The sequence below is a fragment of the Pogoniulus pusillus genome, chromosome 42, assembly GCF_015220805.1.
Source record: "Pogoniulus pusillus isolate bPogPus1 chromosome 42, bPogPus1.pri, whole genome shotgun sequence".
Classification (NCBI taxonomy): domain Eukaryota; kingdom Metazoa; phylum Chordata; class Aves; order Piciformes; family Lybiidae; genus Pogoniulus; species Pogoniulus pusillus.
The window spans coordinates 1,923,046-1,993,303 of NC_087305.1; the positions used below are offsets into that span (position 1 = coordinate 1,923,046).

General features: G+C 49.2%; 2 protein-coding genes across 6 annotated transcripts in view; both read right to left on the bottom strand.

The window, feature by feature from the left end:
• BNIP3L (BCL2 interacting protein 3 like) overlaps positions 1-8,519 on the bottom strand; it is a 17,209-nt gene extending 8,690 nt beyond the window's left edge. Inside the window, exons 1-2 of one of the 2 annotated variants that reach the window (XM_064175463.1) lie at positions 8,323-8,519; positions 749-935 (exon numbers count right to left, since the gene is read on the bottom strand). In XM_064175463.1, the coding sequence (XP_064031533.1) occupies positions 749-935; positions 8,323-8,404 (269 nt within the window). In that variant the 5' untranslated portion in view covers positions 8,405-8,519. Of the gene's footprint in view, positions 1-748; positions 936-8,020; positions 8,103-8,322 lie in introns of those variants that run through there. The other variant, XM_064175464.1, reaches the window with a different exon arrangement.
• A 5,219-nt stretch (positions 8,520-13,738) lies between these two features.
• On the bottom strand, positions 13,739-51,945 carry PPP2R2A (protein phosphatase 2 regulatory subunit Balpha). 4 transcript variants are annotated; one of them, XM_064175694.1, is made up of 11 exons: positions 51,415-51,677; positions 50,942-50,982; positions 49,407-49,481; positions 23,832-23,929; positions 21,058-21,223; positions 20,396-20,508; positions 19,587-19,764; positions 18,813-18,977; positions 18,132-18,301; positions 17,369-17,460; positions 13,739-16,585 (listed from the first exon to the last, which is right to left on the bottom strand). In XM_064175694.1, exons 1-11 carry the CDS (start codon positions 51,660-51,662, stop codon positions 16,306-16,308), a joined length of 1,626 nt encoding a protein of 541 aa, XP_064031764.1. In that variant the 5' UTR covers positions 51,663-51,677; the 3' UTR covers positions 13,739-16,305. The 4 variants fall into 4 exon arrangements, with proteins under 4 accessions (XP_064031764.1, XP_064031768.1, XP_064031765.1 ...); XM_064175698.1 differs by lacking the exons at positions 50,942-50,982; positions 51,415-51,677 and adding an exon at positions 51,862-51,945; XM_064175695.1 differs by lacking the exons at positions 49,407-49,481; positions 50,942-50,982; positions 51,415-51,677 and adding an exon at positions 38,229-38,404.
• Between the last annotated feature and the right edge of the window lie 18,313 nt (positions 51,946-70,258).

Sequence of the window (70,258 nt, forward strand, 5' to 3'; positions counted from 1 at the left end):
TACAGACAGCATTCCCCCAGCAAAACTGAAGGAGGCAGGAGGCAGAAGGACAGCTAAAATTATAGACAGAAGTCACCAGAGGATTCCCACAGCTGTCCCAAAACTCCCTAGAAAAAAGGGTGTAATAAACACCTAAGAATGTTATTATGGTCACATGTGTCACACCTTGAGGTAAGAAGACTCATAGAACTGTCTCAGTTGGAAAAGACCTCCGAGATCACCAACTCAGTAAAAGGAGGTACTAATTCCATTGGCATAAGTCACACATGGAACAGGCAACCAGCAACAGAACAAGGGGACACAGTCTCAAGCTGTGCCAGGAGAGGTCTAGGCTTGATATTAGGAGGAAGTTGTTCACAGAGTGGTTTGCCATTGGAATGGGCTGCCCAGGGAGGTGGTGGAGTAACTGCCCTGGGGGTGTTAAGCCAAGCCTGGCTGGGGCACTTAGTGCCATGGTCTGGCTGTTTGGCTAGGGCTGGGTGCTAGGTTGGCCTGGCTGAACTTGGAGCTCTCTTCCAACCTGGCTAATTTCTATGATGTGAGCTTCCTGCTCCTGGACCCCTTAGTTTTCTGTGGTAATGAAGTATTTTCCAACTCTGATGTGTTTTATGGCAGCCAGGAGCCAGCAAACATTCCAGACATTGCAGTGCCACAAGCTTAAGCCCCAGGAAAAGCTTTAGCCCCAGCTCTGCACCTAGAGGACGAACACTGCGGGTAGCTGCACACAGGGCAGCAAACATTCCTTTACCTGTCACAGTGGGAGCTGCCTCTGGAACTGCTCTGTCCCGACTCGTGCTGGGCATCCAGAAGGATCTTCTCCATGTCCCCATTGTGGATGGAGGATGATGAAGGGACATGCTCCAGGCCCCCGTTTTTCCCGTTGCCGTTATCGTTGCCGTTGCCGTTGCCATTCATCTGCAGCTCCACCCAGGAACCTGTTGGACCAGCCAGACGTGGCTTAGTGAAAGCAGCAGGACTGAAACCCATCCTCAGGTTATCAATTACACCCAGAAAAACATACCAGCGTGGGGGACTCAGATAACATGCTCTGCTGCTGCTGGGAGGAAGCTCACCAACACCCACTGCAAGCAGGACTGACCTGGCTCTTCATCCACACAAACACCCCTAGAAAGCTCTGGGTTGTTGCTGCCTACCTCCCTCCAGAGCCAGGCAAACAGCTCAGCCTCTCTCTCCTCAGCTGTTAACACTCCAGTGGGCCACATTTCTCTCTGCAGTTTGAAGCTCTGATTACCTGTCTCAATCAAAGTAGCCACCAAGCTTCCTTTTCTCCTTTTGTGCTCCTCCTGCTCTGCTTCTCCTTTCTGAAACAGAATTTTCATTCCCCAGCCCCCTGCTCTGCAATTCCTCATCTGCAGTTCTATATTCTCCTCCTGGATGAGGCACTTAGTGCCATGATCTCATTGACTGGATAGGGCTGGGTGCTAGCTTGGACTGGATGAGCTTGGAGGTCTCTTCCAACCTGGTTGATTCTATGATTCTGTGAATACTAAAGGCCCTGAAACAACCCCTGGTGTTTACACACATGACACAGGCTGCCCTTCCCAGACCTCCTTCCACTCTCTTTGCCCTGAGTGCTCCAACAAACATCTCCTCCATTGCACACCACCTCTCTTATCCCACTATGGCCATACTGGGTTATACCACAACCCTACACTTGGCACAGCAACACAAACATCACTGCAGGCAGATTAAAACACTTCCCTGCTAATAAGCCCAAACAAAAAGCTGAGCAGCATGAGGAATCCCAAGCTCTCACCTATAATAACAGTTAATCAGTCCATTGCCTTGACTTCAGCCTCCTTCTCCTGCCCCTTTTTTCCCTCTCCATAGTTAGGGCAGGGCTGGACAGCCCAAAAGCTGAGATTCTCTGGATTCCCCTTTCTTTAATAGCTCTGCTTAGGAGCTACCCACTGACAAAGAGCAAGAAAGCCTTGCACATGCCAACAGCATCTGCTGAGAGGTCCATGTGCTCTGTAGCTAGGCTGGGGGTTTGTACCTTTGCTTTTCAGTGTTTTCACTTGGTGCAGAGCAACTAAATGCAAACCTGTTCAGCAGGGACAAGTATCAACTGGAAACAAACAGCTCTGGGAAATATCCTTCATTCACAAATCAACCATTTCATGTCCTGAGGGGTAAAGGTAGAACAGACTTCTCCTGCTCTCTGTCCCAAATATTGAGCTACATTTCCTATCCAACTGCAATCCCAGGCCCTTCATTAAGATATAATGAGACTCATTTGACCATGCAGCCACGATTATGGAGGGAAAGATCTCCAGTTTCTCTGTTTTCAAGGCAAGATTATTTCCCATTGTCAGCCAGAGATGTGTGAGATCAAAGCCCTTCACAGTGCCCTGCACCACATCCTGGTCTCCAAGCTGGTGACACATGGGTTTGATGGGTGGAGCACTGGATGGATAAAGACCTGGCTTGATGGCTGCACCCAGAGTGGCTGTCAATGGCTCCATGGCTAAGTGGGATCAGTCCTGGGACCAGTCTAGTTCAACATCTTTGTCAGTGACATAGATGCACTGAGTGCAGCCTCAGCAAGTTTGCTGACCACACCAAGCTGTGTGGTGCAGTGGTGCAGCAGACAGGCTGGAGGGAAGAGAACCATCCAGACAGGCTGGAGGGAAGAGAACCATCCAGAGGGACCTGCACAGGCTGCAGAGGTGGGCACAAGCCAAGCTAAGGAGCTTCAACAAGACCAAGGGCAAGGTCCTGAAGCTGGGTTGAGGCAATGGCAGGTGTGCCTGCATCCATGCATCAGATTTGTTGTGTTCTATTCTCTGCTCCACTGCAAGGAAAGAGAGATGAGAAGAAGGGAATGAAGAAGGTGTTGCTTTTTATTATTTGTTATTTTATTATCATTATTATTGTATTTTATTATCATTACTATTATTATTGAACCTTAGGAGGTTCAACAAGACCAAGTGCAAGGTCCTGCAGCTGGGTCGAGGCAATGCCAAGCACCAATTCAGGCTGGGCAGTGCCAGGTGGGAGAGCAGCCCTGAGGAGAGGGACTTGGGGGTGCTTCTGGAGGAGAAGCTCAGCAGGAGCCAGCAGTGAGCACTTGCAGCCCAGAGAGCCAAGCAGAGCCTGGGCTGCAGCAGCAGAAGTGTGGCCAGCAGGGCCAGGGAGGGGATTCTGCCCCTCTGCTCTGCTCTGCTCAGACCCCACCTGGAGTCCTGCATCCAGCTCTGGAGCCCCTGGGACAAGAGGGCTGTGGAGATGCTGGAGAGTGTCCAGAGCAGGGCCAGGAGGATGCTCAGAGGCTGCAGCAGCTCTGCTGTGAGCACAGACTGAAAGAGTTGGGGCTGTGCAGGCCGGAGCAGAGGAGGCCAGGCTGGATGGGGCTATGGGCAGCCTGCTCTAGGGTAGGGTGTCCCTGGGCATGGCAGGGGGTTTGGAACTGGCTGCCCCTTGTGTTCCATTCCAACCCTGCCTGATTCTATGATTCTATCATCACAGCTCCTGAAGCATTTGACCTGAATGCCCACAGAGCTTTCAGGAGTTTTGTGGATTTTAGTTTAAGTTTTGGCATCTTCAGCAGTGAGGCAAACATTCAATAAAGAGAAGAAAGCTAAAGACATGATTCAAGCAGCTTTTATACACATTAAATACACAGGTTCTAAATTCTAACACTGTCTTCTTGGCTTCTGAGATGCACCTTAAATTGCCTGCACTAATCATCCAATTGCAAAGTTTTGGCTCTGGGAAGGGTAGCAGTGAGACAGGAAGGGAGGAGCTCATCACAAACTGATCTGTTTTCAACTTGATCTTGCAAAGACAAAGTTTATCCTTAGCACAGACAAAGTTTATCCTCAGCACAAAGTTTATCCTTAGCACCAACTATTACCTAGACCATTATACTGATGGCCAGGGAAGCATCACAGCCCTGCAAGTCCTGGGGGTTTACAGCCTGGTTTCCCCTAGCTGCACTGACAGAGGAGGAATTTCGGGTGTGCAGAGGGCTCCTGTGCACAATCACATGCTGAGCACCAGCCCTCTGCAGGTGCTGGGCTGCTCAGACAGTGCAAGTAGGCAGCTTCTGCTCACATCACTCAGCGTGAGGCACAGTGAGCACATCACTCCAGATTTATGATGATGATGATTGCTGGTGTCTAGATTTAAAAAGGCCACGTTGCAAGAACCACGTCAGGGAGGTACATTTGCCCTGTAGCAACATTTCCACAGCAGGAGGCCATGCAGAAAATCGTGTGGCAACTGTAGGGAGCAGGCAGGCCAGAAAGCTCTGCGCTCCACACCAGCGGAGAGGAGAGCATTTGCAGGATCTGGGCAAAGACATCCACCACTACAGAACCAGCAGTGAGTGATGAAGTGGGAAGAACAGAGGGTAAAGTGCAGGGAGAGGCCTCCCTCTGACACCAAGCAGGGAGAAAAGCCCAGTGGATGATCAGAACTGGCTGAACACACTGAACACAGCTCCACAGCACCGAGGACTGTGCACAACCCAAGCCTTTATTAACACTCCCCCTGCCGCCGCTGTTTATCTGTGCTCGGGAGGCAGAGACCCAGAGCAGCCTGCAAGCAGAGTCCCTGTGCTCTGGAGGCAGCCACCAGAGCAGCCTGCAAGCAGAGTCCCTGTGCTCCGGAGGGAAACACCAGAGCAGCCTGCAAGCAGAGTCCCTGTGCTCTGGAGGCAGAGACCCAGAGCAGCCTGCAAGCAGAGTCCCTGTGCTCTGGAGGCAGAGACCCAGAACAGTCTGCAAGCAGAGTCCCTGTGCTCTGAAGGCAGACACCCAGAGCAGCCTGCAAGCCCAGTCCCTGTGCTCTGGAGGCAGCCACCAGAGCAGCCTGCAAGCCCAGTCCCTGTGCTCTGGAGGCAGCCACCAGAGCAGCCTGCAAGCCCAGTCCCTGTGCTCTGGAGGCAGCCACCAGAGCAGCCTGCAAGCCCAGTCCCTGTGCTCTGGAGGCAGCCACCAGAGCAGCCTGCAAGCAGAGTCCCTGTGCTCTGGAGGCAGAGATCCAGAGCAGCCTGCAAGCCCAGTCCCTGTGCTCTGGAGGCAGCCACCAGAGCAGCCTGCAAGCCCAGTCCCTGTGCTCTGGAGGCAGAGACCCAGAGCAGCCTGCAAGCAGAGTCCCTGTGCTCTGGAGGCAGCCACCAGAGCAGTCTGCAAGCCCAGTCCCTGTGCTCTGGAGGCAGCCACCAGAGCAGCCTGCAAGCCCAGTCCCTGTGCTCTGGAGGCAGACACCCAGAGCAGCCTGCAAGCCCAGTCCCTGTGCTCTGGAGGCAGCCACCAGAGTAGCCTGCAAGCCCAGTCCCTGTGCTCTGGAGGCAGACACCCAGAGCAGCCTGCAAGCAGAGTCCCTGTGCTCTGGAGGCAGCCACCAGAGCAGCCTGCAAGCCCAGTCCCTGTGCTCGGGAGGCAGACACCCAGAGCAGCCTGCAAGCCCAGTCCCTGTGCTCTGGAGGCAGCCACCAGAGCAGCCTGCAAGCCCAGTCCCTGTGCTCTGGAGGCAGCCACCAGAGCAGCCTGCAAGCAGAGTCCCTGTGCTCTGGAGGCAGCCAGCAGAGCAGCCTGCAAGCAGAGTCCCGGGCAGCGCAGCAGCAGCAGTTTACATGACAAGCAGCACGTTCTCCCTCTGACCTCACTCCTCGTGAGTCAAGGCACATCCAAGGAAGCCCAATCTAACATCAAGCTCAAACACGCTGCATCCTCCCACCGGCAGACACAACCGGTTTGGAGAGGGAGCTAGAGAGCCCCGGGAGTTTCACAGACCGGCCAGAAGAACCTGCACCTCTAAAGCTTTCCAAGGATGCAGAGGAGTAGGTCGGAGAACAAACTGCCCACCAAAGAGCATGCCCCAAGCTCTCCCCAGCAGAAAAGGACTTCCATCCACCAGCCCCAGCAGAACTCAACCTCACCACATTTCCAACTTGACAGCAAAACAGTACATGTGGCAGAATTCTCTTCCCTTCACAAATCACACTTTGGGGGTGGGGGAAACCCAAACCATAAGGCCATAACAAAATAATAAACCACCCCCTAGCTGTTTATTTAAGTGGTATATTTCTCCAAGTGGGTTTGAATTTTGGCTATGCTTTAAAGCTAATTACTGCACCATCAGTTGGCCCGGGGTTGACTTTTACTACTGTATTTTCCCACAGCTGGTGGGCTGTTTGAACAGCAGTAGCTAAATGCGCTGGGCAGAAGGGGGGTTCCATGCTCTGTGATTTTTGTTCTGGGTGGGGGAGATATCGAGCACAAGGTATACATTTAATATACATACAAATGCTGCATAGTCGACTTGAATCAAGAACCATCACTTTGATAATGCAGGAGGGAAGAGAGAGGGGAGCGAGAGGGGAGCGAGAGGGGAGCGAGAGGGGAGCGAGAGGGGAGCGAGAGGGGAGCGAGAGGGGAGCGAGAGGGGAGCGAGAGGGGAGCGAGAGGGGAGCGAGAGGGGAGCGAGAGGGGAGCGAGAGGGGAGCGAGAGGGGAGCGAGAGGGGAGCGAGAGGGGAGCGAGAGGGGAGCGAGAGGGGAGCGACTCAGCTGCTCAGGTGCCCATCATGGTAATCATTAAGCTGATTTCCTGTGACAGAGGTAGATGGACTCCAGTCTAAGGTGAGACTCCTTATTTTTGTCAATATGTAACGGAGTTTTATAACAATTAAAACCCAGGAAGCACTCAGACTTCCCACTGCGAGCAAACCACCTGCTGTTATCTTTGGTGAACCCGACAAAGCACAGGTTCAGTTACCAGCTTTACGCCCAAGTCTTCCTCCCTTTGAGTCGAGGGCTAAGGGATCTCTGAATGAGAGGCCCTGAACAGGCGCAAACGACAGAGAACAAAATGAATCGGTGTCTAAGCTCATTAGCCTGAAAAGGTTCACTGAAAAGCTCATGTAATGGCACAAAATGTACCTATAACACCAAAGCATTGTGGAGAGGCTGAACATCTGAAAGCAGCGCTAAGCCTAGATGGAGCTTGGTCGGCTGCATTTGTTTTGTCCAGGGAGCACAGACTAACAAACATTTCCTCTCATACCTTGTGCTCACCACCTTCAGTAATCACATTGATTCCGCTAAGCCTTTCCCTGCTGATCCAGCAGTAAGATCTGCATGGGCAGATCCAGCGGAGGCTTACAGAGCACTCCTCTCTCGTCGCTCCTATCTCGCAGCAGATTAACGCGTCCCACAGAGACAGTTAACTACCAACGGGAAACAAAAGAGGGGATGCTAAAACAGAGAAGCGTCAGACAGCAGATTCTGAAGTCAGCGGCCAGAAGTTAGGCACCAGGCATGCCCGAACTCCAAGGTGTCAGAGTTGGGCGAGTCTGCCCTGAGTAATTGGCTAAAGCACAGATCCTGGCTCCGGTGAGCACTGCTGTGAGCTACCACGGTTCTCACAAGAGGCAGCGCTACCACAACACCATAGCAGTGTTATGAAAGGGCCATGGTTTATTCCTCCTTAACACAACCCCCACTGAATTACGGCTCTTCAGCCACCCCAGTGTATTTCGTGGCCAGTTTAACTTCATTGCGAACTACGAAGGTAACAGCTAATCGCTAACGCAATTTATTCGACAGCGGCATCCTTAGTAACTACAAGCAAATGAAAAGGAGGCATTGCTCTAGACGTGTAGCACGAGGGAAAAGCATCTGCCAAGGACGGGAGTCTAAACAACCCCCGGTGTGCCTCAGCAGTGCTGCGCTAGGGACAAAAGGCTGCCGAAGGGCGCTGACAGCGCTGCCGGATACCGCGGGGCAGAGCCCACGTCAGTGGCATTGCCTCAGCCACTGAACAAACTCATTCCACAGCCACGCTCCTCCCCTGCCCTGCTCTATCCCCATCTTAGCTTGCTAATGCCAGCCACCGAATGAACTCCGTTCCACCACGGAGCAAACCTGCTCCTGCTCGCCTCGCAGCAAGCCACGGCGCTCGCTCGCCTGGATGCCCTCCCCGCGGCCGACTCGGCCTCCTCCATCGCTGTGGTGAGGAGCGGCCCTGCCCAGGCACGTCCCGGGCGCTCACCCCGTTTCGGACAGGCAGCCTCCTCGGCGCTCCCAGCTCCGCACCCAGCGGCTCCCGGTCCCAACTCCGGCCCCTGCTGCCCCCGGCTCGGCTCCCCCCCCCCGGCTCCCGCCTCTCCCCCCGGTGCCCGCGGCCGGACCCCACAGGCTCGCTCCGATTGGTCCCCGGCGGCTCGCGCGGCCCCAGCCTCGGCCAATCACTGGCCAGGGAAGGGGGGCAGGGGGTCGCGGCCTGGCGGCGGCCTCACAGGCGAAAGGCCCCGGCCGGGCCCCTCGGCGCTCGCCGCCCTCCGCTGCACTCACTGTTGAGGCCCGGCTCGGTCTGCGTGCCCTCGGGCGGGTTGTTGTTGTTGTTGTGCTGCGGCAGCTCCTCAGGGCTGGACATGGCAGCGCAGGAGCGACGGCGGAGCTACTGAGGAGCCCGCTGGGGCTGGGACAACAACAAACCCGGACTCGGCTCCGGGCCCGCCGCCCCGCCTCCCGCACTGCGCAGCCGCGCCCGCCCTCCGCCGCCCCTGCGCACGTCCTGCCGCTGCCGCCGCGCCCGCCCTCCGCCGCTGCGCACCGCGGGGCCCGCCGCCCCTGCGCACGTCCCGCTCCTGCGCACGTCCCGCCGCTGCGCACCGCGGGGCCCGCCGCTCCTGCGCACGTCCCGCTCCTGCGCACGTCCCGCCGCTGCGCACCGCGGGGCTCGCCGCCCCTGCGCACGTCCTGCCGCTGCCGCCGCTGCGCACCGCGGGTCTCACCGCCCCTGCGCACGTCCCGCCGCTACGCACCGCGCCTGCGCTGGGCCTTGTAGGCCGAGAGCGGGTTAGGCGCGGGAGGGCGGCGAGGCCTGTGCGGTGCCACCCCGCCTGGAACGAAGGGAAACTGCGCGGAAGAGCAGCCAGGCTCGTACGGTGCATGCCGGCGGGAGGGGAGGGGGAAGGGCAGGACGGTGGTGAGGCCCCTGCCGTGCCGGTCACCTCGCAGAGCTGGGGCTGGAGGTGGCGCAGGCACCGTGAGAACTCGGGTTCTGGCGTGCCTGACTTTTTCCTTCACGTATTCACTCTGCCTGCCCAGCCTGAGGAATCGTCTTCGCTAACTGCACCGCATTTGGCAGCAGCCAGGAGAGTAAAAGAGGTGGAGTTTAGAGAAGGAGGAGAGGTTTAGTCACATCCACATCAGTGGCACCAGAGACTGGAGTCAGGCAGACACATTTCCATTAACATTGTTACCTCCCCCTTACAAAAACCAGAAAACACAACAAAAAAAGGCCAACACAAAACCACCGCAAACAAAACCCACCACAAACCACTTGGTGTTAGCGTCAGAACTGCTTCAAGCTCAATAAAAGGCCTGTGGGTCCAACTGTCTCAGCTGTGCCATGCTGGAGCGCCTGTTTCAAATGCTATCACCTGTTCATCAGCATCCAGATACATCCAAACCCACCTTTCTTAACACCTGATCATCCAGGAAATGGGGATGTCTCTGAGGTATCACTGCAAATGGATTAGCCAGGAGAGAGGAAGGGAAGGAGGGAGAAAGGGAGAGAGAGAAAGAGAAGGAGGAGGGAAGAAAGAAAGAGGGAGAGAGAAAGAGAGAGAGGGAGAGAGAAAGGGAGAGAGAGGGAGAGAGGGAGAAAGAGGGAGAGAGAAGGAGAGAGAAAGAGGGAGAGAGAAAGAGGGAGAGAGGGGGAGAGAAAGGGAGAGAGAAAGAGGGAGAGAGAAAGGGAGAGAAAGGGAGAGAAAGAGGGAGAGAGAAAGGGAGAGAGAGGGAGAGAGAAAGGGAGAGAGAAAGAGGGAGAGAGGGAGAGAAAGGGAGAGAGAAAAGGAAAGAAGGAGAAAGAAAGGGAGACAAAGAGGGAGAGAAAGAAAAACGAGAGAGAAAGGGGGAGAGAGAAAGAGGAAGAGGGAAAGAAAAACAGCTCTTTAAACACAAGCTTTTCAGTGAAAACAGTTTAGTGTCTCCTGGTGACCACAGCCTAGCACATCTACTGGGCCAAAGCAGTAATGACAGTACATGAAGTAGCCTCTGCCCTAGGGAGACCACACCTGGAATACTGTGTCCGACTTTGGAACCCTCCCCCCCCATATTTCAGGAGAGGCAGGGACCTGCTGGAGAGAATCCAGCGAAGAGCCATGAAGATGAGTGAGGGATTTGAGCATCTCCCCTGTGAACAAAGACTGAGAGTCCTGGGGCTGCTTAGTCTGGAGAAGACTGAGAGGAGATCTAACAACGTGTACAAATATCTGAGGGGTGGATGTCAAGTGCACGGGGTCAGTCTGTTTTCTGTGCTCCACAGCAGTAAGACAAGGAGCAACAAGTACAAGCTTGAACATAGATTTCACCTCAACATGAGGACAGACTACTTTAGAGGGAGAGTGACAGAACCCTGGAACAGGGAGGTTGTAGAGCCTCCTCCTCTGGAGACTTTCAAAACCCACCTGGATGTGTTCCTGTATGAACTACCCTAGGGGATCCTGCCTTGGCAGGGAGGTTGGACTTGATGATCTCTGGAGGTCCCTTCCAACCTCTAAGGTTCTGTGAATTCTGTGTGATTTAGTGAAAAGAAAGCAGCCATTTAGATACTTGAATAAAGCAGCTGCTTACAGAAAGGCCAAGGACAGGCTCTGAGACTGGAATCTGAACAAGGAGCTGCTCATGACTGAGTAGAATCTGCCCAGGTAACCCTGTCCTACCAGTCACAGGTCTGCATCATGAGTATTTGTCATCTCCATCATTCAGGAAGCATTTTCCATCATACTTATGGCATGAATATTTATCAGCACCGTGGGACTAATTAACATTTCTGACTCATAAATAAATTGATCAGGATTATAGAGTGAGCCAATGCAGAGCCAGGAATAGCATTCACAAGCCCTGACTTTCAGCCCTGTGCTCTTAACCACTACACAGCTTCCTTAGGGCAACTGCATGATGTAATTAATGTTTGCAAAGTCCTTTGAATCTGTGGATGGAAAATGCTATGACAAGAGCAGGCTTGGAGGGACAGAAAGCCACTTGTTAGCAGAGGAGAAACAGTGGCTGTACACTGGGAAGAGCCTTTGCACTGAAGTGCAGTGGAAAGAGTTTTCTTCTAGAAAGCCTTCAAGATGATAGACACCAAACAGGAAGCCACCTGATGAACCTCAAAGAGCTGAGCCAGGCTAATGCTGCTGTCCTGGGTGTTCTCAATGCCTGAAGCAGTTTAAGTAAAGACTGATCTAAGTCTTAAATGTGCTGCCATTGCTTCTTCATTTAGTGCTGCAAAAAGTGCTCCCTGATGCTCAGAGGGATGTGACCCAGCAAAGTCTTCCCCATCTGCACCTCTTGGTTTCCTTATGCTGGGGCCAGTGATGCTGTGCACTAGGATCCCAGCATGGCAGGGGTGGAAAGGGACCTCTGAAACTCATACAGTCCAAACCCCCTGCTAAAGCAGGGGCCTCCACAGCAGCTCGCCCAGGATCACAATCATAGAATCAGCCAGGTTGGAAGAGCCCTCCAAGATCATCCAGTCCAACCTAGCACCCAGCCCACTCCAATGCCAGTCACTCTCTCTGGCAAGAACTTCCTTCTAACATCCAGCCTAGACCTCCCCTGGCACAACCTGAGGCTGTGTCCCCTTGTTCTGGTGCTGGTTGCTTGGCAGCAGAGCCCAACCCCACCTGGCTACAGCCTCCCCTCAGGCAGTTGTAGACATCAATGAGCTCTGCCCTAAGCCTCCTCTGCTGCAGGCTGCATACCCCCAGCTCTCTCAGCCTCTCCTCCCAGTGCTGTGTTCCAGGCCTCTCACCATCTTTATCACCCTTCTCTGGACACATTCAATGACCAGGTGTGTTTGGAATCTCTCCACCACCTCTCTGCTGCAGGGCTTCAGCATTCTCAAAGTAAAGAAGTTTCTCAAGTTCAAGCAAAACCTCTTGGGTTTGTGCTCGTTGCCCTTCATCCTGTCACTGGGTACCACTGAAAAGAGCTCATCCCCATCCTCTTCCTCAGCATTGATGAGATCACCTCTGGGGCTGCTCTTCTGCAGGCTCTCAGCCTTTCCTCTGCACAGAGATGCTCCAGGCCCCTCAGCAACTTCCCAACCTCTGCTGGGTTTTCCAGTAGTTAGTTCCCTGTCCCTCATGACGTGGAGAGCCCCAGACTTGTATTCTATAGACAGCACATAGTGCTTGCAGACAACTGGTGGATCCACTGGATCCCTTTTTGGAGCACTTGTCAGCTGGTCGGTGATGCTTTGCCTCCTAGTGGAGAGCACCCACGCAGAAATGCCCACATCAGAGCAAACCGCAAGCACAGCTTCCTGTGAGGGAGACACAAGGGCTGCATTGTTTGCAAACAGCTGAGGTTATTAAAATGCAAGAGTAGGTCGTGTTGAGAAGTGGAATTCCCACTGCTAGAGGCACTCAGCTGGATCACAGTAGAAGGAATCCCTGTCCTCAATCCAGCCACTGCTGTCCCTCTCCTGCTGCTCATTTTTCTGAGCCAACACTTTTCAGGCCCAGGTTGAACAAGAGCTTACAGAGCAGCCACTCGAGAAACAAGGACTGCACAGCAGCCACACTTTCAGCACACCTCTCCCCACCTCTATTCCACACTCCACTCCTCCCACTTACAGCAGCTTATCACAGGGCAAAAGGCAGAAGGAAACAGCTCCTGTCTGACAGCAGTCAGCAGCAGCGTGCTTCTGCCAGGCAACCAGCAACAGAACAAGAGGACACAGTCTCAAGTTGTGCCAGGGGGAGGTCTAGGCTGGATGTTAGGAGGAAATTCTGCACAGAGAGAGTGATTGGCATTGGAATGGGCTGCCCAGGGAGGTGGTGGAGTCGCCATCCCTGGATGTGTTGAAGAAAAGACTGGATGGGGCACCATGGTCTAGGTGATAGGTTGGACTGGATGATCCTGGAGGTCTCTTCCAACCTGCTTGATTCTATGTAGAGGCTCATCACCTTCTACAGCCCAAGGCACCTGTGTTGTGCCTAAGAACACCCAATTCAGGCTTCTTTCCAGGCTGAACAACCCTATTTCCCTCAGCTGCTGCTCACTTGACCTGTTCTCCAGCACCATCTAGTCCACTCTCCAGCACCATACCTCCATCCAGCAGCCTCTCTCCAAATGGAGGAGGAAAAAAAAGCTTTCTGCTTCTCAGCACCAGAGCTTTGTCAGACTGGGCTAAGAGCAGACCAATGTGCACTGAAATGCTAAATGCTGAATTTCCAGCCCCACCACAACAGCAGGGGCAAGCAGGGTGCTGCTGACTCTCCCATGTTTTCAAGGCACCAGACACTTCTTAGCAGGAAAATGAAGGGCCTTCAACTACAGAAGTTACCCCCCACACTGAGCAGTGAACACTGGCAGTGGCATCACTGCAATCTCAGAGACACCAACTGCCTAAGGGGCAGTTGGCAGCTGGGTAGCGTCACTGGCCTCACAACAAGACACTAGGGAGCAGGATTCTCTACCTGTAGCCCAGTACCCAAGGACTGAGGATGGAGAACTTGCACAGGTTTCACTAGAAGAGGCTGCTGGAATAAAGCAGCTGCAACTGCCTGTTGGTAGAGAGCAGAATTCAACACACAGACAGGCACCCAGACTGAGCCAGAATCCACAGCACAGAAGCCAGGGAACTGCTTAAGGTGCAGAAGGGTCGAGCTCAGCAAGTCCACAGACACCTGTAAAGAGAGAAAGGGAGAGGGGGCTGGGCAGAGGACAGAAAGCCACCTGACAAAATGTATTCCAGGCATCCTTTTATTAATAAAATATAAGATTTACAGCATGTGTCAATGGACAGTGTGCTTAGAGAACTAGCTACTTGGATAGTATGACAGCAAAGTCAGTAGCTGGTTTTGGTGAGGGCAAGTTAAACCTCAGATGACATGCCAGGGGTCACCACTACTGACAAAACCAGAGCTCTTCCCAAGCCCAGCTTTAACCCACCTCCATCCCAACGCACAGCTGAGGTCCCAGAGGCAGCTTCCCTTGGGTGCGGTATTGCTGGGAGGCCGCTCTGTGCTCTAGGGCAAGCTACCTGCTCAGTCTTTATCTTCACATCCACACTTTGTCTGTCCTAAGCACCCTTCCAGGTGTTCAGTGCACACAGAATAACAAGAGCAGCAGCCCAACACCTCTGTCTTCCCAGAGCAGCAGGGTTAAACCCTGTGCTGCTCCATGCACTGTGCAGATGAGTTTTACCTGCCCTGGGTGTGAGGCTCATTACCTCTTGCCCTTGCCATAAGAACAAACCTTGGCCCTGATTCTGCAGCACCCAGGCACATGATTATCCTCACTCACCAGTTGCTTCCTTAACTATTAGCAAGTAGTCATTTGAGTAAAATGAGTCACATGCTCTGTAGGTAGGAGTAGGGTTTGCAGAGCTTCATTCACCCACTGGAAAACAGCTGCTGTCCCTGGGGCAGTTAAACCTAACAGGTGAAAACAAAAAGGTCAAGTCCTTACAAAGGCTCATGGTCAGGCATGCATGGTACAAGATAAATACTTAAAGAGAACCCAGAGCTAACAAATCTTAGAATCTTCACATTATCAAACCACTGCACAAGGACTTGAAGTATGACTGCAAGAGTAGTCTTATTAACAGCCTCACCCAGCCATAATTTTACAGCAGAAACAGTATCTCAGCTGACCAAAGAGAGGCATTGTAATAACTGCCTAGAACCAAGCCACAGAAATACTTCCAATATAGGTAACTGAAAAGTGAAAATCCTCCCAGCCAGGACAAGTTCACTGCGACTTTAAACTCCATTCTGAACCTTTCCATGAAGGGAGAGTAAACCTAAAAGCACAGTTAGCAAAAACACCTGGCAGTAAACACTGGTGAGCCTTATGAAGCATCACTCTCTGGTTCATCTTTGGCTAAGCCTTGCTCTCTGAGGACTCTCAACTGTGCACATTGATTTCATGCAGCTGCTGCACCACTTCAGGTGTTTCTCATCTGCCACCCTTCTGTAAGTGCAGCAACTCTGCAACACCAGAAGCCAGGAGAAACACCTGCATGGTCAGACCACAGTACCACTGCTACTGATAGCAACAAAGCACAGAGCCAGCAGCTCAGGATGCTGCAGTGAGCTGCACTAGACAAGAACTCAGACAACTGAAAAAGCCACAGGGGACTCAGCTCTCCAAACAAGGCATTAAGGTTTGCAGCCTAAAAGAAGGCAATCAAGAAACCAGGACAAAACTCAACGTTAAGACATTAGTCCTATAAAATGGATTTCTAGACCCGAAAATTTGCTTCCTGTTCCAATTGAAAAAAGCAGCCTTTGGGGACACTGCCAGAGAAAGTGCCCTGCTCAGATGGCACAACCTGACAGCAGGGCACAGCTGGAGATGCAGAGGTCCACACAAACACGGCTGGTGGTGGTGCTGCTGCTGCCGCTCCTGGATGTGGATTCTGCTGAAATTCCCTCCCTCATTCCCGTGGAAAAGAAAATTAATACTGGTTAAAATGATTACAAAAAACCATAATTTTATTTTCATGCATCTAAGGTAAAACACAGAGTATTTGTATAAAGAGGTAGATTAAAAAAAAGAAAACAGATTCTCCATTCTTTGTCACTTTTATTCAGTAGTTTTGTTATTTTTTTTTTTCTCTCTCTCCTTATTTTCTCTTTCTTTTTTTTTTTGTTTGTTTCTTTTTGTTTCCTTGTTTTGGTGCCAGACATGGCAAGGAGTGATTACAGTCAACTGTTTTCATAAAACATTTGTTGCAACACAGCCCCCCCTTTACCACTGACCCCAAACGGACCCACTTCATGTGTGCTTTATTCTGGTTTTTTGTCTCTATACACCACCACCAAGGCGAGGTGGAGGGGGATGAAAGGGGAAGGGGGAGGCCAGGAGGAGGAATGCTACAAGCCACAGCAAGAATGAGCTGTATTTAATAAAAAAGGGGCCATGAATGATACAGTAATGAGGTTACACAATTAAATCCCATAGCATGATTGAAGGCTTTCCCTGTGTCTGACGTCATCACAATGGAAGGCATAAAAAGTGGAGTAAACCGATGTCGATAGAGTCCAGGCTAGTCCATTAGGCAAGATGGTGCAAGTAGTCATCTTAAATTAAAAAGTGCCCTAGCCTCACCTAAATGGCTGGCAGGCATGGAGGGGAGCAGCAGGGCTCTCTCCACGCAGCTGTGAAGTGTGTTGTCATATGGCACATGTCAAACACTGCCAAGGGGGTGCCACAATGGACCTCTCGCTCGCTCTCCGTTACAGGTACAAATGCTAGATTCAACTATTTCAACTATGCAGGAAGTGGACTCTCCAGTTAGGAATGCCAACCCTAATTCATCTTGTCTTGAAATATATACAAGTTGTTTGTGGTGGCTACAGCAATGATGTTCTCCTTGGGGTGCCAGGCTGTGTGCAGAATCTTCTTGTTGAAGTCCAGGCTGTCCACGCTGATCTCGTCCTTCTTCCGCTTGCCGCTGGCGCAGACCTTGCGTGGCTTCAGCACCGTACGGGGCTTGTTGTTCTCCCGGGACGCCTCCAGGGTGACATCTCGCTTGGAGTTCCTGTCAAACATCCTGAAGAAGTTGTTGTAGGACCCTGTCATGACGATGCTGCAGGGAGGGGGAGGAAGGAAGGAAAGAACACTTCAGCCAAAAATAACCTCTCCTTTTTTTGGGAGCTAAGACTACGCCTCAAGCCCTCAGCTTTGCCCACACCTTCTGCAGTCTCAGGTGAAACTCCAGCACTTGAATGAGTTATATTTTAACAAGGAGAATCTTTCTCTTTCACTGGCCCTTTGAGGCACACGGGCAAGGAGAGGCAAGAAAAAGCTCCTGGGCTTCTTTCCCCCAAGGCAGCTGAAACAGAGCATCTATACTGGCTGCCCAACAGCCCCAGCGTGGGCAGCACCAGATGTCAGAGGCTGGGCACAGGGACCTCATTCCCATACAGATCATTCCAAAGTCAGATCATAACAGATGGCACTGAATAAAGCTGCAAACCAACCCAAGAAGCCAAGATGTAGGGATAAAGCAGCTCATGGGCTCGGGTGTGGGCAGCACTGCCCCAGTCAAACGTGCAGAACACCATCTCCAACCTTCCTGCACCACCAGCCTCTCCAGTCTGAGCAGCAGCTGCAGCATTTTGCTGCCATTTCACCTTGGCAAAGTCACAAACCTCAGCTGCTAGTGCCACTACGTCCTTACAGCACACCAAGGCAACTGTCCACTGCACCAGGGCCTCACAGCTAATGTACATTGGCATCTACTCAGGTCCTTCAACATCAGGCAAGCCAGGTCATGAACAAAACGGGTGTCTGAGCCATGCCCCCCGGTGCCTGCTTTAAGAGTAACTGGGAAAGATCTTAAGTGCACATAGAAAAGAATTGAACTGACCTGTCTGATCCATTCCAACAGCACTCAAACTTGTCAAAGATGCAATCATTCTCATACAGGGAACAAAGTTTACTTCTGAGGTATTCATGCACCTGGAAAAAAACCCAACACCAGAGAGTGGACTGAACAAGCCTGTAAAGCAACCTCCCCAGATCCTGTTCCAGGAGGAACTGTCTGACAGTGCTCACCCCCACCCAGATACAAAGCAGCATGAACAGACTTCCACAGCAACTCAGCAGCAGGTCACTTGGAGTGGGGAAGAGCACTGGGCTGGCCCCTGTTGGGCCCTCACTACCCCTGCAGAAGGATTTATCAGACTTTCCTTCTCTTTAAAAAGCATGCTTTGGTGACTGATCTTCCTCCCCTGTCCATGATGAAGAGGAGCCTTTCACAAATGTTCTTACAGAGGAAACACCACAGCAATTCTCAGTGCCATTTTCTGCAGAGAAGTGTTTTACCTCTGGGTGATTATAAAGTCAACTGCAGACTCAGAGCTGTGCTAGCTCATGGCTAATGGTTACCTTGCCACATTTCCACTCTGCAGGAGGGAGGCTTTTTCATACCCAAGTATGGGTTTGGGTTCTGCAATCAGCCTGCAAATAGCAAGATCCTTTAGACACTTCTGGAACCCATAAATCTTACTGATGCTTTTCCTGGGCATAGTGATCCCTAGACAAAAATGTTAACTGCCACATCAAAACTGACAGCAACCCAGCATCCTCCAAGGCTTCATTCTCTAGCCTACATCATCCTCACCCAGTACCTGGTATGTTTCCACAGGTCTGTTTTCCATATTTAAGTCCCAGATCTTCACTGACAGGTAATCTCTTGTCATCATGTAGCGACCACTATGGCTAAATTTGACATCAGATATGGAAGAGATGATTTCAGAGAAAAAGGATCTGTTGCTAGGATCTTCTGGTTCTTCAAACACTGTATAAAAACAAGAGAGGCATTTCAAGAGGGAAGCTTGGCTCTTAAAACAAGACACAGCAAGCACTTTCTCAAGCAGCTTGTCACACTGGGCTCCTCTGCCTGCCTTATGCACAGCACCTTTCAGCCAGAAAGCCTCCTGGTACAGTGGCAATACTCTGAAGTATTTCACAGCAAGTAAGGGGAAAGCTTCTAAGTGCACTGCTCACCAAGACCTGGAGCCTTCATTCACACCAGTAAGATTTCTTGCATCAATGACAGACCAAACTCAAGCAGTACTTGACCTCCTGCAGCAAGCCATTCCCACTCCTCCTCCTACCTGGGAGGCTGCTCGGCTTACGCTGGTCAGATTTTGTGGGTTTTGTTTTGCTCAAGTAACAACTAAAGATAAATCTACTTTTAAAAATCTTTGTCTAGATCCATTTAGCAGATTCAGAATGCAAGACAAGCACACACGCTGCAAGCTGATTCCATCCACCCAACAGCAAGCAGGTGACGCTCTGGAGCTTACGTTTCGAGTGCCGGTCGCAGAGCGCTGATGCTCTCATGTCACAGAGACGAATGGTTCCTTTACTGCTGCTGTACACAAATGTGTTGCAGCTGTTGGGGTGGAACTCTGCAGCTGTGATCACCTCTGTCAGCTCTTCCATGTTGGCAGGCTTAATATCTACAATATCTACAGCATTTGGTTAAGAAAATGCCTCCAGTTTTCATACCATTTTGCAGTTCTCAAAGCGTTCAGCAAAGCTTCTTCAGCCCAACGTGCAGCTGAAACAGCCAAACAGAACTAGAGGGAGCCAATAAAAGCCAACTACTGCCTGCAATTTGGAATTTCCATGCCAAAGACACAGGAACCCAGTGAGACAATAGAGTTAAAACAGAGTTTAGCACCAGCCTTGGCAGAGAATGGTTGAACTGGATGATCTTGCAGGTCTTTTCCAACCTGCAATTGTGTGATTCTCTTAGAGATGTGGATGGTCCTCCTCTGACTTGCCTCCTACTGCAAGCCAAGGGAACTTTCACACCATAGTTTGCTGTGATGCTGCTCTCCAGAACTGCTCAGCTGACTTGAACCCCTGCTCTTTATCCCTTACAAGAGGCTGTTTTGCACCATTCAAATGACTACTTCTCATACTGCTTGTGCTGAGTGACCTCTGGAGTAGAAGTCATCCCTAACAGCTATTAGGGGGAAACACCCAGGAAACAGAGGCACATGCAAAGACTTCCAACAGCTGTGTGGTGACCAAGCTGCTCCCATTGTAACACAACACCATAAAAAAGATACTAAAGCTTCTGTCTGTGATTTCTAGGTGCCACAGGTTGATCCTCAAGTCATCTGCAGACAAGTAGGTTTCGTAGTCACTATTGATGGAGATGGAGTTGATGTGATACGTGTGAGCGTTGGCAAATATTCTTCGTGGACTAGCTTCGACCATGAGGTCCATGGGCCTGAACACTGGCACCTGAAAGTACACAACCATGGGAGCTTAAGCTGCAAATGCACTACAAACAGACTGGCACCCAATACACCAGGCTGAGGAAAATAGCTCCAAATCAGGAGTAAATCTGTCTGCTAGCTGGCATCACAGAACATGGCAAGTTACCCCTGGGAGTAGGTCTGACTGAGCCATGGGTTCATTAGTGTGCTGGAGATGAGAGGCATCCCTACGAGGGGAGGCTGAGGGAGCAGGGGGTGTGCAGCCTGGAGAACAGGAGGCTCAAGGGGGACCTCATCGCTGTCTACAACTACCTGAAGGGAGGTTGAGGCCAGTTGGAGGTTGGTCTCTTCTGCCAGACAACCAGCAACAGAACAAGGGGACACAGTCTCAGGTTGTGCCAGGGGAAGTATAGGCTGGATGCTAGGAGGAAGTTCTTCACAGAGAGAGCGACTGCCATTGGAATGGGCTGCCCAGGGAGGTGGTGGAGGCACCGTCCCTGGAGGTGTTCAAGAAAAGCCTGGATGAGGCACTTAGTGCCATGGTCTGGTTGACTGGATAGTGCTGGGTGCTAGAATGGACTGGCTGAGCTTGGAGGTCTCTTCCAACCTGGTTGATTCTGTGATTCCAAATGCAGCTGAGAGAGCTGACTACTCACCCGTAGTGTTGTAACTGTAGTAGGATCCCTATACCGCCCATCTTCTTCCTTTAAATTATAACCCTCTGGTCTCTTGTCCCTTTCACTGATTTTCCATAATTTTATTGTTTTATCTGAAACAAAGCAGCCACAGTTTGCACTCAGAGCTCCAGCCAAGACACTCGTCCTCAATCGATGCACTTTAACATGAAGCCTTCGAACGAGACAAGACCACCTCCGTGTACCAAAAAAAGACAAAACACACTGCCTGGAGCAAACAAGCTGGAAAAGGATTAGAAAGGCCTCCTCCACAGTTTGTTCTTTTTAGAAGAGTTACAGCAAGTTGCAGTCAGAATCAGGATTTGTTATCAATGACTAATCCAAGCTCCCACTGTTAGTTACCCACATCAGAAGCACTGAGTGACAGCTTAACCAAGTCCCTCTGCTGCAGAGCAGCCAAACTGGGACTGGCTGATGTCACAGCCCATGCTGGGGGACTTCTGCAGGGCAGGCAGCAGTGCAGCTCCACAGCACAGCTGTGGGGAAGCCACAGTCCTGGGTGCTGGCATTTAAAGCCAACTTACTTCCATCCCTCTGACAACGGAGGATCAGGCAAGGTCCCAAGAGCAAGCCTATGCCACAAGGGGTCCCCATGCAAAAGCAGCTGTGCAGGCAGAACTTACCATTTGTAGACAATAAAAACTGAGCAGCATTTTTCTGGGGTAACCACCTAATTTTGTTGATCTTCTCTTCAATTTCTAAACTTTTCAAGTAGTCAAACTCTGGTTCATGGCTTTGAAAGGTACTGTAAACATTGTATTCTCCCCTACTGTGAGACTGGGTTTTGTTCTAAAAAGAGAATTAAATCATCAAGGTATGTATGCAGTTTGCAGAATGCTTTCAGGCTGCAGGCAGATACAGACACAGGTACAGATGCAGTCAGACACACAGGCAGAAAGCTCAGCACCTTCAGAACAGCTCAGGACTGCCACACACATTGCTGCCTATGCCAGAGTTGCCTCAAGTGTCCTTTGATGCACAACTTGCCTTATTGTACTGAGCCTGCAGAACCACAGAATGGTTTGGGATGGAAGGAACCTTAAAGATCATCTAGTTCCAGCCCCTCCTCTTTCTGGAAAGCTATGTTTTAGGCAGTTGCTTCCTAACACCAATATTGAACTGCACATACCAAGCCTGCAACAGGTATGGTGCCAGGAGACTGGAATCACATCTTAAACAGCACCCACTGGGGTTAACTGATCTGATTCAAGCTTCAGTTTCTGAGGCACTGCTATGTCACCCACTTCAGGAGGTTGCACCATCAGATGCCTTTCCTGTTTCCTGACCAGGGACTTTGCCCCTTCTTTCTTGTGTGTCTCACATCCAGTCATTCATTTCATCCCTGCACACCTCTAAAACATACTTGTTGATATGATCCTTGCTAGCCCACATTTGTCACATTCCTCACATCATTCTGTCTTGCTTCATACCTTGACTGGCAGGAACCCTGCCATTTTACAACATGATGTTGGGGAGGGAAAAAGGCTTAGAAATAGAAGCTGGCAGCAGAACACTGCCCCACAGCTCTCACTGCCCCTCACCCTGGGAACAGGAGGAGCTGTCCTGAGCTTCAGTGAGACCCAATGGGTTAGACAGGGTCAGTGCCTAGGACAGACCTGAGATGTACATTCACTTCAGGAGATGCTGGATTGTGCTGTAGGGGTGCTGAGGCCTTGGAGCAGGCTGCCCAAAGAGGCTGTAAAGTCTCCTTCTCTGGAGACTTTCAAATCCTGTCCAGACATGTTCCTGTGTGATCTGCCCTATGTGAACCTTGGCAGAGGAGTTTGGACTATCTCCAGAGGTTGCTCTCAAGCCCTACCATTTTGGGATTCTACAGGACTAGAATAATAAAAACAAGCAATAACAACTGCAATCCATCCCTGGGACAAAAGCAGGGCTGAAACCATCAGACTACCCCACAGCTCTGAAACCCAGGAATCCAAACAAGGAGAGGTATTGGCCCAAGCAAGCACCTCACATGAAATGCTCATTTAGGTAATTGCAACCTGCCCACACCAGTTCCTCTCTTGGTTCCAATTAGTGACTGTGCTCACTTCCTGCATGACACTTGGGCAAGGTCCCTTGTCTGGTCTTGCAGAAGGGCTGCCAGGTTCCAGTGCAGAAGTGTCAGTCTTTGGCAGAAGGTGAGTTACACCACCTCTGCTAACTCTGAACAGAGTCTTATGCTTTAGTGTTCTCCTGCCTGCAGAGCTCTCTGAACACACAAAGTGCTACATGAATGCCCCCAAAGTACTTCAACAGTTTTGCTGCCTTTTAGATGCACCTAAAACTTGCTCTAGACAGTGGTGCACGTGGTGTAGCTACTGATGCATTAGGGAATCCAGTCCCCACCTGTCATTCCCTAGACACTGAGGAATAAACATCATGGCAGAGCCACTTGTGTGCATCTCCATCTGATAAGCCAGGTGGCTCCTGCTACACCTGGATCTACAGGATATGAGCCATGGGTTATCAAAGACAACTCACTCCAGAGTGGGTGATTAACTACATAGCTAACGAGCTTTAAGCTACATTAAAAGGATCCTTAAAGGATGCAAACTACAAACCAGAGTTTAAAAACACCCAAACAACAAAACAGCACAGAAGTTCGTGCCTGCCACTAGGGAGGATGAACACAGCATGTGAACCACTTCAGATTCTGGCCCGAGAAAGCCAAGCCACCAGCCTGGTCAGCCACGAGACCCCACTAGATGGCACCAAGTGACCACAGAGACAGATCTATCAGGAGAAGGTCCTGCCCTCCCATGCCCTGCTACCAGCAGAAAGCTACTTGCTCTGGGCTGCTGTGGGGTTTTGAAGGTTTAGGAATTTAAGACTTGACCTTGGCTGCAGTAACTGCATGGATTTTCCAGGCAGCCTGGTGACAGAAGTGCTGCTTATCCTCTCCCCAAAGCCTAGCTACAGCTGTAGCTAAAAGTCAAGAGCTCCATCTCTGCTTCCCCACCTTTCAGGAGGGAGCAGAGAATCTCTTCTAGCATTAGAGCACATTTGTAGAATTCTGCAAAGAGCACAAGGATAAAAGACACCTTTGCCTCTAGGATCCCATGGCTTGCTTGACTGATAGCAGTATGGAAAAGTGCATCTTAGGTCATCATAAAAACACCAACTTCAGCTTCCCCCTCAAGGACTTTTTATGTCCTACCCCACCCCCCACCTCCCCCTTTTAGACCACAAGAGTATTTAAAGAGAATTTACTTCCTAAAAGTATCACAAAGTCCTCACCAATTTCTTCACTCTTAAATCTAATTTCTACCACTTGTTATAGAGGCATCAACCTTCTGCACACTTGTTAAGCAAAAACATTCTCCTTGTCTTTAAAAAGGGAATGACCAGGGACAGAAGAACATGAAGCATCCTTTTGGTACTTAGCACTCACCTCCTGCTCCTGTTGAAAGATGACAACTCTCCCTCCTTTGTCTCCTGTCGCTAACAGCTCTCCAGAATGGTTAAATTCTACTGTAGAAATTATATCAGCTGCAGGGGAACAAAAACAAACAGTGCATGGTCACCATCAGGCCCAGAGAGCCAGAGCTGAGAGAAAGCAAAGGCAGCCTTCAAGCTGAGCGTGCTTCTATCACAGAGCCTTCTTAATGCTGGACGTCTGCAGAGCAGTTACCAGCTGGCCCTGCCAGAGTTACAAGCTCAGTGCTGTCACTGCACTGATTTGAAGGGGCCTGCACTCCTGAGAAGTGCTCCTCTCCTACAGCTGCTGCGCCAGTGGAGCACAGACATGGAGCTGCAGCCTGTGCTTTGGCAGCAGACACCACAGAGAGACTCACTCCTGCGTTTTACTCCATGCTTTCTGACAGAATCCTTATCCAGATGGTCTCAGAGCCTCTGTCTGCCGTTCGGCTTGGTTGTTGTTGCATTTTAGGGGTTGTTTTGGGGGGTGGTTGTCTTGGTTTTGTTTTTTTAAAGGCACTGTACCAAGTTGTCAGCTTAAGGGCAGAATGCATTCGGCTGGCAAGGTTCAGACGCCAGCATCTAAGGAATGTAAGGGTGTGGAACAAGAACAGCTACTGAAAACTAATAAACAGATTCAACAGCTCCTAACAAGTCAGCATCTCTTGAGGGTGAAGAAGGCTGACATTACCACAGGCATTTTATACAGAGTGCTACAATGAAATAGTGAATCCACAGTGACAAAAGCCCAGACACCCAGATCTGGTTACACAGCAGAAAGGACAAGTGATGACCCCGAGTCACTTTTTCAGTCACACACATATCCCTCGCTTTTAAGCAGCAGAAACAGAAGTCAAATCATTCTTTGAACCCCAACTTCTAGCTGCAATTTCACCTTAAACCCAGATTTCTGCTGAAGGAAGTGCCTCATATTTTCACATGTGCAAGTGACAGTCTCACAGTATCATCAGGGTTGGAAGAGACCTCACAGATCATCAAGTCCAACCCTTTAGCACAGAGCTCAAGGCCAGACCATGGCACCAAGTGCCACGTCCAGTCCTGCCTTGAACAGCTCCAGGGACGGCGACTCCACCACCTCCCCGGGCAGCCCATTCCAGTGTCCAATGACTCTCTCAGGGAAGAACTTTCTCCTCACCTCCAGCCTAAATCTCCCCTGGCACAGCCTGAGGCTGTGTCCTCTCCTTCTGGTGCTGGCCACCTGAGAGAAGAGAGCAACCTCCTCCTGGCCACAACCTCCCCTCAGGTAGTTGCAGACAGCAATAAGGTCTGCCCTGAGCCTCCTCTTCTCCAGGCTAACCAATCCCAGCTCCCTCAGCCTCTCCTCGTAGGGCTGTGCTCAAGGCCTCTCCCCAGCCTCGTTGCCCTTCTCTGGACACGCTCAAGCATCTCAATGTCCCTCCTAAACTGGGGGGCCCAGAACTGAACACAGCACTCAAGGTGTGGTCTAACCAGTGCAGAGTACAGAGGCAGAATGACCTCCCTGCTCCTGCTGGCCACACCATTCCTGATGCAGGCCAGGATGCCACTGGCTCTCTTGGCCACCTGGGCACACTGCTGGCTCATGTTCAGGTGGGTATTGATCAGCACCCCCAGATCCCTTTCTGTTTGGCTGCTCTCCAGTCTGCAGCTTTCATGTCAGTCAACCCATGACACTGAACACCACCACCATTTTCACCTACATGGATTCTTCATCCTCTGGTTTGGAGTTGCAAAAGTTTCTGGCACTTGCTCTACAGACTGAAAGCTACTGCTGAAGAGAAGTGACTGAGTCTGAGTTCATGCAGACACTATGGTGTAGCATGTCACAGGAGCTACCACAGGCAGCACAAGTGTTACTGCATTGGAAGAAGTGAAACCTTCAGGATTTTCCTCTCTTTCATTTCAATACCAGAATGACATCATTCTGAGGCTGCCTCAGACATGGCAGGGCTGGCTGCCAAGCCAGAGGTGAGCTGTGCTGTGCTCACTACACTCACAGCACCTGTGGGCAGGCTATGCCTGACCCAGAGCTGCCCATGCAGAGCTTGGGCATGCAGACAAACTCAGCTGCAAGGCCCTCAGAGGCAAGAGATGCAGAGTCAGCCTCCTGGCACAGCTCTGCTGTGTTTGCTATACATACAGCACAGCCTGCCATGCAACAAAGGAGAAACAAGATCATCCTGTCCCCATCAGCCTCCCTTGCCACGATTACTTGGCACCACTGGAAACACAAACAAGCTGCAGTTTCTCAAGAACACTGTGCTAAGGACAGAAATATGATGTCAGCCTGTGTGAAGATAAACCAGGATCCAGATCACACACAAGAATCCCTTGATTTGAGTGCATACATTTTATTTCCCCACTCCCTGGAAGGCAGCAGTTACTTTAGTCATTAATCTGTGATCAAGACAAAGTGATTGATCTCCCCTCTGTAAGGCTGACAGCTGCACACTATTCAGTGTGCACCCTGACAGGTGAACAGGGCATAAAGATAACACACAATTAATCAAACCCAGTATGCAGAGTTAAGTGCAACCCAAGGAGTCTGATTGTGACACACTATGCAATGTAATCCTTTGGCCCTAAGGAAACCATCAGCTGGAGAAAACCAAGATAACTCCCTTCTCAGCAGTGAGAGGTACACACAGTAATTACTGATTTGGCAAACACAGGTCTAACCCTGTGAGCTCTTCAAAGAGGACATTACAGCAGCTGTCAGCAGATAGAAATATGGATGTGCACGTGCAAGGAGAACTGAACAAACCCAAACAACTCACAAACCCAAAAATCTTACAGATCTTCTGTATCCACTTAAGAACAAATGGATAAATTCATCACAGTACTTAGTTGGTAAGAGTCACCAAAATGTTGTACAAGGTCAAAAGCCTTAGGCTTCGAGCTCTGCAGTTAGAAGAGACATCAGCCAGGAAAGCCTTAAGCGAAGGGCTGAAGCCTTAGCTCAGCTCTGCTGGGGTGCTGAAGATTGCTGCTTTCATGCAGCAGGAAGCTGACCACTCCTCTCTAAGTGTTCCAGACCTTCCTTTTGGCATCTACTTTAACTTTCAAGATCATTCTAGCTTGCTACCACGAGCCAAGCTCACGAATTCTTGATTTGTCTACACAATCAACTGTGTGAAGGAAATTCAAGCTCTTATGTCCCCAGACATGCAAAAACATCCAGCAGGCTGGGCCAGGGATGATCAGGTGCTGAAAGCCCTCAGATGCCTGCCCAAAGCCACACAGAAAATCTTCCCAAGATCAGTTGGTAAACAAATTACATTCCTTAGCAGAAATCACAACAGAAGGTTCATTAGCTGTTAGAATCCAGCATGCCCACTATGCTGCAATTTTGGGCTGTTCTCTTTCCAAGGGCAAACCAAACATGCTGAAAAAGTAGGCAGAAAAATTATTTCTGCTTGACTAGTCCCAAAGCAGGGCAAAATGAGTACTGGAGAGCAAAGCCACCAGCAGGACACTGTAAAGCAGTAACTCACCGTTGAGAGCATCGCATTCCCATACCTTGGTCAGAGACAGAGAGAGAGATCAAGGTACTGGTGCTGAACTGGGTGGGTTTCATGGTGCTGGAGAGCTGGCAGGGGAAGCATCTCATCTTCCACAGTGCACATACTCGTTCCTGGATCTTCATCGGGGTTAACACCCTCCTTGCCAAGGCAAACCATCAGTGCTCCCCTTTTCTGTGCAGAGAGGGACTCCAGCTCCTCTGTCAGTTACACGCTAGGTTATTTTAGTCCTTCAGCATCTCCAGAGCATGCTGCCTCCTCGCTGTCTCCTCCCTTGCCTGCTGCTGGGTTTGCTACAGTCCCTAGGTGGAGTCTGGCAAGCACAGAGGGCTGCTCTCACTGTCCAGAGGCATGAAAATGATCCCTGCTATGTCAGACAGCGCCAGGGAGGAGCGTCTGAGAGAGAAGCAGATGTGTAGTGCTCTGCTGTCACCAACACCAACGGCTTTTGGAGATAGGATGCATTCTGTTGCTTAGTGCTGACTTCATTTCAATGCCCTCCTCTTCAAACTCTAATGTGTGAGATAAATAACCACCAAGCCCTCAATTGATAACACCACAGCCCTCAGAGGACACAGTTAGATACCACTGTGTGTTAAGAAACTTCCACAAAGTTACCCATGCAATCAGATTTGTCTCTCTCCCGCCCCAAGGCATCCTGAGACATCTCCTACACCAATGAAATGCTGGAACACAGCACACCAAATGCTAAGATTTAACACAGTGCAGGGCAACATCAAACACACCTGAAGGCACAATTCAAAAAAAAAAAAGCCCAAAACAACCAAACCCAACCCAGGACAGCAACAAATTCACACTTCTGAGGTGTGCCTGCAAGAGCTGTACTGAGTTCCGCTCTCGGGCAGAGCTTGAGGAAGAGCTCAGGGGTTGCTGTATTGTGTGAAAGGTTCTTTGCACAGATGTGTGCAGTTGTTCTTTAGTTTAAGTAGCCCTTCACAGACACTGCAAGTATTTCTGAGCCTACCAAATGCTGCCCAGTGATGGCTGTCAGTGACTCGAAAGGAAAGCTGGGGGGCGGGGGGGGAGAGATCCCAGCCCATCCCTACTGCTGCTGTGCAGTGCCAAGGACAAGAGTCCTGCAGCATCCTGGGTGCAGTGCATCAAATGCAGACCTGCTATACAGCTCCATCCCCACCTCAAAGCAGCAAAACCAGAGCAGTGAACTTAATCCCACCATACTGTCATTGGAGGCTTCCAGCCCCTGAGCTACCAGCACACAGCAGCAGGGCAGAGTCTGCTGCCCCAGGAGTCCTTTACAACCAGCAGCTATTACCTAGTTTCCTGCAACTGCTGTTCAGGTTGCTTTTTCCTTTGAAAAAGCATCATCTTTATTTTCACAATCCACTCTAAGCTTTTTCTGTGTGGCTTCAGTGATAGATCTTGACTTTAAATGCTCCAATAGAAATAGAAACCACCACAAGGTCTGGCCACTCATCTTCACTAGAGTCAAGCAAGATGAGATTTTCCCATGGCAGACATGGAGGCAGGAAACTGAAGAACCAAAAGAATCAAAACTAAGTGTCTAGATTTGACAGCAAAGAGGATGGGGAAAACCCATGCCCCACCTCACTAATCTCCTTCCAGCAAGCTGTAGAGAGCAAAGAGAACTTGTCAGACTAAACCACCCCAGTTCCCCAAGATGCTCCTCAGCAGACCTGTTCTCCAGACCCTTTGCCAACTCTGTCCTTTTCTGGATCTGCTCCAGCCCCTCAGTGTCCTTCTTGGAGTGCAGGACCCAAAACTGAACTCAGGATTCAATGTGCAGGAATCATCCACCAGGAATAAGGGAATAGACCATCTGCATCCATCCAAGCAGGCAAAACCCCACTGTAATCCAATGAGTTTGTTCCAGAAGGCCTATTGTGGACCCGGAAAGCAATTCTGTATCCAATTTGTTTCCAATAATAGAATCAAAGGTATTTCATTAGTTCCAAGAGGCTATCAATCTATTTTAATGCACCCTGAACTTTCTATAAACTCTGCTTGGAAAACATGCTTGGTAGGCAAAAGATGCCACCTGCTTTGCAGCAGGAAGCCAACCATCACAGTGAACAAAGAGTGTCTGTATTCCACCAACCTGAAAGGTTTCTGTGCAACTTTTTGGACTCATGTACATCTGCTCACTAAATGGAGCAAGTAAATCAGTGTGTTTACACAAGCAGAGCAACCTCCTGATGGCTTCCAAGGACTGAACAAAGAATTGTTGTCTTTCTAAAGCATTTTGTTACTTCTTCATTGTTTAGACACCTTCCCAGCAGCTCAAAATACCATTTCTGGTATTTTCCAAAGAAGCAAATCAAACAAATCTTATCCATAACTTAGAGGAGACTGCTGGCAGGTTAGCAGTTCTGTGCTAAGGAGTAAGACATGCATGCAGCCTGCTCGCTCAGCTTGCCAGCCTTAAGGACAGAGGCAGTGATTCTGATCAAGCTGAACATCAACTGATCCCTCCAAGGGTACTTCAGAAGCTCTCTACGATGGGAAATGTTAGAAAATCATCTTTTAACTTTATTATTAACAACCCAAGGAAGCTTCAGAAAGTCTCAAACTGAGGAAGAGGGACAGGAATGGATAAACATGAGGGATAATGACAGCAAAATCACTGAATTCAGCCCAATGAAGTTCTGCACAGAGAATGTGATTTGCCACTGGTATGGGCTGCCCAGGGAGGTAGTGAAGTCACTGTCCCTGAAGTGTTCAAGCAAAGACTGGATGGGGCACTTAGGGCCATGGTCTAGTTGACTGGACAGGGCTGGGTGCTAGGTTGGACTGGCTGAGCTTGGAGGTCTCTTCCAACCTGGATGATTCTATGAAATTCCAGAGCACACCAGGACTATTCCACCTAAATTCCCTCTACAGTAAAGTAAAACCTGAGCACTTGTCCAGGGGCACTTGCAGACACTGGAATCACAGAATGGTAAGGGCTGGAAGGGAACTCCAGAGGTCACCTAAGGCAGGTTCACCTGGCACAAGATGCCCAGCATCACAATGCCAATGTCACACGTTATGACAGAAAGTTGGTGCTTTTTATTGGACTTTGTTTCCAGCAGTGGTTTTGTCTTGCAATGACGCACTTGATTGGAGGGGAAAGAAAACACCCAAAGACACTAAAACATCTCCAGACCTATCTGCCCAATGAAACAGGAGCTGCTCCTGTCTGCAAAGATGGCATTGGAAGTGCAGGGATCAGAATGGAGAGAGAAGGGAATCTCCAAATCCCTTAGGTGTTATCACAAACACACAGAGGAAGCTGAGGTGCTGAATCACCATTACTACCATATACACTGCCTCTCACCTGGCAAAGCAGCCCCTGACACATCCAGAGACCAGAAGGTGCAAAGCAGCCCCTTCCCAATTCAAACAGGGTGCCAGGAGCAGGCAATGAGCACTGCTACAAGCCCAGCTGTACAGGCAGCAGCATACCCAATACTTTAGCTCTTGTGCCTCACTGGGCAGCTGCTGCTTGTGGGCCAGTGCTCAGTTAGCTTCAATATCTCCATTCAGGTCAGATTTCCACCAGACTTATCACTTGTTTCCACTTCTGGACCAAGGCAAGGTGCCAGTGAACAAGTGTGCTAAAACAACAGCAGCTTTCAGAAAGAGCAGAAATCCTTGCAGGGAACCTCAAACTTGCAGGAACATCTCAGGACTATCAGCCAGTTAGCTTCCTGCTCAGCTAATCCAATTCTTTGAGACAAAATGCAATAGATGAGCAACCTGCAGGCAAGGAACATGCTCAGAACCAGCCACATTTCCAGACAGCACAGCAGTATTTGCAAAAGGCTGAGAGCCCATAGCCAAGCTGCTGCTGAGCTGTATTTCCACCTGTCCTGGAAGGCTAATAGGCCCATTAGATGTCCTGGCTAGCCCCACCCTTCTGCTGATGGAGGAAGCAAGGGTGGGAGGAAAACAAAGGCTTGAGCCATTATGTCCTCTCCCAAAGCGATAACCAGGTACCCACAGGTGTTTGGGTACTTGTTAGTGTCTCGCCCAAATAAGGGTGAGCAAGGCCTGGGTTCACCTCATATGGTCAGTTTTGCAAATGCCATCTGATTGGTGAACCTCTGTGGCCAAAGGAGCCTTTGCACTCAGGCAAACAACAGAAATGGAGCTAAGCTGCAAGCAGTTGTGCTGCTTCTGCCTCCGTGTGTGCCGCTCTGCTCACACAACATGCTCTGCCTTGCTGCTCCTGGCTTGGACAACACGCTCTGCTCTGCCTCATGCTTCATACCAGCTTAGCCTTGATGTTTTGGGCTTGAGATGTTGAGGTGCTGGAAGGTGTTTGGAGAAGGGCAACGAAGCAGGTGAGGAGCCTGGAACACAAACCCTGTGAGGAGATGCTGAGGGAGCTGGGGGTGAGCAGCCTGGAGAAGAGGAGGCTCAGGACAGAGCTCACTGTTCTCTACAACTACCTGAAGGGCGGTTGTAGCCGGGTGGAGGTTGGGCTCTGCTGCCAGACAACCAGCAACAGAACAAGGGGACACAGCCTCAAGCTGTGCCAGGGGAAATATAGGCTGGATGTTAAGAGGAAGTTCTTCACAGAGAGAGTGATTGGCATTGGAATGGGCTGCCCAGGGAGGTGTTCAAGAAAAGCCTGGCTGGGGCACTTAGTGCCATGGTCTGGTTGACTGGATAGGGCTGGTGCATAGGTTGGACTGGATGACCTTGGAGGTCTCTTCCAACCTGGTTGATTTTATGATTCTATTCTATGAGGAAACCACCTTGAAACTGAAGTTTACCAGGAGAAGGCATTAAATGCCTCATGACATGATAAGAAGTGCCACCTACACTGCTCTCTGCACCTCTAAAAACCTCTGTGCCAAGAGGACCCACGATCAGGTCAGAGATTGTCTGCCTCTTTCCCAGCACCTTGCTAGAGCCTGGGATGATCTAGAAGCCTCTCAACAGCTATCAAGACACTGAGCAGCTCCAACACTGCTGCAAAGGAGCCAGGGACTACCTCTGAATTTCTACTCCTCCACTGTGAGTGGAACAGACTTTCCCTAGGGCTCCAGACTGCCTATTTCTAAGTGGGGCAAAGCCATTTTGTGGCTCAACTTTTCTAATTTTCTTATTCTCCTAAATTAATGAACTGCCCATAAGCATCCTTGTGAAGATTTTCATGACCAAATTAGAACTCAAATTTAACTGCTTTGTATAGAGTTTGTGGGCAGGGCTTTTTGGAAATAAAATAACTACATATTTTGTAATTCCTGCCTGGTTAATTGCCCCAACTACATCATCACCTCCAGGTACAGTCCCCACACACAACAGCTGCCTAAACGAGGTCAGAATCTGGCATTGCTGGAACAGAAAGGAAGTTGATTTAAACCTCAGACCACTGCCTTCCTGGCTCCATCTATAGTAGGAAATGCAAAGTCTCCAGTACACACAGCTCTGAGACACCTGTGGTGGCACAGAGGAAAACAGAGACAACAGCAGCAAGTCAAATCACTCTGAAAACACATTTCATACCCTGAAGCAAGATCATCAGTCCATGCTTTTGACCACTAAAACGACTTTAAAGTCTGACCTTTGTGGAAGAATTTAGAAGCACTCACATAAAACAAATAGTGTAAGCTTTGGGAAGGCACTTTCATACCTTAAACTGATTTCAAACTGATCTATCATGGAACTGGTGAAGCAATACCTGTACCATAATAGCTGTAACCACTGGGCCATACCTCACAGCAGAGGTTTTCCTTCTGCTCAGACCTGGCACTGCATTCTGTAACACCCTTTGTGCAAACTTCATTGTAAACCTACAGAAGACACAATAGATAGATCCAGCATACATGGATGAGAACAATTGCAAACTGGTGCCTTAAGACCATTTCAGCTGATCAGTTATATAGTTGTGTGTTGGTTTTAACCCCAAATTAGTCAATCAAGTCCTCGAAAAATTATGAACCTCCCTCTCTCTCAAACTCATAACTACAGCAGATAGAAGAATGCTCTCTATATAAAACACATCAAAGCTGTTTGGTTTCTGGATAGAAACCTTAACCCTCAGCACCCTGACTAATTACTTTCTACTTTTAAACTTTAAGATATCACTGCAGTTCCTTTCAGAACACAGGCACAGAAAACCACCTTCTTCTACCAGGTGAAAGAAATCAACTGACCACAGAAGCATCTCCAGGCTCACAAGAAGCTGCAAGCCAACAGAGCTCCCAGTACAGTTACAATGGATCAGTCCAGATGCAAACACCACAAAGAAATCCTGCTGACTTGGGTGAGCAAGCACTGCTTATCCAACTAAAGTTAATTTGCTCCAGCAAATTAACTTCACAGCAGGTGAAAGGCCTGGAACACAAACCCTGTGAGGAGAGGCTGAGGGAGCTGAGGGTGTGCAGCCTGCAGAAGAGGAGGCTCAGGGGTGACCTCATTGCTGTCTACAGCTACCTGAAGGGAGGTTGTAGCCAGGTGGGGGGTTGAGCTCTTCTCTCAGACAACCAGCAACAGAACAAGGGGACACAGCCTCAAGTTGTGCTGGGGGAAGTATAGGCTGGATGTTAGGAGGAAGTTGTCAGAGAGAGTGATTGGCATTGGAATGGGCTGCTCAGGGAGGTGGAGTCACCATCCCTGGAGGTGTTCAAGAAAAGCCTGGATGAGGCACTTAGTGCCATGGTCTAGTTGACTGGATAGGGCTGGTGCATAGGTTGGACTGGATGATCTTGGAGGTCTCTTCCAACCTGGCTGATTCTATGATTCAGCACTGGTTAATTTGTATTAAAAAAAAAAATCTAACAGTGGAGCCAGCAAAACATCAGTCTGAGTCTCCTTAACGTGAGGAACAAACCCAGTTAGGAAAACAACAAGGAGGAAAATTCTACTCTTCATATCTTCATTACCTAGGTCTAGTTTTTCCCTGAAGAACATCTACTCAAACAAATGAGGCTGTGTCTTCCTCTAGTACTGCTGGCACATGGAGACAGCCACTCACACATGCATGCACACACAGGGAACATCTTACCAGGGACAGAAAGCAGAGGATGAGCACTTAGCTTAAGTCTCCTTATACTCAGGCTTCCCCAAGTACAAGCATTCCTTAAAATCCGACAGGAAGTGCCTACTTGCTTGTCCTATTCATGCTAGCTCAGGTCTATTGTTGGCTGAAACAAAGCTCTTCCAACCTGCATCACCCGTTCCCAGGATATCTGACACCAGTTTATTAATATCACAAACACAAGAGGCACAAGTGGCACAAATCCAGACCCGCTCCTGGTACCTGTCTTGAATGCCCTTAGCTAGGCAGGTGAACAACCTCACAGGCTGTCCAACTACGAGGTTTGTTCACAACTAGAGACAAGCAGTTAAAGGTCACAGCTTCTCCTTCAGCCTGTTTTCTGCAGTCACTGCAATACCATATCATGGGGGTGGGGGGAAATAATCTAAACCAAGCACGTGTCTGCCCACAGGCTTTCCTCCCTCCAGCCAGCAGAACTGAAGGAGGGAATTAACAGCAGGCCCAACGTTTCAGCATCCTGAAGTGCCAGCCAGCTGTTCGGTGGGACAGCTCTCCTGGGGCTCAGTTTTCTGCATATCATTACACTCAGATGCTGAGAGCTCCCAACCTGTGAAGCTAAAAGTCTATTTTCAGGTGAAAGAGGGAAAAGAGGAGTGACTCTCCTCCTAGGGATGTGCCACTTCTAGCTTTACACCAAGCTCTCTGCTTCTACAGTTTGCACTAGAGAGGAAGCAAGCTAAACACTACTACAGACAGTGGTAACTAATTGAACCAAGAAAGAAGGGCTGCCCCCTTTGAATTTGTGTTTCTCCCATTTCCTATCACAGGGACTGTGTCTTTCAGCCCCATGTTATTGCACAAAGCAGTATGAGAACAGTCCACACCAGTTCTATTTCCACCCCAGAAGCACTGTTCAGCCAGCAAAAGCTGCATGGATTACTGAAAGGTCTCTCAGCCAGAGCTAAGAGAAGGGTTAAGTTGTATTGGTATTGTGCAGAATTCATTTGGAGAGTTACTCATCATTTTTGTCCTCTGTACAATCACAAACAGAGCATACATATCTAATTATAGGGGAACAAGATTAACTCCAGCAGAAACTAAGTTCATGTCCATACTGCTTCATACAGGATCCCCTCAGGTGCCTGCATGTTCTGTGACTATCACTCACAAAACAGGATGAGAACTGAGACAAAAAGGCTTATAAAGAACAGATTTGATTATTTCTGCTCTAACACAGCATTTGTCTAGCCTTAGTGCTCTGGCACATGACTTGTTCCAACATGTCTTCTGCCTGCAGAGCTGAGCTTTACAACACACCATTAATAAAGCTGCAGCAAAACTGGTTCTACATATAGAATTTCCAAGAAACAGCTCAACTATAGCACTAGTGAGAAAAACATTCAAGTTTACTGATTTTTCCAAAGCATATTTTATGCTGGAAGAGAGAAATTAGCCTCTACTCAGAGGAAAAACAGCACTGCCACTTCTGACCTATATGACAACATTGCTGCCAACCTGCAGATCAAGGACACCCTGTTAACCACAGGCAGAGAGGAGATGCAGGAGGCCAGAGCCTCTTCTCTGGGAAATCTGTATTCCTTGAGCTCAGTCATGGTACCACACTCAGCAGGCTCCTCAGAGTCATACATGACACTTACAGGAGGGCTCCATATCCTCACAGGACACACACTATGAAATGCAAGTTACAGATCATACAAGGATTCCCCAAAATGCACTGAAAGCCTTGGCCTAAGACTCCAGCTGCCCAGGGAGGTGGTGGAGTTGCCATCCCTGGAGGTGTTCAAGACAAGCCTGGATGGGGCACTTAGTGCCATGGTCTAGTTGGCTGGATAGGGCTGGGTGCTAGGTCGGACTGGATGAGCTTGGGAGTCTCTTCCAACCTGGCTGATTCTATTCTATCCTAATCAGTACTACTTTGCTGCTTTATTTGTACCTCTCTTTCCTTAGGAAAATGCAGATGTGGAATGAAAATAATAACATCATTGAAAAAAAAAAAATCCAGGCCTTAAAGCAAGAAGTGTCAGCAGCTGAGCTGTTCCTCCCAACAAGTGACACCCAGTTTATGGCACAGAGGCACTCCCTTGTCTGGGCATGGGGGCTCACTTCCATCCAAGCCCAGAACGCAGCCCAATCCCCCACAAATTCTAGGTGTTCCCTCACCAGAAATGGTTTTAGATAGTACAAAAAAAGTTGTTCCAGACTACATCTTCCCAGCCCATGGGTAGCTAAGCTTTCAAATGCACGTTTCTGAGCCTGCAGAATCTCCACAGATGAAGGGTTTTTACTTAATGTCCAACAGCAGTAATGAGTCCAGCTGAAAGATTTAGAGAATGTATTAACAAGCTCCCAAGGTCCTGCCAGTCCCATTCTGTGATGCCATCCTCATTCTGCTGTGACAGCTGATAGACACATTTGCTTGATAACGAGGGGCTGAGAAGGACACTGAAGAGTCTACCACTCAGAGCATGGATTTCACAAATGCCAAAGTTATTTTCATGCCCTCTGATTCCCTTTCAAGGGGGATTTCTGCAATGAGCAGCAAGACTAGCAGAGAATCAGCCCTGTGACAGAGGCACAACATGGAAGCATTTACTTCCCTCTTCATTTAGTTCACAAATGTTTACAAGTTTCTCCTCAAGACTAGAAATTACCTTACTCAAAATCACTGACACCAATTATAGCTGAACACACCTACACAAGAGCTGCCCCTGTGTTACATATTCAAGAGCATGTTCACCTACACAGCACTGACAAACCTGCACTACAAAATGAGCTGTGGATGAATTCATGTAACCAAACATCCAATCAGTAAGTGTCTGTTCATTGAAAGAATAAATCATTTCTATTTCAAGTCATATTTGCTTGACCCCACTACCTAATGCCTAACCCAAAAGCCATTAGGTAATGACTGACTTCAACACTAATACATGCCTGTTTCTGCTCACAGGTGTGTATTTTTACAAGTCTTTTCTTTTCCCCCATGCTCAAGCCAGGTGGCTCCTAAGTCCCTGAAACTAATCTGCATCAGGAGCTATCTGAATTCCTACTGATAACCCCCACAACCTACAGAAGCATTCCTGATGCCCATCCTTGTCTGCACTAAGCACACACGAATAGAAGAGGCTACACAGTCCCCCCTGGAAGATCTCACTTTAGATCTTTTCAGGGGTTGTTTGTGTTCTGAAGTAGTACAGAGCTATTTATGGAAAACTCTCTGCTGGAGTCACAGCCAGAATTTCAATGGGCTGCAGAGCACAGAAAAGCCAGTGGCTGGTTTTCTGTTTGCAAATAACAATATATTTGGAAATAACACACTGTGCTATTGTTTTGCATGTACAGAACAGATGCCTCCAGGCAATGCCTTTCTTGTCACTGCGAAGGCTACAGACTAAGAGCCCTGCAAGATCTTGGATTTTCTCTTTTTTTTTTTTTTTTTTGGTGCTGAAGCCATTCCAAAACATTCTGCAAGTGAAAAATTAGAAGCACTATTTTAGAAGAATATCACAGTTTGGCAGTGCCTTTCAAAATCAGCTACTAGGATGCTGTGGCTTGGTGTGCACTGCTGTCACAGCTATAAAAAACACCTCCTAGAAACCATCCTGCTGCTTCAGACTTAGCTTCTTTGAGCCTTTCTACTCTTTGCTTCACTCTTTCTATTCTTTTTCTTCAGGTGCAAAAGCTAAGACAAAAAATATTCAAGGCTTTTCATCTTCAGGTGCAGAACTCAGCAGATCATGGCACCTCAGACAACACTCCAGTGCCTCTTTCTAGGGAAGGGGAAGGAAGGCAAACCCTGATCTCACCCACCGTGGGGAAGAAGGGAGAGAAGCAGACTCACTAGAAGAGTTGCAGGCAGCTTGCCGGGGAGCAGAGTGCCTGTGAAGGTCACAAGCACAGCTGAGGTTTCCAGCAGGGATGAATGCACTGCTCTGGCTCTCCAGTGACTGTGGAACAAAACTTTCTGATTGCTTCGCTACAGGCATTCACTCCTTTAGCAGTTCATTTTAGTACTTACTGCATTTATAGTAGCACTTGGAACCTGAGGGGAAAAAAAGAGTCTTCCCTTTACCAGTTGCCTCCTTTTTCTTCCCCGCCTCGCCCTGGCAAGTATTTTGCCATGTTTCTATTCTGGCCCAAGCACACATGCCTCAGCTTCTTAAAAAAATAGCTATAAATTAAGCAGAGGCCAGTCCTAGTTCCTGGCCTGGACTTTCAGAGATTCTCACCACTCACTTTCTTTACATGCAAAATGCAATCTACAGCTAACAATTCTGCAAGGGACATGGTGATATTTTAGAACACAAATATAATCTCTAAGGTACAGCCACCAATTTGCACAGAATGCTTCAAGTTTATTATTTTACATCTCTCACCTTCTCCATTTACAAACTGGGGCACTTTCTTTGGACTTTGGGAGAGCTGTACACCATCTGAAAAGGATGCAGAGTGTTTAGCTGCATTGCTGTCCTGCACAGATCTCCAACTGCTTTGCAGTAACTGTTAGGAGCTTTGGAATTTTGGGAAACTGGCACATTGAAGGAAACCAGAGAGTGTGGAGGGGTTAAAATAACTTCGTGAACTTCAAGATGAAACAGCTCTGAATGATTACTTTAATTTCTCCTCATTTATAGTCCTCTTTGTCAATCTCTTCCCCCACACCTCTAAGGGTAATTAAATCTTAAAAACTTCAAACCTGGCAAAAAGTCAAAGAGTAGGAACAACTCTGTAAGAAAGGGGAGGCTCAGTCAGAAGACAGTGGTTAGCAAGAACACGAATTGGCAGGTGCCAAACAACCTCTGGTTGAATGTTACATCATGGTGTAACTTCTGGAACAATTGTGTCAGCATATATATAAAAGAGCTTGCAAACCAAGAGGGCTGAGCACATAACCTTCTCCTGGCAGCTTCTTCAAAAGAAGAGCAATCAGGAAGGACAGAAGACTAAGCCAGAAGGACTCTACAGTAAATGCAGTCCCTCTGCCATCCCGTTTTTCCCACCAATGCTCAATAATTCTCGTGCAGTAACATGGAGCAAAGGTGACCTAGTAGGACACTTGCAGATGACAAATTAGAGCATCCTTCTCAGACATTCAGAAGCAGCAGGAAGATGAGAATGCTACAGAAGCAAGAGGATGTCTGCTATTCCCTGATTTAGTACAAGTTTCTTCAGGTCAGACCAAGGAAAAGAGAATCCAAAAGCCCCAGGGAGCAAACAACCTGATGTGCAGAATCAGAGGGTTTTATTTAGTTTGGTTTAAATGTTCCATCTTGCTACTGCACTTTCCTCAGAGGGACCCAAATATTGTCAGTGACACCACTGTAGAATTAAGCACAACATGTGTTCTGTTCCAGTGACACAACTCCTGTGTTACCAGCTCCCACCACTTCCAGAAAGGGCCTGAAGGAAAACCAAAGACTCCAGACACTGCTTGGAAACAAAACTAAAAGATTCAGCAACAATCAACCACAACCCCCAGTCAAAACCAAAGACAGAGACCCAAGCAAAGTCATGCAGCTGTGGCAAGAACTGCCTGGACAAGGCAGAGGACTAGACAAGTTCTATCATTTTGGTCCTACAGCCAGCTCCACATTCCCCTAATGCTGCTGGTGAAGGCGGCATCACTTCTCTAAAGTGGTGCTGTCTTCTCACTGCTCAACTATGTAATGAGTTTGTGGGCTTCACCTTCAACTGCTTTTTGTTCCTACTGATCTGTTAGACGAGATGGTCTCAAACATTAATTCAGTTCCCTAGGAGCAAAGTTTTGCTTGTGAAAGGCATTCTGTGAGTGAGCACCTATCACCCGTGAGCACAAAAGGGCCAAGAGGCTGAGCAGGCTGTTCAGTGCCTTCGTTTCTCAGGTTGCTTTAAAATCATTGTAATTTCTCCAACAGAAGCAATCCATCTGTTCCCCTCGTGGCCCACTCCTGAGTAAGCTGATAACTCAGGATAAAATGACTCTGACAGCAAATAATCCCAGATGCATCATTTTAATTCAGTTTCCCAGGTGAGCACCAGTGAAGGTCTCTGTCGGCTCGGAGCAGGGGCTGGGGAAGGTCCAAAGCAGGAGCAGCTCTTTCAGAAGCAGCAACTTGAACTGACAATGAACCTAGAAGCAAGTCAGGATGCAACAGGAATTCTAATTCCTCCTTCCATTTCAAGCCCACAGTTCACAGCCAAGCAAGCTGAACAACGCAGTTGATAAAAGCCAATCCCAGAGTTGTTGTTTTAATTATCTCCAATGTATCTATAAATGAATCCTTAGCCAGAGCTCCAAGAACTTAGGGGTTTGTTAAGCAATTCCACTGCAGGAAAGTCCAAGAGCCCTCCAAAAAGTGTCTTTGAGAAGCATTATATGGCTGTTGTAGCTAAGGTTTATTTCATTATGCAGCTCTTTTCTGCTGGACCAATTTATCTGTTCAAATGTCTTCAGATGTTAAAGTCCTTCGGTCCCCACTGATATACAGAGGTCAAATTCTGGGAAGCATCTTTGCCTCTCCAGCTGAAATCACTACTTTCAAGAATCAAAGAATGGTTCCTGGAATAATTTTTGTTGTCATGAGGGAAAAGGAAAATGGAGCATTTCTAACACTTAACAGGCAAGAATATATTGGTAGTTACTCCACATTTTAAGCAGCCACAGTACAGAGTCTCAATTACCTTAGCTGCTCCTGAATATACTCAATTATCTTTTCTCAAGGCTTCAAAATCAGAGTGCCCACTGTGTGTTTGGAGATCACATTATTCCCAGGTCATTAAGAACTGCAAGCAAAACTGTAAAGAGAAATATTCCCACCCAAAATTGGAAATCACTCTCTGTTACCATGCAGGTCTTTAAAACCCTCTTTTCCTGACCCTCAAATTTTCTTCCAAGATGAGATGCAAGTGTAACTGCCTGAGGGTTTAACATGTGACCTAAATATGCTAGGCTTCTTCACGGTGCCAGCACTTGTGGCTTGCTAGGAGGAAAAAGCATTTCTGTAAAGAATGGCTGACCACATTAATAATTTCTCCTCCAGTGCTTAACCAAAGCATGACAAGTTAGAAGAAAGAAGCTTATAGCTACTTGTGTTTCTGCTAGTGAACTACAGTCATGCACAGAAGCCTCTAATTACTTTCAGTCACACTGTCAGGTACTGCTACTGCTGAATTGATATCTCATTACCCAGTACCTTCATTTTAAATGTAAATGTAATGACCCCAAACCTGCCAGTCATAAGAAAGAACCAGGCAAGCTCACCATTAGGTAACACTGCCTGCTGCCCAGAGCAATGGCCTAAAGCAGTCGTGTCCTGAAAGCTGCAAAGAGCAACAATGCCTTTAAGGCCAGTCCTGCTGCACAAAAATCACACAGAGCATCAGTACTGCACCTCTTTTCAGGCTTTCCTGTTTTCACAAAGTCTCATCTAACAACATGAAAGAACAGAAGAGTCTCTTCTGACTACAGCTCACACACAGCAAGCCTACAGCAGCAGCCCTGAGCTAAGGAGCAACAGCTCTGGCTACCTCTGTTCCACTCCTCTTTAAAAGTCTATAGCAGGGCCCAGATGTGGCTATTTTGATTGCAAGATCTACTACTGCTTCCTGAGAGAGAGTGTTCTAAACTGGTTTAGATCAATCAAGTATTGCTGCGTTCCCAGGTGGTCAAAAAAGCCACCAGCATCCTCATCTGAATCAGCAATGATGTGGCTGCAGGACCAGGGATGGGACTGTCCCCCTGCCCCAGGCACTGGTGAGGCCACCCCTCAAGTATTTCCACAGCAGTCTGCTAACTGTTGTCTCCATTCACGTTTGCTGCCCAAGTACCCACCTCTGCCAAGAGTCACCTCAAACACTAAGCTTCAGTTTCACCCTGCAAAACCTATGCAGGTAGTCTGCATGCTACAGAGCAGTGAAAACATGAAAAAAGTTTGGAAAAGACCCTTTGGGCAGTTCTAAAAGCATCTCATACTAATGACACTGCTGTAGGAGCATGGTGCTTCCTGAAGAACAAACAGTAGCCTTAGCTTGGTTCCATCAGCAGCATATGGTTTTACTACAGGAGCTACAGTACACAGCAGATTTAATTGCATGCAGCCCTCAGCAGCACCTAAACTAAAGCAGGCCCAACTCTACAGCACCCAAAAGCAAGACAATCCATGAGGTTAGGTGAAGTCAGAACTCCGAGCAAGGGATCAATTCTTCAAATCATATTAAGAGTACTAAGACACAACAAGAGCAGATTATCATTTACCAGATTACCTTTTCCAAGTGCTTTACAGGAAAGCAATCAGTAATCCACCTCCTATTTAAGTGGTGTTCTTTCTTACAACAGCTTCCAAGAAACTGAACTGCACTGATACCAACACAGAGCTGCTCACTATCAGCTAGGAACAGTGCTGAGCCTATCTCATCTCCATGCACTGCTTGTGAGGACACCAAAGGAAGAGAACCTGCTCCATGTGTGCTCCTTTAGCAGCTAATGCTGTAAAAGCTGATTCCTAGCACAGTGATAAATGGCATTGTGTGTGCACAGCCCTGCATGTGTCTGTGAAATCTGTTGTTGCACCAAATCTACCATGGCCACCACAAAGCAGCTGGGCAGTTATCTTACACCCCAATCCATGTGGCCCCCAACTGAGGGGGTTCTGCACCCTCCAGTGCCCTCAACCACATGTTTCCATCACCCCTTCTTTACATCTTTAGTGTTTGCATCTCCACGTGGATGTAAGTTGAGGGGTCTCATCTGACTGCAACCTAACACATTAAAAAAAAACCCAAAACAAACAGCCAACAACTCCTCGAGGTCCATTTCTTTTCAAGAGCAGCACAGACTTGGAGCAACTTCAGTCTTTACATCCAAAGCCAGTGATGGAGGACCCCTGGCAAGCATTAGTGCACCACATGAAACTTTCAACCACTTCACCCACCCAGTATTTTAGTTTGGTCTCTTCAGATAATACCCAGCAATAACACTGTCACAGTGCTCCATTGCTGGCCTTCACAGCTCCTGTTCAAAGGCCAGATCTTGAACAGCAAAGGTTTAAAGTCCTGCCTAGAAGCAGCAGAGCACTTGGAGATCAGGGTTTGTGTTGACTGTACACAAAGTCCTCTAAGACACCAATCCTTTTCCAGCGGTAGGTTCTTGTGTTCCCTTAAGCCACATGATCGTTCTCCACCCTATACTGGCACAAGCACACACAGAGCTCTAAGAACCAGAGTAGGGATCAACTCAGCTGAAAAATAATCCAGCCAAAACCACAATTTTAAGAACTTTTCAGCTGTATCAGTTTCCCAAACAAGTTCATTCTGCACTTACGTGAACACTTGTGCCAGCAAAGTAGGAAGGAGTGCCTCCTTAAGCAGAAATGCTGCCAAACATGTAGCCATGGCCTAAATAGGCAAGTCAGAAGAGAGCAGAAAGGAGGCAAACAAAAAAACACCCCAAAACAGGCAGAGAGCAGGGCCAGGAACAACCAGCTCCTAACTCTTTAGCACTGCTTCCACAAGGAGCTGCAGCCCCCATTTCAGTTCTTTCCAAACACATTCTGTGAAGCTACAACTACCACAGAAACCAGTTTCTAAGGTAGATAGAGTAGAACTGTTTCAGTGGCACCTCTAAACCTAAAAGCTACAGTGTTACAGAGCTGATCAAGAGCTACAACCCACCAGGGCTGCCACTGACAGCCCAGTTACAGTCATTTGTACAGCTGGAGTCTTGACCACTGTAGCTGTTGCATCTATGGCACACAGATCTCACTCCTCCTTTTTCCAATTGATTCTTAAGCCACAAAGATCCAAGAACAGCAAAGCATCCCAGAAACAACAGAACAAGACCTGGCTACGTGACTGACAAGCCAAAGTGCCACAGCTAGCAAGCTCCTGTCAAGGGAGTACTGAGTTACTCTTAGGGAGCTGAACAGCCACTGGCTACTTCAGTCTGCTAAATGCTCTTTGTTTTGGGGACTTCACTCTTCAAATGCACACTTCAGTCAGTGCAGACCAGCAGTTCTCAGAACACAGTAGCCTGTTTCTCTCTAGATACAGCCAGCCATTCTACCAAAGGCTGAGCATAAGACAGCTAAAGCACAGAGGCAGACTCAAGAATACAGAACAGGACCAGAACCTTGGGTCATCATATTAATCTGTGGCAGATGGCAAACTATCCCTTAAGAACAAACCTACTACTAGTCCTTGCCCCTCCTAACTGATGTGACCTTCAGAGCACATAGAATATAACCACAGCCCTCAAAAGCCCAAACTCAGCTCCCTCCCACAACTGGGCCACAATCTTTTCAGCATTATCAGCACAACCTCTCACACCTTTGATACATTCCTGAGAATTTCTCCTCCCCTGTTATTCCATCAGTTCCCATTAAAAGCAGCCCATCAGTGACTCCTAGAATAATGCCACTGTTTCTCTTCTGTGACTCCTGCCCACAAACACAGCTCAATAGAAACCTTTCTTCCCAGCTGATCCCAGAAAAACTCCCTCCACAGCAGGCAGCTGTGGCAAGCCTGCAGAACTGCTTGTGCCACCAGGAACAACAGAGCTCACCACCTTGATGAAGGAGGCTCTCAGCAGCTCTAATGCACAGATTACAGATACCTGTACAGAAACCTTTCTGGCAAGGTAACAGAAGGTGAGCTGATTGTGGTAAACTGCATTCTACAGCAGTCTTCATTGCTGGTGTCAATTTTCCTTACTCTGAGATATTTCATGCATTGAAGACAAACTACCACTACTGAAGCAACAACAGTTCTCATTGCTCTGCAATTCTGAAGGCTGCCAAAAATAAACATGAAGCTACTCTGGAAAGATAGAACATATTTAGGACCAAGCACAGAGAGCATTCCTGAGCAAAAAAAGAAGAACCTAACCCAATCAACTTCTGTGTGTGGGTCTGACCACACACAAATGAGCTGACCAGGGGTAGAAGTGTAAGAGACTTCATCTGTTTATCCTCTTCACCAGCTACAGACTCAGCAATGCCTTGGCTATCAAAAAGGAAACAATAAATAATTCAGATTCTTAACAAAGCAGCACAGAATGGTTAAGCATCAGACTTGAACATTAAGTCAGTAATCAGCACCCACAGCAGATATTGCAGCACTTCTTTCAGAGACAGTTTGGGCATGAAATAGTTAAACAACTTGTCGAAGATTAGGGGTAATCACTCAGGGTTAAAGCCTAGGACTGAAATTCCTGGCTCGCAGCCTTGGTCCCAGCCTATCAGACTCTTACATATCTTTGGATTACACTTGAAAGAAATTTAGACACAGAAATTTGACTCTTTTCCTTCTGCCAAGCAATTAAAATAAATTCGACTTAATTTGTTCTTAAGTACAAACTCAGTCCGTTAAGCAAGTGTCAACTCAATTCTTGGTTGCTTCCAACTGGAGCTGCAATTATACCATTTCTTGGGAGAAGAGAACAGCAGAAAAGTAAAAAGTCTTAAAATGAAGCCACTGCTGCAGAAAATCTTTGACATCCTTGCCTGAGATTGTTCCCACAAAGGGAGCTCTCCTAAGAGAACAGAGCCATGCCTGCTCTCCAGGGCTTCTGGGCAGTGGAGTCTCACTTTCACTGAAACAGTGCCAGCACAAAAGGAAAAAACTCCAAGCACTACAGATGCTTTTGATAACCTGATCACTGAACTTATCAAGGGCAATGACTCCATGTTCTCCACTGGAGAAGTCCAATGTCCTGGCTCTGGATTCTCCAGAGTACACGGAACAAGCTGAATACAGATCTTGTAGGACTGGGCTCTAGCAAGACAAATAGAAAATTAAGAGGGAAGGAAGACTTCTGCTGAACAAAGAATCAGCTGTTTCAGAAACAGGAGCAGAAGCTACAACATCCTTGTCCTTAGCCAGGGGGCTGCTAAATCACAAAAAGGCAAACTTTTCGTCAGTTAAAATTAAGGACTCAAATTACAATGAAGCTAATGCTCAGATTTCCATTTATAACCCAATTTCTGTGCTTAACTTTGGGATCTCAGAGACCCAGGCCACAGTTTACACCAAGGACAGACTCCACATATACCAAGAGAAGAGATGCCACTCCTCTGCTCCTCACATTTGTAATCCACAAGTCAGAAAAGCTCTGCCACAGCACAATGGCACAGGCAGGCCCCAGATACAGACTTGCTGCCATCTCCTCTCCTCACACTGTCCTATTCTTTCCCTTCCACCCTCATTAGCTCTACAAGAAAGTCAGATCCATCCATCACACAGTGCTCAGAAAGCCAGAAAATTAAAACCTGGATGTATCAGAGTTCACGTTTCAGCCAAAGCCACCAAACATTGACTTTGCTGGCCAGGCCAGCTGGAGCACCCACAGCAGTACTTGTGCCACATGAGGTTACAGGGTCAGAGCTGGCCTCCAGTGCCCTGGAAGCTGTCTGCCATCCTTCTCAGCCTTGTCCAAGTTGCTGTTACTATATACACTTTTTTTTCCTCCATCAGGCCTGTTGCATGGACAGCCTCGTGGAGAGGCCACAAGGTTCACACTCTGCTGATCAGTGCACTTAACTGAATGCCCTGCTCTTGGTCAACGCTTCCCCGTTCAGCCTAAGCCAGCTTTCCAATACAATCATTGCAACACTGCCCTGCCAACAGGAAGAAAACAGAAAGTGAAACTCCACATTTCCTTCGGGGTTGTTTTCTTTGCTCTGCTTTTAGTGAAATTTCAGCATTCCACAACAAGTTCTTTCAAAGTTTGGCCTCTACACCCTCTCAAAACACAAAAATCCACACCCTAGGTATGACCACACAAAAACTGACACTGTGTGGTCAGAGCCCACACTCATCAGCTTGCAGAGCACGGTGGCTAAACAACCATCCCAGTTTCAGACAGCAAGATTTTCTTCATCTTTCAGCATGCTGCCTGCCACAAGAAAGCAAGCAGAAAAGCAAGGAAGGAAGAAAAGTCCCCAGACCACACTTAGAGCCACTGTCAACTTGTCCTTGGGTATTCTGAAGGAGGACCAGCAGCATGCAAAGCTTTTTCAAGCACCACACAAGGCTCTGTTTCATTAGAGTGAACCTCCAAGCCAGAAATACAACTAAAAAAGGAAAAAAGCAACCAGCCTGACACATTATTAACCCTTCCAACAGTATCACAGGGAGACACTATAGAGCGTAACAAAGACTTGAAGGATTGCATGGGAGCTGAAATAACTCCCTGATTAGACAGTTGGCTCTTAACCATCTCCAGCATGAATTGTGGGAGCTAAACATACAGAAGGGAGAATTTCAGCTCCACAAACTCATTACAATCAAGTATCAAAACCAGCCATGGAAGTTCTCTCTAGAATCGAGGCATTCACATTTCAGGGCATCTCACAGTCTGCCAAGCCTCTGGCATTTTCATCTTAAAACTTACCCTATGCTGGCTACAGCTGACAATGGGATGAAACTTCTTTGCTCTTTAGGTCACCAATCAGAAGGCTGCACCTCCCATAAAAGTTAGAAATGGGCACTCTCAGAAGTTTTTAGAAGCCACCCTGCCTGGCTTGCTGAAAGTGAAGCCAGTTAATGCACTTACATTGAAGTCCCCCAGCCATAGCTGGGAGTGCACATAACGCACTGCTAACCTGCCAGGAAGCACAAGGCTGGTGAGTTATCTTTCCCAACACAAAGCACAATGCTTCAGCACAGCCAAGGAAGTCAAGGACAGCAAATTTCCTGACTTCTGCATGTCCGGAGCCCTGTGAAAGTCACTTGACCACACACAACAAAGTTCAATACTACTATGTGCATATCAGCACGTCTGTTTCAATGCAGAATTATGTGCAAGCACCTGCCACACAGACAACTTCTCCAATATCCAAACTTCATCAGGGCTTTAGTTGGGTACTTCATTAAAGTTTCAGACTTTAAAGTCTGACAATGAAGAAAAAGTTATATTTAACAATAGTTCTGAGTTCAAGATTTGAAGCATACTTCCTCTAGAACTTTAAATGAAAGTTTACATTGCTACAGCTTTCTTGCTCCCCTCTCCCATCTCTGAAAGGCATTGCCTGCCACATGCTGCACCTAATAAATAATAACAAGTCACTGATGCCAGGATGTCAGTGTAGAGCTCTGGAAGTTACTGAGCCACAGGTGGAACGTGGAAACAATGGAAACTGCAGTCACAGCTTTTCTAAATACAGCACGAAACTCACTTACTACTCTGTGCATTCAAGATACACACAAAAAGGAAGGCTCCCAGGAATCACCTAAGTGCCAAGGCCAGCGGCTTGCAAAAGAAACATTTTAACTCATGATCTCGCAGGCTCTGTCTTGCAAACAGGACTTCACAGCCAAAGGAAGTTAGAAGTCAGTGGGAGTCTCCTCACAGAAGAAAATCTGCTCTCTAGCACAGCGACGCAGCAGCACAAAGTGTGATTCTCTGATAATCCCCAGGCCCAGGAAAAGAAAATGAGAAGGACATTTCTCAACCAGTGACAGCCAGAGGCAGCCATCTTAGTGCAAGATGACATTTGGCACTGCCACCTTAGGGACACCGCAGGCAATTCCCAGTATGATTTCAAACAAACACCTCCTTCACTTCCCAAGTCAGTCTGCACAAACACTCAGATTTCTTCCTCTTCTGGTTAAGAGGAGCTGGAGAGATTGGGAAAACGACCTGATCTTTATCTAGCACTTAGACCTTCAAAGAGTACAAACATTAATTACCTCTCACATCTCCCTGTGAAATGCAACAATCACATTCTCATTGTGCAGACGAGGAAATAAACACAAATCAAAAGCTGAATGACAGGGAAACCTCCAGAATCCTAAAGGACGCTTCCAGCAAATCATTTAAGTGGCCTGAATTCAGCCCTTCTTAAAAGTGTGCAGCACAGTATGCTCAAACCAGCTTACATCTTGCATCTGGGTATCCAAATGCACATTCAATCTCTATTTGTTTTGCTCCAGATGCTTACAGCAGCTCCGAGGTAAGAACACATCTCCACGCCTCAGGAGTGGCTCAAAAGTCAGGAAACAGTAAAAAAAAAAAAAAAAAACCCTAAAAATATATTGCTCTTACCTTCTGCTACATCATCATCCACAGCGCCTTTCACCTGAGAAAAACACCACTGAATGTCATTGCCTCCTCCAGCTCCTAAAAGCAAAACAAAGACAAAAATGAGACCCCCCCCGCGCAGGAGCAAGCACACAATAGTCAGGAGCAGAACACTGCAGCCAGAGCGGAGCACGCCCACTTCCCGAGCAGCGGGAGGCACAGTCCCAGGCTGCCTCTCCCCACCTTTTCCTTTAGGGATTGTTTTGGCATTAGCAGGTCGCCAGCGCTCAGCGCAGCAGCCTCCGGCCACCCAGAGCTCGCTGGAGTCGAGTACATCGATCGAGCTCACTTGAGCCACACGTTTAAAGCCAACATCATCTCACACAGGAACCTTCTTCCTTCTTCCTAAGTCAGAGCCCTCTACAATCACACACAAACTTAAGCAGGCAGTAAAGGCTGCACGCTTTGGGCATCTCCAATCTCCTCCAAGCGCCCCTCACCTCCGCTTACACAACAGCCAGAGCGACCTCCACTAAAAGGCTGAAGAAAAAAGTTTTTACCACCGTTTTAGTCTCTTCGCTGAAGTAATGAAAACATTTATTAGTCTTAAAAACAAGCAGCAGCAAATGTGAGCCCCAAAAAAGAACAAACAACCAGCAAGCAAGCAAGCAAAGGTGACGAGAAGGAGCTCTACTACCATAGAACACGGATCGCAGAGCAAACTTCAGGAACATTACTGCCCGGGCGGAAGGCAGCGATTCATTTGAACCCTGTCACCAAAACACACCAAAAACCACCACCCATTTCTTTTGCATTTCGTGCTGAGCAAATCACTGCGGGGCTGAGCACATACAGGAAGAGGCTGAAATGGACTTGCCTCCTTTTCCTTTTTTTTTTTTAATTCTTTTGAAAGCCACTGTCAAAATGGAACTTTTCTCAGCACAGCTCCAACAGGCTGAGCAACAGATGGCATTTACACGTTAATTCAGAGCCCCGCTGCAGCTTTGGGGGGAACAAAGAGCAGAGAAGGGAGCTCTTCGTGCTTCCACACGAACTTAGTCCAAGACAAGGAAATCGGAAGCCTCAAAATCATCTCTCCAAAATCCCCCAAGTGACTCAGAATGCTGAGAGAAGTGCGGGAACACACAATCAGAGTCCAGCCTGCAGTTTGTCCTTGCCTTCATTCCTTTCCTGCAGGATTACAGCCGTGCAAGGCAGGGAGCCCGAGGAAGGAAAGGCAAGTCCAAGCACCTATGGGAGAGACCTGCTTGCAGCTGCCCTAGAGAGCTCTGCCTCGCACCTCCCTACCATTCTCCAACACAACAACATCCCCTTTCCTCTCTCCACCCTCTTCATTTGCCATTTCACAGCTGCCACCATGGAAGCACTTAAAGGGTACAGCTTGTAAGAAACCCACAGCTCCTTCCACTTATGGCCAAAATTTTGGCTTCCATGCAATTTCCTTGAACCAAGTTGGCACTTTCCCTCCCCACGATCACAGCCAAAAGAAGAGGGTGGAGCATGTGCATATGGTGTAAGGGAAAAACCAAAGCACAAACCTAGTGCAGCCCCTCCTGCTCGCTCCTCCAAATGCAAGGCGCTGTAAAGACAATTAACGTTCAGAGGAGGGGGCAGAGGTATTTCCAAATTAAGAAATCTCAAGAAGAAGTAAGAAGGAGAAGGCCTTATGCATATACACTTCTAGCCTACCCCAGCCACTCTGGGATGCAAAATGGGGAACGAGCACAGGAAGAAACGAGAAAGCAAACACAGCCAGACTTGCATTATTTAATTACACCCCGTATCTAATTTTACTCTCATTCGCAGATGCTCAAAAGCTGCACCCTGCAGAACGTTGCAGTTCGCTCCCGACACAAGCACGTCTGCACCTCGACACCTCCCCGCGCACAGCAGCCGCGCTCTGTGCAGCCCCGCACCAACTCCACCTGAGCGCACAGCTCGGGCACGGACGCCGAGTCCCACCGCCCGTGGGGCGGCAAAGGCAGCCAGGAAAAGGAGGCGAAAGACCCACCCAGTCTGCAAGGCTCCTGCATGCCCAACTTCAAAACACTCCCCTTCCCCCACCGAGCCCCTCCGCCTCGCGGCTTGCCTGCTTTTTGGGGGGGGTTTTTTTTTTGCCCCCCGAGAAGGGAAAGGAATAAGGGGTGGCTGGGGAGGAAGCATGACGCCCCAGACGGGTAAAAAAGGCAAATCGAGAAGGCGCAGACGAGACGAGGGAGAGCGGGGCCGGGGCAGCCAGCGAGGCAGAGGCAGCGGCATGCCGGCAGCCGCGGCTCGGGAAAGGCAGCGGCGGGCTACGAGGCGTTCCACCGGCCGGGAATAAAACCCCGGTGAGGTGAGGCAGGCGGGGCATGGAAGCTGCCCGGTGCCCGTGGCCAGCAGGCCGCTGCCGCAGCCTCACCTGCGCCCCCCGCCCGGCGGCAGGGGCCGGTGCCCCGCGGGGGCAGCCTCCCCTTACCTGCCATGTTGGGCTGGCGATAGCGGCCGCGGCGGGTCAGGCGGTCTCGGCGCTGAGCGGCGGGGCCGCCGGTGCCGGACGGGGGGCGGCGGCGGGGGGCGGATGGCGGCGGATGGCGGCGGGGGTGCGGCCGGCTCCGCTTCTGGGGCTGCCCCCGCTCCGCGCCTCGCTCCGGCCCCCCCCCGAACGCTCCACTTTCAAAATGGCGCCGGCCGAGCTGGGGGGTGACGTCACTCCTCGGGGGGGGCGGGCAGGGCGGCGCTCGGAGGGGGCGGCGCGGAGGGTCCCTCACGACCCGCCGTAGCGCCGGGCCGCGGAGCGCGTCCTGCGCCGCCCGTGCGGGTCCTGCGCCGCCCGTGCGGGTCCTGCGCCGCCCGTGCGGGTCCTGCGCCGCCCGTGCGGGTCCTGCGCCGCCCGCCGCTGCTGCGCGCCCTGAGGCTGCGCCCGCCGGCGCCCTGCTCGCTGTCGCCGGGGCCCTTCCCGGGGCTCAGCCCTGCAGGGAAAGCCTCCTCCGAGAGCTCCGTGCCCGGCAGGACTCTCTGCATTATCACCTTTTATTTCCCTCCTTCCGCGGCGTGGTTCGATTCTCTCTCTCTGTGTGTATTTGTTTTTCGGGGGGGTGGGGGGGTTATGGTTTGGCTTTTTGGTTGGTTGGTTGCGGGTTTTGTCTGTGGGTTTGGGTTTAGCGTCGGTTTGGTTGGGGTTTGTTTTTTCGCTTCCCTCCACTCCCTCACTTCCTTCTGCCGTTTCCTCACGCAGCAGCTCCTCGCTGTAGCCACAGAACCTGTTTGATGCACATTTTCCGCCCTCTTGGATGCTTTCCATAACGTCTGCAGACTCGGTCTCTGATTTCACCGGAGGAGCCCAGCGCCTCTTGTGCCGTTCTCATTGCTATTCCCTGCATACACCCAGCCGTGCTCCGAGCCATTTTTAGGCTCAATCCACCTTTCACACTGACAGCCAGCGAGAGCTGCAAAGAAAGACTTCCAGCCGAGCCCAGCTTGGCACCACTCCTGCTGGCTCGGAGAGGATGAAGGCTTCCTTTTAGCTTGCTGGGTCCCAGCTAAGATCTCAGCTCAGTAGCTAACAGAGGAGTTGGATAATTGATTCAGTACATAGAATCATAGAATCATAGAATCAACCAGGTTGGAAGAGACCTCCAAGATCATCCAGTCCAACCTATCCCCAAACAATCTATAAACGATGTTGTGGAAGTCATTGGTTTCCCTTCACAGATGTTCATGCAAATGTTTTCTTCTCAGGCTGGGTATAGTTTGCTAATCCAGAGTGCATCTGGGAGATTGGTGAGTTTATCTTGCAAATCCAGCGCTGCCACAAAGCCATGGAAGGCCTTGAAACAAGTGCCCTGTAGTTACATGTGCACCAGCTTTGCTTTTCCAGCTCACAACACCTGAAAGGATGCTTTTCTTAAATGAATTCCTAGTTTGGTACAGTACAAAACACAGCACTCTGGAAGGTGCCCAGAGAAGGGCAGCAAGGCTGGGGAGGGGCCTGGAGCACAGCCCTGTGGGGAGAGGCTGAGGGAGCTGGGGGGGTGCAGCCTGGAGCAGAGGAGGCTCAGGGTAGAGCTCATTGCTGTCTGCAGCTGCCTGAAGGCTTTTTCACTCCCCAGACTTGAAAACCTACCCCAGAAAGGGCTGCAGCTCAGTGCTATGTGAGGCAGCTGCTACAACTGACACAATTTGTAAAGCAAAAGAGGCAGTTCCAGTGTAAAAAGCACAATAAAACCACTGGGAATGCAGATCCCTAAGGAGCAAAGGTTGTCTCCAAGGGCAGATAACTTTTTTTCCCTTCACATTCAACTCTGAGATGAGTTTTGACAAGATGCAGCTGGAAACATTTGCCTGGATTATTTTGGTTTGTGGGTGTGCATCAGGACAAGATAAGGAACAACATCATTTGCCTGGAGAAGAGGAGGCTCAGGGCAGAGCTCATTGCTGCCTGCAGCTCCCTGCAGGGAGGCTGTAGCCAGGTGGGGTTGGGCTCTGCTGCCAGGCAGCCAGCAACAGAAGAAGGGGACACAGCCTGAAGCTGTGGCAGGGCAGGTTGAGGCTGGATGTTGTTAGGAAGTTGTTGTGAGAGAGAGTGATTGGCATTGGAATGGGCTGCCCAGGGAGGTGGTGGAGTGGCTGTGGCTGGAGGTGTTGCAGCCAAGCCTGGCTGGGGCACTTAGAGCCATGGTCTGGTTGGTTGGGCAGGGCTGGGTGCTAGGTTGGGCTGGATGATCTTGGAGCTCTCTTCCAACCTGCTTGGTTCTCTGATTCTAAGGCTCTCCAGTGTGTGAGAGTAAACACCAGAAACCCACCACTGGCTGCAGAAGGTAATGCAAATGTATCTCTGCATCCCTGGTAAAAGTGTGCACATGCAAATAATAATTAAAAAAAGAATCATTTTCTTGCAAACAGTAATAATGTTTGAAAGAGCACTCATGAGGGATTCTCAAAACCTGCAATTCAACCTAGGTTTGGGAATATCTGCAACCCAGTATTTTTCTTAGACCATTTTGTGAGTAATCCAAAAACCAAACAGGCTGCATGTCTGAAAACATGCACAGTCAAGACAGGCCCTTTGGATCACTGCAGCATTAAGGCCCTTCTCTTAACATCCAGCTCCACTTTTCCTAGAGCTGAACCATAGAATCAAGCAGGTTGGAAGAGAGCTCCAAGCTCATCCAGCCCAACCTAGCATCCAGCCCTGGCCAATCAACCAGACCATGGCACTAAGTGCCCCAGCCAGGCTTGGCTTCAACACCTCCAGGCACAGCCACTCCACCACCTCCCTGGGCAGCCCATTCCAGTGCCAATCACTCTCCCGGTGAAGAACTTCCTCCTAACATCCAGCCTAGACCTCCCCTGGCACAACTTGAAACTCTGTCCCCTTGTTCTGTTGCTGGTTGTCTGGCAGCAGAGCCCAACCTCCACCTGGCTACAGCCTCCCTTCAGGGAGCTTCAGACAAATACATTCGATTCTACAAGTTTGTGGCTGTGCTTAGTCAATACCCAATTGGGAAGGAAGGAAGGAAGGAAGGAAGGAAGGAAGGAAGGAAGGAAGGAAGGAAGGAAGGAAGGAAGGAAGGAAGGAAGGAAGGAAGGAAGGAAGGAAGGAAGGAAGGAAGGAAGGAAGGGAAGGAAGGAGGGAAGGAAGAAAGAAAAGAAGGAAGGAAAGGAAGGAAGGAAGGGAAGTAAGGAGGAAAGGAAGAAAGGAAAGAAGAAAGAAGGAAGGAAAGGAAGGAAAGGAAAGGAAGGAAGGAAGGAAGGAAGGAAGGAAGGAAGGAAGGAAGGAAGGAAGGAAGGAAGGAAGGAAGGAAGGAAGGAAGGAAGGAAGGAAGGAAGGAAGGAAGGAAGGAAAAATGGAAGGAAGGAGGAAGGAAGGAAGAATGAAAGTGAAGAAAGGAAGGAAGAAAGAAGAAAGAGGAAGGAAGGAAAGAAGAAAGGGAAGGAAAGAAGGAAGAATGAAATAAAAGAAGGAAGGAAGAAAGAGATCTGCAATTAGTTCTGTAATAGAAATTAATGAAGCTTTAGTGCATACCTTATAATTAAACCTCTTCTGAGAGGGATTGTGTTTTAATATCATCATGCCAGAAAGACAGATCATAGCACAAACATTGCAGGGTTTTGTTTTGAGCTAACTGAGCTACAGAATAAAATGAAGTAAAATAAATAATTAACATTAAATCACAGCCAAGGTAATTACTAAGACATCTTGGGAATCACAATCTTTGCTTGGGTGTTCACTTGGGTGTTAATTCAGGCAGCACAAGGATTCACACTGGTGTGTGCAAAGGAGCAGGAGCAGGTTTGGTAGCTGTGGATCACCACAGTGAGCACATCCCAGTGCCCCTCAGATTTCACTGGGGTTTAAGCATTTGCTCAGGTGCTCAGGGCAGACAGAAACTGTGTTACATTAAATGTATATGCCCTCAGCACAAAGCTTTAATGAGCATTCAGCTACTGCAGCCATGCTTTAATTACTAAAGAACATCTCCAGGAAAAGTGAGGAACATCTTGGGGCAGGGGATTGCAGGACAGCATTCCTGGTTGTGTTTGTCAAAGAGCAGTGAGCTTCATCTGGAGTGCTCAGTTCACAGCAGTATAGATCAGGAGCTGCAGAAGTGAGGCCAAGCTAAAAATCAAAGGGCAAAATGGGACTGGCAGCCAGTGAAAACAGATTTACACTAAATGGCAACCCCCTGATCAAGCAACCCAAAGAATTCCATCAGCAACTCATCCTGGGTCTGCTTTAGCTTCCTCATAGTTTGACCCGTTAGACAAGACTCTGCTGAACTGCAATAACCCAGGTTAGAGACAGAGGGAATCATTATCACCAGGATTACCACTGGAATTTAGCATCAGCTGAGCCTTCAGAGGTCACACACAGGTTGGCATCAGGGCAATGCAACTCTCTCTTGCATTCTCTTCTGCCTTCTGTCTATCTGCAGCTGCCTCAGCAAGAGCTTCTATTGCTTCTTGGGAGATCTCACAGCCAACTACCTTTTGCTCCTGGAAATGTTTGCTAATATTCACACTGTGTTTCCCCAGTCTTCATTTCATGCCATTGTCTCTATATGTGTAAGCCACTTAATTAACAACCATTATCAAACCAGTGCTGAGTCACATCTTAAAACTGCTAGGTGGAACTTCGTGCTGAACAAAGGGCCAGGCAGATGCTGGCTCTGCAGTGAGTTTCAGACAAACACCCAAGGTAAACTGCCTGTGGTGCAAGTCCCAACCCATCCAACCTCTGCATGCCACACCAACACCAGCTTTGCTCAAGCAGGGAGGCTCTCTGCACCGTTTGCAGTGTGTCAGCAGCTTTCCTGTGGGCACACAGGTTCTTTCGTTGGCTTTTTCTGCCAGGATTTACTCAACCCAAAGTCACTTGAACTAGGTCCTGCCTCTAAAGCCCAAGCTGCTAAGCAACCAGCTGCCAAGGGGACACTGCCTCAAGTTGTGCCAGGGGAGGTCTAGGCTGGATGTCAGGAGGAAGTTGTTGGCAGAGAGAGTGATTGGCATTGGAATGGGCTGCCCAGGGAGGTGGTGGAGGCACCAACCCTGGAGGTCTTCAAGAAGAGACTGGATGAGGCACTTAGTGCCATGGTCTGGTTGACTGGGTAGGGCTGGGGGATAGGTTGGACTGGATGATCTTGGAGGTCTCTTCCAACCTGCTTGATTCTATGATTCTATGATTCTAATGGGCTGCCCAGGGAGGTGGTGGAGTTGCCATCCCTGGAGGCATTCAAGACAAGCCTTGCTGGGGCACTTAGTGCCATGGTCTGGTTGATTGACTAGGGCTGGGTGCTAGGTTGGACTGGCTGAGCTTGGAGCTCTCTTCCAACCTGCTTGATTCTATGATTCTGTGACCTAGATGTAGCCCCTCCTGTAACTTAGTAGCTACAATTGTCACAGCATAGAGCTCAGGATAACCTGTCATGTCCAATCTTCCACCTCAGAATAGTCTGAGCATAACTTGGAGACCTACTAGGCATAGGAAACCCAAAGTGAGAACAGTTTTGCTAAGGTAAGCACCAAGGACACAAGGCAAGGCACTCAGAAAGTGTTTCTATTCCAACCAGAATAATTAAATGCTGAACTACATGGCTGAAAACATCCACAGCACATCCACCACCAGGCACTTTAAAGAGCAGATTAGATAACCATCTACTGGGAATAGTCTAAAGTAGAGCTGCTCCCTGCCTAAAGGTAAGAGATGCTTTAGTCCTTCCCAGCCCCAGTTTTCACCACATTCTCCAGCTTGAAAGTGCAGGTTCTTTGTTGCAGTGGAAAAAATCTGCCCCAGCCCAATAAATCCACACTCAAAACTCACTTTAAAAAGTATTAAGAATTCCTTCTGCTGCTAGCCTGTAGGAAGGCACAATTAATGCTCCTCAGTCTCTTTGAATCCTTGAAATCATCATAAGAAACGTGCTAGCATCACCAATAGCTGCAACAAAAGGTTATCTGGGAGGGAAAACCACTTCGTGCACAGGCTGAACCAAGCCCAGCTGAGTCTCTAGGAAGCCCCAGGTGAAAGCAGCCTCACTCATCACCACCTTCTTGGAGCAGAGTGCAGGAAGAGGAGGAGATAAGGCAAAGATCTGCAAAGAGTCTCCAATAGTTTCATTGTGAAAGAGAAGCTTCAGAGACTTTTGGGCAACAGTTTTGCTCAGCAAAAGCAGGAAGTTGAGGGTGAGTGTGTGAAAACTGCTGCCAGCTCTGGGAGTTCCCTCTTAGCTCTAATGGTGGGGCTTAGCATCTCCAATTTTAGATTCTGAGCTGTTTTCCTTCACTGTGAGTCCTTTACTCCAAGAAGGACATTGAGGTTCTGGAGTGGGTCCTGAGAAGAGCAACAAAGCTGGTGAACAGTGTGGAGAACAGGTCTGGAGAGGAGCAACTGAGGAACCTGGAGTTGTTTAGCCTGGAGAAGAGGAGGCTCAGGGCAGACCTTATTGCTGTCTACAACTACCTGAGGGGTGGTTGTGGCCAGGAGGAGGTTGCTCTCTTCTCTCAGGTGGCCAGCACCAGAACAAGAGGACACAGCCTCAAGCTACACCAGGGGAAATTTAGGCTGGAGGTGAGGAGAAAGTTCTTCCCTGAGAGAGTCATTGGACACTGGAATGGGCTGCCCGGGGAGGTGGTGGAGTCGCCGTCCCTGGAGCTGTTCAAGGCAGGACTGGACGTGGCACTTGGTGCCATGGTCTGGCCTTGAGCTCTGTGCTAAAGGGTTGGACTTGGTGAGCTGTGAGGTCTCTTCCAACCTTGGTGATACTGTGGTACTGTGACAAGAGGAAATGGCCTCGGGTTGCACCGAGGAAGGTTTAGATTGGATGTTAAAAGGAAATTCTCCACCATAAAGGGTTCCCAAGGACTGGCACAGGCTGCCTAGGGAGGTGGCTGCGTCCCCACCCCTGGAGGTGTTTCAAAGCCGCAGAAATGTAGTGCTGGGGGACATGGTTTAGCCCCAGCCTTGGTAGAGTTAGAGAATGGTTGGACTGGATGAGCTTACAGAGCTTTTCCAACCAAAGTGATTTTATGAGTTGGAAGAATTACAGCTGTGCAGGTGTAGTTCAGAAGTGTCGGTCTTGGCTCAAGCCTTAGAATCATAGAATCAACCAGGTTGGAAGAGACCTCCAAGCTCATCCAGTCCAACCTAACACCCAGCCCTAACCAATCAACCAGACCATGGCACTAAGTGCCTCATCCAGGCTTTTCTTGAACACCCCCAGGCACGGTGCCTCCACCACCTCCCTGGGCAGCCCATTCCAATGCCAATCACTCTCTCTGTGAAGAACTTCTGCCAGCCTATACCTACCCTGGCACAACTTGAGACTGTGTCCCCTTGTTCTATTGCTGGTTGCCTGGGAGAAGAGGCCACCCCCTACCTGGCTACAATGCCCCTTCAGGTAGTTGTAGACAGTAATAAGATCAGCCCTGAGCCTCCTCTTCTCCAGGCTAAACAGGCCCAGCTCCCTCAACCTCTCCTCATAGGATTTGTGCTCCAGGCCCTTCACCAGCTTTGCTGCCCTTCTCTGGACATGTTCCAGCACCTCAACATCTTTCTTGAATTGAGGGGCCCAGAACTGGACACAGGACTCAAGGTGTGGCCTGACCAGTGCTGAGTGCAGGGGCAGAAGAACCTCCCTTGTAGTTATCTGATATATATCACTGAAGGCACTGTTGCTAAAGCATGCAGGACAAGCCAACTGATCTCAGACGAGCTCAGTCACCCCTGTGGAACCCTGGTGTTGTACTTTGAAGCAGCCTGTCACTTCCCTAGCATTTTGCAGTAAGAGGTTAATTGCTAGCTCTGGCTGGGGCTAGCTAGCAGGGTGTATGAACTTATCACATCAGTGCTGTGATTTCACCAGGAGAAATGTTCCTTGTGCCCCCTCGGATCGTGGGCAGTGATGATTAAATACATAACACAGAACAAAATGTCACTGTAGTCTTTGAACTCGAATGGTTTTGGTCCTGTGCTCTAGTCAAGTCTCATACTTTCAATCAGCTGGGTGTGAGCAGACTGATGTCCTGAGCCTTGGAATCATAGAATGGTTTAGGTTGGAAGGGACTTCAAAGATCATTCAGTTCCAACCCCCCTGCCATAGACGGGGACACCTCCCACTAGAACAGGTTGCCTCATCCAACCTGACCTTGAACGTCTCCAGGCACAGCCACTCCACCACCTCCCTGGGCAGCCCATTCCAATGCCAATCACTCTCTCTGCCAACAACTTCCTCCTAACATCCAGCCTATCCTTCCCCTGGCACAACTTGAGGCTGTGTCCCCTTGTTCTGTTGCTGCTTGCCTGGGAAAAGAGACCAACCCCACCTGGCTACAGCCTCCCTTCAGGTAGTTGTAGACAGCAATGAGCTCTGCCCTGAGCCTCCTCTTCTGCAGGCTGCACCCCCCCAGCTCCCTCAGCCTCTCCTCACAGGCTTTGTGTTCCAGACCTTTCACTGGTGTTGCTCTGGCATTGCTTGAGTCGTGTGTGCAGAAGTGACATGTGCAGGGAGCTGCTGAGGTTGGCTTTAGGCATTCATTAACTAGCTCCTTGGTGCACGAGTTCAGTTACCTCTGGTTTCATTTCTCTCTAACAGCAGCAGGGTATTTCTAGGACATTTAAGTGTCTCAAACTGTCACAAGCATTACTCAGGTATTTGCAGCTGAAACTGCTCTGAAACAACTCCTTGCTTGCTTTGCTGGTGGCAGGTTGGGTAAGGCTCTGAAGGTAATGCCAGGAATGAACTGAGAGGGGAAGGAAGGGAGGCTGAAAGTGCAGAATGAATTGTTCCATTCATGTGGCTTTTCTGCTAGGGAATAAGTTCATTTTGTAAACAGGAGAGAGGTGTGGCTTGCAGTTTGGGCAGGAAATCCTTAGTTCTAATCCTTGCTGTGTTGTTGATTCCCTTGGAGACCTCCAGCAACTGTTTTCTGCTCCTGTTTTTTCTTTCTTTGAAGGGACTAAAGAGAGGAGGAGAGCACTTCACTGCCCCTGAGGAGCAGGCTGCCAGCTGAAACATTTATAACGTGCTTTAGGAACGGTTCATGACACACATGCTTGAAAACTGGGTTGCTTGTCTGGGGCTACTTCTTTACCCTGCTCTTGGGGCCAGGGTCTTTTGAGGGCCCAAGCTACCAGTGCCCAACTAGAGGCTTTATTTTTCTCACTTGTATGGTGCAAAGCAGCTGCTTTGCCAGGGACCTAAGGAAATGCAGCCTCAGGAGCAGCAGGCTTGAGAGAATCATAGAATTCACCAGGTTGCCAGAGAGCTCCAGGATCATCGAGTCCAACCTAGCACCTAAGCCTTCCCACTGACTAAACCATGGCACTAAGTGCCTCATGCAGCCTCCTCTTGAACACCTCCAGGGTTGGCCACTCCACCACCTCCCTATGCAGCCCATTCCAATGCCAGTCACTCTCTCTGACAACAACTTCCTCCTAACATCCAGCCTAGACTTCCCCTGGCTCAGCTTGAGGCTGTGTCCCCTTCTTCTGTCCCTGGCTGCCTGGCAGCAGAGCCCAACCCCACCTGGCTACAGCCTCCCTGCAGGCAGCTGCAGGCAGCAATGAGCTCTGCCCTGAGCCTCCTCTGCTGCAGGCTGCACCCCCCCCCAGCTCCCTCAGCCTCTCCTCACAGGGCTGTGCTCCAGGCCCCTCCCCAGCCTTGCTGCCCTTCTCTGGACATCTTCCAGCACCTCAACATCTCTCTTGAGTTGATGAGCCCAGAACTGGACACAGCACTCAAGCTGTGGCCTTGGCACTAAGTGCCCCATCCAGGCTTGTCTTGAACACCTCTAGGAAAGGGACATCCACAGCCTCTCTGGGCAACCTGTTTCAGTGTCTCCCCACCCTCACTGTCAAGAATTTCTTCTTAATGTCTTCTAAATCTTCCCTCCTCAGCCTTCAACTCCTTCTATAACTACAAGCCCTTGTAAAATGTCCTTTCCTAGCTCTCTTGTGGGCCCTATGTTTTTGCTGGGTGTTCCTTCCCTTGTTTTAGGTGGAACACAGCACAAAGAGACAATTGTTTGATTAAATCACTATATCTCCATTGTCCAATGAGTATGAGGTAATTGGACTCAGGGTCTGCCACAAGGAATAAGATCAGCCAGCCCTGAACATGAAGCTGCAGTGTTCATTTGCAGAGGTGTTTTCTGCAGCAGCTTGAAATAGATTCCTTCTCTGCTTGCTGTTTCCTCTCATTCCTCTGTACAGTGCCAGCATCAGCAGAACTGTTGCAAGCAGCCTGGGTGTAGCCTTGGTTTCATCCAGCATTGCCAAATTTGCAGATCCACAGAGCCTGACCACTCTTTCCCTCCCGAGCTGGAGGGAGCTGCTGATTTCAGAGACGTGTTTGCCACCCTCACAGCATGGGTGATGTGATGTGGTGCTGTAAATTAAACGAGACCCTTGTGGCATAAGGATCTTGCTTGTGTTGTGGCTGTGATGGGTGCTTTGTTTACCAGGAAAGCCCTGTCCCCAGGAGTGAATTCTGAAGTGGATCCATTCTGGATGCACCACCAGAATCCTCTGTAACTCAGGGGACACTGATCTTGAGGGGAAGGCAGGGGAAGGAAAATGCAGGACATTGGAAGATGCCATGCAGAGAGCCCAGCCTGGCAGCCATGCATTTGCATGAGGCAGAGTGGTGTTTATCCAGTGTTACTCCTGCACTTAGAAATGTGGTTTTGGCCAGGAGACAACTCAAGTCAGGAGCTCCATGAGGTGCATTCCAACCCGCCTAGGACTTCTGTTGACAGCTGTAATGAGCCACCAAAGCTTTGCTTTCCCAGAGTCTGATGTTTCTGTGACTCCTGAAAAGACCACAGCTATGTGCACTGTTAAATGTTGATAGAATCAGCCAGGTTGGAAGAGAGCTCCAAGCTCAGCCAGCCCAACCTAGCACCCAGCCCTGCCCAACCAACCAGACCATGGCACTCAGTGCCCCAGCCAGGCTTGGCTTCAACACCTCCAGCCACAGCCACTCCACCACCTCCCTGGGCAGCCCATTCCAATGCCAATCACTCTCTCTGCCAACAACTTCCTCCTAACATCCAGCCTGAACCTGCCCTGCCACAGCTTGAGGCTGTGTCCCCTTATTCTATTGCTGGCTGCCTGGCAGCAGAGCCCAACCTCACCTGGCTACAGCCTCCCTGCAGGCAGCTGCAGACAGCAATGAGGTCACCCCTGAGCCTCCTCTTCTCCAGGCAAATGATGTTGTTCCTTATCTTGTCCTGATGCACATCCACAAACCAAAATCATCCAGGCAAATGTTTCCAGTTGCATCTTGTCAAAACTCATCCCAGGGTTGAATGTGAAGGGAAAAAAAGTTATCTGCCCTTGGAGACAACCTTTGCTCCTTAGGGATCTGCATTCCCAGTGGTTTTATTGTGCTTTTTACACTGGAACTGCCTCTTTTGCTTTACAAATTGTGTCAGTTGTAGCAGCTGCCTCACATAGCACTGAGCTGCAGCCCTTTCTGGGGTAGGTTTTCAAGTCTGAGGAGTGAAAAAGCTTCCAGCACCTAACAAAAAGGGACTCATCTATGGGTTTGCTTTATGAAAGTCCAGGATAAGTTTTTAATTAAAGACTGACAAGGGACTTAAGGGAGATGTATTTTTTCCTCTGTTCTCTCACCTTTGCTGCATGAGCTAAGCAAATAATCCTGTTTCTTCCTTCATTTTTCCCCCAAAAGCAGGGACAAAAATGGTTTCTTCACTAGGTTCATGCATTTGGGTTATGCCACTGCACCCAATGCTGCTTTGCAGCACAAATGGTTCTACAATTGCTTTTTGCTAAGGAAGACCTGAAATTCCTTTGGATGTCTGTGTGAAATACACTCTGGATAAGGTTTTGTGTGATCCCAGAATAATGTCAGAGAAAACAAAAGATGAAACCATCATCACTGTGCAGTTCTGGAGCCCCCAACAGAGGAAGGACATGGAAATGTTGGAGCACCATGAAGATGCTCAGAGGGCTGCAGCAGCTCTGCTATGAGGACAGGCTGAGAGAGTTATGTCTTTGCAGCATGGAGAAGAGAAGGCTTTGAGGAGACATTGGAGTGGCCTTCCAGGATCTGAAGGAGGCTACAGGAAGACTGGGGAGGGACTATTAACCAGGTCTTGTAATGAGAGGACAAGGGGTAATGGGTTTAAATTGGCAGAGAGGAGATGCAAACTGGATGTTAGGAAAGGGTTCCTTGCAGTGAGGGTGGTGAGACACTGGCACAGGTTGCCCAGGGAGGTTGTGGGGCACAGAAGCACCCAATGTGATCAAGGATCACATTGGGTGCTTCTGTGCCCCACAATCTCCCTAGAGATGTTCAAGGTCAGGTTGGATGAGGCAACGTGTTCTAGTGGGAGGTGTCCCTGCCTATGGCAGGGGGAATGGAAGTGGATGAGCTTTGAGCTCCTTTCCAACCTAACCCATTCTGTGTGGCAAAGTCAGTGACCAGATGGCCAAGGACAGCCTCACTGTTGCTGAAACTAATGGCACAACTTAAGCTGCTCACTCAGTTGCCTGCTTCTCTCTCTGTTGTACTCACAAACAACAAACTGTTCAGGCTGGAGCAGAGGAGGCTCCCAGGTGACCTTCTTGTGGCCTGCCAGCATCTGAAGGGGGCTCCAAAAAAGCTGGGGAGGGACTTTTGAGGCTGTGAGGGAGTGGCAGGAGTGGGGGGAATGAAGTAAAGCTGGAGGTGAGGAGGAAGTTGTTGAGCAGGAGAGTGGTGAGAGGCTGGAATGGGTTGTCCAGGGAGGTGGTTGAGGCCCCATGGCTGGAGGTGTTTGAGGCCAGGCTGGCTGAGGCTGTGGTCAGGCTGCTCTAGGGTAGGGTGTCCCTGGGCATGGCAGGGGGTTGGCACTGCCTGCTCCTTGTGGTCCCTTCCAACCCTGCCTGATTCTATGAATAAGTGCACCTAAGATACTGGGGGACAGGGAATTGGTGCAGGTGTTACAAGATGTGACATGATCACAGTCTCACAGTATCACCAAGGCTGGAAGAGACCCCATGGATCATCAAGTCCAACCCTTTAGCACAGAGCTCAAGGCCAGACCATGGCACCAAGTGCCACGTCCAGTCCTGCCTTGAACAGCTCCAGGGACGGCGACTCCACCACCTCCCCGGGCAGCCCATTCCAGTGTCCAATGACTCTCTCAGGGAAGAACTTTCTCCTCACCTCCAGCCTAAATTTCCCCTGGTGTAGCTTGAGGCTGTGTCCTCTTGTTCTGGTGCTGGCCACCTGAGAGAAGAGAGCAACCTCCTCCTGGCCACAACCTCCCCTCAGGTACACTTAGTGCCTGTCTCCCAGTATAGTCAGGGCAGATGTGAAATGGGCTCTGTCAGCTGTTGAGGCTTGGAATCTGCATTCCCCATTTGACAAAAAGTGTGGCAGTGGAAACTCTCCAACTGCAGAGTGAACCTTTTAGCAGCTCAGCAATAGCTGCAGTCTTAGCTGTGGAGCCAAGCTGAGCACACACAACTTTGCCTGTGTGGATGTGTCTGTGTGAAGAGTGTGCAAGGGTCGTGCTGCAAGCTTCTGGCTCATCCTGTGAACACCAGAGCCTGCACTTGGCTGCTTTAACATTCTGTGCTTCTGTGCTCCACAACCTCCCTGCAGCTGTTCAAGGCCAGGTTGGATGAGACCTGTTCTAGTGGGAGATGTCCCTGCCTATGGCAGGGGGTTGGAACTGGCTGAGCTCTGAGGTCCATTCCAACTTAAACCGTTCTATGATTCTATTCCATGATCTAAAACTCTCTGGGAAATTCAAGGCAGGGAATATTAATCCTCTGTGGAATGTGGCCAAGAACCTATGCAGTAACTCTCTGAAGGGCTGTGGAGCTATGCAGGTATCACAGGCTCTTTAGAATTGCTTAACTCGGAGGAAAACAAAGTCCTTGTGCCTAAAAAGGTACAGAAGCCAACAGCATCTCGGCTTTTAATTCCTCTCTGAGGAGGTGTAGAATTTCAAGGGCTGTGCCAAGTGTGAGGACATGATGCTAGACAGCTCCAAGCAGAGTGGACACTTGCTTGGTTATTTTGGGACACAGCTCTTTAGGCAATGATCCCAGTTGTTGCAGCTGTAACAAAGAGAGGCTTCTGCTTTGTTATGGAGATAAAACTTGAGGGAGGAGGGGAGGAAAAGAACCTGAGCCATGTCACATTTTGCTAGCAGCATTCCTTCATTGTTTAATTCAATAGTTAATGAAGTTCAGAGTGGGGATTGGATAGAACAATTCATTGAGTGCTCATTTGGGTTTTCAGTTTCAGAAAACAAAATGCAATTCTTCATCATCATCATCATCATCATCATCCCTTGAATTTTGCTTACCTCAGAGCACTGATCTTATCCATGTGACAGCCACCGGCTGCCCTTCCTAGTGTTAATGGGTCATGGTGGAAAACATTCACAGTATCACAGTATCATCAAGGTTGGAAGAGACCTCACAGCTCACCAAGTCCAACCCTTTAGCACAGAGCTCAAGGCCAGACCATGGCACCAAGTGCCACGTCCAGTCCTGCCTTGAACAGCTCCAGGGACGGCGACTCCACCACCTCCCCGGGCAGCCCATTCCAGTGTCCAATGACTCTCTCAGTGAAGAACTTTCTCCTCGAGCCATTCCCATGTTTTAGGGAGGGAACTTGGAGAAGACTAAGGAAATGTGCTGGAACAGGAATGGCAATTTGAGGCCAGCTTTTAAAAGAGGGAATTTGAGTGTGATAGCTGAAGTGAGGAGGAGACTGGGGAGAAGACTTCAGTGGAAGGAAGATTTTGGAGAGTCATGAGAACAGCAACAGCAACTTATATTTGAATCATAGAATCAACCAGGTTGCAGCTGCTTGCAAGGGTTTTGAGCAGGACAGGAGATGTGCTTCCAGAGTGGCTACTCTATTTTTAAAAGAGGGTTATTTGGCTCCAAGAGTACCTGCTGGCTGTTGGAGAGTACCTGCTGGCTGTTGGAGAGTACCTGCTGGCTGTTGGAGAGTACCTGCTGGCTGTTGGTGAGTACCTACTGGCTGTTGGAGAGTACCTGCTGGCTGTTGGAGAGTACCTGCTGGCTGTTGGTGAGTACCTGCTGGCTGTTGGAGAGTACCTGCTGGCTGTTGGAGAGTACCTGCTGGCCATTGATGAGTACCTGCTGGCTGTTGGAGAGTACCTGCTGGTCGTTGGAGAGTACAGTACCTGCTGGCTGCTGGTGAGTACCTGCTGGCTGTTGGTGAGTACCTGCTGGCTGTTGGAGAGTACCTGCTGGCTGTTGATGAGTACCTGCTGGCTGTTGGAGAGTACCTGCTGGCTGTTGGAGAGTACCTGCTGGCCATTGATGAGTACCTGCTGGCTGTTGGAGAGTACCTGCTGGTCGTTGGAGAGTACAGTACCTGCTGGCTGCTGGTGAGTACCTGCTGGCTGTTGGTGAGTACCTGCTGGCTGTTGGAGAGTACCTGCTGGCTGTTGGTGAGTACCTGCTGGCTGCTGGTGAGTACCTGCTGGCTGTTGGTGAGTACCTCCTGGCTGTTGAAGAGTACCTGCTGGCTGTTGGTGAGTACCTGCTGGCTGTTGGTGAGTACCTGCTGGCTGTTGGAGAGTACCTGCTGGCTGTTGGTGAGTACCTGCTGGCTGTTGGTGAGTACCTGCTGGCTGTTGGAGAGTACCTGCTGGCTGTTGGTGAGTACCTGCTGGCTGTTGGAGAGTACCTGCTGGCTGTTGGTGAGTACCTGCTGGCTGTTGGTGAGTACCTGCTGGCTGTTGGAGGGTACTGATGTCAATGAGCTGGTTTCAGACAAGACTCTGTTGAGATCTTCCTTTCCCTGATATCTGTGGATAAGAGATTCTTGAGCATATGGAATCATAGAATCAACCAGTTTGGAAGAGAATTCCAAGCACATCCAGCCCAACCTAGCACCCAGCTCTAGACAATCAACCAGACCATGGCACTAAGTGCCTCATCCAGCATCTCCACAGCCCTCTTGTCATAAGGGCTCCAGAGCTGGATGCACTCAGGCAGAGTAACCAGCAGACATCACCTCCAATTAGGGAAAATACTTTGTATAAACCTGTCAGTCACCTCAACAAACATCTCTCATTTCACAACTCCAAATCTGAAGTGCAAGAATCCAATGTTCTTCAGAGATTAGTCCAGCTTGGGAAAGTGCTTTTTGAAGGACTGCTCCAGTTCATTTCTGTATATTTCCCCTTAAATGTACATTTCTTCATCAGTTTTTTGCTTCTGATTTTAGAATCATGGAGTTATAGAATCAGCCAGGCTGGAAGAGAGCTCCAAGCTCAGCCAGCCCAACCTAGCACCCAGCCCTGCCCAACCAACCAGACCATGGCACTAAGTGCCCCAGCCAGACTTGGCTTCAACACCTCCAGCCACAGCCACTCCACCACCTCCCTGGGCAGCCCATTCCAATGCCAATCACTCTCTCTGACAACAACTTCCTCCTCACATCCAGCCTGAACCTGTCCTGGCACAACTGAAGGCTGTGTGCCCTTCTTTTGTTGTTGGTTGCCTGGCAGCAGAGCCCAACCCCACCTGGCTACAACCTTCCTTCAGGCAGCTGCAGACAGCAATGAGCTCTGCCCTGAGCCTCCTCTGCTGCAGGCTGCACCCCCCCAGCTCCCTCAGCCTCTCCTCCCAGGGCTGTGCTCCAGGCCCCTTCCCAGCTTCCTTGCCCTTTAGTTGGTTTTGGTTTAGAAACAGCTAAATGAAACATAGAAATGTCCTCTGATTTGTCTGTGTTTGTGGGAATGTGGCTGCTTGTTAAGATGCTGTGACAGAGGAGGCAAGCCTGGAGAAGTTGTAACTGACTTCAATATTCATTGCAAGCCTGGAGAAGTTGTATCTGACTTCAATATTCACTGCAAGCCTGGAGAAGTTGTAACTGGCTTCAATATTCACTGCAAGCCTGGAGAAGTTGTAACTGACTTCAATATTCACTGCAAGCCTGGAGAAGTTGTAACTGACTTCAATATTCACTGCAAGCCTGGAGAAGTTGTAACTGACTTCAATATTCAGTGCAAGCCTGGAGAAGTTGTAACTGACTTCAATATTCACTGCAAGCCTGGAGAAGTTGTAACTGACTTCAATATTCAGTGCAAGCCTGGAGAAGTTGTAACTGACTTCAATATTCAGTGCAAGCCTGGAGAAGTTGTAACTGACTTCAATATTCAGTGCAAGCCTGGAGAAGTTGTAACTGACTTCAATATTCAGTGCAAGCCTGGAGAAGTTGTAACTGACTTCAACATTCACTGGAAGCCTGGAGAAGTTGTAACTGACTTCAATATTCACTGCAAGCCTGGAGAAGTTGTAACTGACTTCAATATTCATTGCCAAAATGAGTTTACAGACAATGCTCATTGCTAAGCTGTGGGGTTTGGGTGGTGGTGTTTTGGTGTGGGTTTGGGTGGTGGTGTTTTGGTTTGGGTGGTGGTGTTTTGGTGTGGGTTTGGGTGGTGCTGTTTTGGTTTGGGTTTGCTTCTTTTTTTGAGGTAGAGGCTTGACAGTGTTCTCAAAATGCTTCAAGTGAAAACTTCATTGGTGAAAAAACCCACCCCAAAACACCAAAGCAAATGGAAACAACAGCAAACCAGACCCTACTCTTCCTCCTTGGGAGCTTGTTTTGGCTCCTGTGCTAGTTTGAGCCTAGCTGGGATATTTTGGTGAGAAGAATTAGATGCTAGGCTGTGGAAAGGAAACAGAGGTGTTGGGTGCTGCACTCAGAGGCTTGCTGAGATGTGTAAGAGCAAGAACATATATATAGATAACAGAGTTGCTCTTTGGCTCTGGCTGCATGCACTTCTCTCCCTCACCTGCTCTCTAACTAATCCCTCTGCTTCCTAACCTCTCTGGCTGATTCTCCAAACTCACCTTGAGCATAAGGCAAAGGCTGGGATAAGGTAGAGGGGTGGAAAGGAGCTGGAAGGGTGGTTGGAGCCCATCTGGTTTCTGAGAGGGCTGCTGTGTTCCTGTATTACTTTTTAACTGGTCTATTTCTGTCTATAGCTGTAGATATGTTGTAGCTCCCTGCTTGTGTCTTGTGCTAAGGTGTAAATACAAAGCTTCATTCTTCAGTTTCCAGATTGACTGAGGCTAGTCTGGGTGACTTGAGTGGAGGGGGGCAGGGAATACCCAAACCATCACAGCTCCTTTCCAAAAGTGAACTCTAGGCAGGCTTGGTCAGCTCTCTCCCATTTCTATGTCCTCAGAGGTTTGTGGCATTTCAGTTAATGCTACCACCCAGGAATGCATCTCCAGAGCAGCTCAGGGTATTTATCTTTGATATAGCTGAGGTTAAGAAGTGATGTGTGGGCAGTGATAGCTGTATCAGGATGGCAGGAGGATTGAGATGGGAGTTCCCAAGTTCTGGATAATCTCTGTG

What these genes read in the sequence shown, in the direction of transcription:
- PPP2R2A (XM_064175694.1), bottom strand. Translation starts at nt 51,662, where the DNA reads ATGCCGCTGCCTCTGCCTCGCTGGCTGCCCCGGCCCCGCTCTCCCTCG. An exon ending in TCTTTCAACAGGAGCAGGAG is followed by an intron (nt 21,224 to 23,831) that starts GTGAGTGCTAAG and finishes TTCTCTTTTTAG; the next exon opens with AACAAAACCCAGTCTCACAG. An exon ending in CTGCGACCGGCACTCGAAAC is followed by an intron (nt 18,302 to 18,812) that starts GTAAGCTCCAGA and finishes GTTTTTATACAG; the next exon opens with TGTTTGAAGAACCAGAAGAT.